General features: G+C 42.6%; 2 protein-coding genes across 3 annotated transcripts; one reads left to right on the plus strand and one right to left on the minus strand.

The window, feature by feature from the left end:
• Positions 1 to 7326: 7326 nt before the first annotated feature.
• On the plus strand, positions 7327 to 19293 carry LOC147456471 (Cyclophilin-like peptidyl-prolyl cis-trans isomerase family protein). Of its 2 annotated transcripts, none has more exons than XM_086514920.1 (5): positions 7327 to 7479; positions 7573 to 7647; positions 18233 to 18394; positions 18664 to 18822; positions 18905 to 19293. In XM_086514920.1, the coding sequence occupies exons 1-5, from the start codon at positions 7477 to 7479 to the stop codon at positions 18986 to 18988; spliced, it is 483 nt and encodes a 160-aa protein (XP_086371046.1). In that variant the 5' UTR covers positions 7327 to 7476; the 3' UTR covers positions 18989 to 19293. The 2 variants fall into 2 exon arrangements, with proteins under 2 accessions (XP_086371046.1, XP_086371047.1); XM_086514921.1 differs by lacking the exon at positions 7327 to 7479 and adding an exon at positions 8190 to 8261 and having other exon boundaries at positions 7604 to 7647.
• A 2606-nt stretch (positions 19294 to 21899) lies between these two features.
• On the minus strand, positions 21900 to 34655 carry LOC147456472 (uncharacterized). The gene is made up of 4 exons (XM_086514922.1): positions 34505 to 34655; positions 34339 to 34416; positions 33860 to 33955; positions 21900 to 22164 (listed from the first exon to the last, which is right to left on the minus strand). Exons 1-4 carry the CDS (start codon positions 34505 to 34507, stop codon positions 22090 to 22092), a joined length of 252 nt encoding a protein of 83 aa, XP_086371048.1. The 5' UTR covers positions 34508 to 34655; the 3' UTR covers positions 21900 to 22089.
• Positions 34656 to 72089: the final 37434 nt, after the last annotated feature.

Below are 72089 nucleotides of genomic sequence, written 5' to 3' on the forward strand. Positions count from 1 at the left end.
CTAAAGTCATCTCAGATATCTTTGGCTCCTTAGCAATAGGCTTTAGGGTCATTGGTTGATGCCCTAATGCTTGCGAATTAATAGATTTAGGCTCAACAGACACTCTTTCTCCTTGAATCATTAAATTATCCTCCAATTGGATCGCATTGGTGGTGATTGCTTCCCAAGTGGTGATACCTCTAATGACTAGGCCATTGTAGATATCCTCATGTCGTAACCCCCTAATGAATCTATCAAGCAATTGGTTATTGTTGAAGCGCTCATTTGGATTACAACGAGAATTCAAATGCTTCAAGCGACTAATAAAGTCTCTCACCGATTCTCCTTCCTCTTGTTGGGCTTTCTAGAGCTGAGAGGATACACCCCAAAGTACTCCCTCTCATATGTATTCTTTCAAGAACAATCTCCTAAGAGTAGGGTAATTCGTTTTTTCTTCTACCCTTAGGGTTCTATCAATCCCCAGCCTTTCCACTTAAGGTTAGGCTTAAAGCATTACTCTTATGTAGGTCATTGTGTTCTCCTAGAGAATTGCATATTTGTTCAAACACTTCCATATGCTTTCTCACATCCCCATATCCACTAAATTTTTGTGTGAGCTTGGCTATTTGTACTGCCTTACTTCTAGGCTCTCTATCAGACGTGTTACGCATATTCTCAGCAATAGATCGACCAATAGCTTGAGCAAATGTTGCCAAGTCACCTAAGTGAGCAGGCACCATGGGTGGAGGTGCTCCAGAGACTACATGTGGAGTAGGTATTGGCATTGGGCTTGGCGCATAGGAAGCCCTTGGATTCCACATTGGGTACGATGTTGTACCATGGGGTAGCCCAAAGTTCATATGTGTGGCCCTAGGCATAGTAGACGTCAGATGTGACATGCTAATGCTAGCCGGTATAGTCCCATGGAAATAAGAGCTTGGGTGTTGTGGTTGCGGAGCATAGGTAGTTGAAACAATGGGAGAGGTAGGAACTACATGAGTACGAGGACCCATAGGTGCATACGATTGGTACACACTTGTTGGTACTGTTGCAGGCATTGAGCTACTATGTAGTGGTGATTTACTAACAAATGAGGTCCATGGCGTGTTTCTTGGCATGCCCATCATTGGGGTAGGCGTGGTAGTCGTGGTGTCATCAAGGGAAAGATGAGCTAGACTTGGAAAATGAGCTGGCGAAACAACATATGGGGGATCCATCGGACTTAGCGAGGGAGTCTCCATTTGCGATAAGGTCGGTTGTTTAGCCTTTCCTGTATCCAAGAATCTCATGAGACCCGTTGAAGGCATGTTGATCCCCGTGTTCTGTCTCTCTAACTCAATGACCCTATGGATGACCTCACAAACTCTTTGTTGTTGATCCTCCACACTAGTAGCACCCATTGTGGATTGTAGGACATCTAACCAACCCATGTGATAGGTGTGATGTGTGTATAGGTTGGCTAGAGTTTTCCTTTGTAGTTCGTATTGCCAGTTCTCATTTAAGAATGCTCCATCTAGGATTGAGGTGCTAGGGGTGTCCTTTGAGCTAGATGCAATGTTGCTTTCTAGGGGTTGGCCCTTAGCGGTTGCTAAGTCAGGAGCACTCGATTGCTCTCTTAGCAAGGATATTGACATAGGGGCTTTCGCTTTTAACTCTCTTCATTGCTCCGCCTTGCGTAAGCTCTCGACTTCCTTTTCCCTAGCTACAATGATATATCGCTCAACCTTTTGCACTTTGGCAAGGCTTCTACCATCGGGTAATATGACCTCGGAGGGGAATAGCTCTGAAGAGTCAGGAGATGCAGTGAATGAAGTATTCACGTGCACATTCGGGCATAGGATCTACGTTGGTCATGAACTTGTTTAAACAAAAAAGTGTTTACTTGGTGAGCCCAAGGCTCTTATTGCAGTATCTCAACGCAGAAGCCACCATGTGGCATTAGATTTAAATTTTAAAAAATGAAACATCGCTGCCATGAAAAGCTCTAAAAAAAACTCCGCCCTGAAAAACTACCAAGTGAATAAAATAAAAAAGCACTCTGCACGATCTTTTGTTCGCAGATCATCAAGCTGGAGGGTATTGTGAATGCTTGCCGACGTGATGAGCACTCTCGGATAGATCAAATATTTCATGCGATCAATCCATGGTAGAGATATGTTCTAGTGCTATTGAAACAGAAGAGATCAGGTTTCAAACGATGATCAATTGGCTTGATCTCGAGTCGAATCACGAAACTCATTGCCTTCACATGCCCGTTCAACACATTTTTCTGATGATGCTATCAGGTTGTTGACAATGTAGACGGTAGAGGGTGAAGAAATGGAACGAGTAAACGTCAAAGTGGACATGAGGGTAGAGAAGCTTAAGATCGATCACACTGAAGCTTATGATGGTTATCCTCAAGTAATTAAGCCAGTGGCTTCAATGCAACTAGCTGATTGCGCTTTTAGTAGAGTGTGTGAAGGGATTAGTGGCAGACAGCTCAATGTCAAGGAAAAGGCATTGGGGTATATTGTCACTAGTGCAAGTGATGGTCGACTAAAGCCAACGCAGCTCTGTTGATAGCCTATCTAAAAATTTGATGAGGCAAGCATTTCAGAACGATCTACACACAAAGAGAAACATCTCTCATGACCAATTCAACATAGAATATGATGTCCACGGTAGTTGGTTAATGTGTAGCTCCAAGGAGATGTAGTAGAATTGCAACGATAGAGCATGGCGTCAAGACGAGGGTGACCAACAGGTGTTGCGTGACCACCAAAGATCCAGCAGCATGAGCAAGAGGCACGTGAGTAGTTGCAAAAATTGACAAGGGTAGTTGGTTGAGTTGTAGAAGGGGAGCATTGGCTTCTGGAGGTAGCAGAGTAGTGATTGGAGGATCCCCAATGAGCAATCCATGAGCTATTAATAAGGGAGAAGCGTTAAGAAAAATAAATGGCAAGAATTGGCAGGGAAAATTAGTGTGCAACTGCACATATTTGGGGAGGAAAAGAGGTTGATCAGTTGCACGACCATATCGGGATAGCGACCAAAGAAGGGGGTTTGAAAGAGTGCCATCTACAGAGGATTCACAATGCGTAGGTAATAGGGGAGGGCAGCGTAAAACAGTATCCGACACACGAACAGTATGGCAAAGGCGTAGATAAGGAAGGATATCAATGACTGAGGCGGCTAGTCATCCAAGAGACAGGGGTCCGTCAAGAGCAAAAATCCCATTTTGACAATGAGGGGACTGTTGTTGCAGAGCATGAGAACAGGGTTGAATGGTAACCAAAATATGGTTGTTGAGTTGAATTGAAGAAGGGCATCAATAGCAGGTCGAAGCAACACGTTAAAGAGTGCAGAGGGCTCATGAGAGGCAGTAGAGAGAAGGCAATGTTATTTTCTTAAGAAGATTATTACTTGGTGAGCCAAAGGCTCTTTTTTGCCTCTATCTGGTCGCAGAAGCCACCACGTGGTATATAAGAGCTTCAAATATAAAATGGTCGTGAAAAGCGATGCTGGTTGACAAGCGAACAAAAGCAATGTCACAAGTTCCCAGAGGCGCCCATTCGGAGGTTCACAAAGGCAGAAATTAGTAGGATTGCAAATGCGCATCAGTTTGTAGATGAAGCTTTGCAAAGCTAGCAATTCAATATTCTTTAGGTAAGCCTTTGGCCATTCTGTGAGAGAGAGATGGAAACCGTTCTTGTCGATCATCAACATAGAGCGGGGGCACATGTGATGAAAGGGCACGAGGCCTGCTCAGAAAAGGCCATTGCCATGCTAACTTGCCTCTCATTATATAGTTCAGAAATAGGCTATGGAAACTCTGCACATGGGGAGGAAAGCATATCGCGAGCCCTCGTTTGTTGCCTTGCCTCTCATGTGTGCCTCACTCTCTCGGCATTTTTGGATGTATGTGTGTGTGTGTGTTAGTGTTTAGTATCGGCTATTCATGGTTGACTGCTCAACTATTCATGGTTGACTCGCCAACATCGATGAGGGAGTTTGTGAGAGCATTCGTCCATGACATAGATTCTAATTCCCTAAGAGCCGTTCTCCACGAGGCGGCCTCCTAGAGTCCGTTCACTTCTAAGCCTCAATGCCTTGGATAAATCCTCCACACAAACTCATCGTAAGCCTCCTATCACACACATTGCATCCTCCACATCCGCTCTTACACACACCCTTTTGTGCTAACTAGACTTTCTTGGTGGGCGTTGCTATAGAACATCTATAGAATATAACAAGACATATACAGATTGACATCAAGCACTGAAGTAAACAAGTACAAAGTTCGTCGGATCTGTATTTGCAATAGTGATAAGCAGACTAAATACGGTGTCTTCCTCTATGGAGCTGCCGAACTCAACATGCTCGTTATCGTGCGATCTTGCATAGGGAAAGTAGCACGCGAATGTATTGTTTGGCCAATGCAAGTTCACAACATGGAGTTCTCTTTCCAAGGTCAGATTCAAGCATCGGCCAGTCCCATGAACAGGTTGGAAAGGCTCCTAGACTTCTTGAGGACAGACCCTACGTATGATAGAATGCTACTGCATGGCTGACAAGTTGCATAATTGAGGAGAAGCCCCGCTTGGTCTACAAGGAGACGATGCACTGCAAGTAGGAAATTGGCTACAACATAAGACAAGAGAAAGAGTTGATGGCTGAGTAGAGAGTGATAGTGCAATTTTAACAAGGGAAAATCTATCGAAAAGCACCCATAACTCTTTATGTAGCGAACCTTCGACATAGAATATAAAATTAGATTTGCTTCTCTTTAAGTTTAATCAATATGCCACATCTCCTGTATTTGTCTTAATGCGTGTTTTGTGTATGGCAGGGAGGACATATATTCACAACACTGGATGTTTCAATTGCACAAGCGCGACTCCAGCTCGACTACACTACAAGGTTTGTTATCTGTATCCAGCACCGCATGACTATGCATTTGTTTGGCGCAACACATAAATGCTACGGGGTAGGGCATGGCTTCCATTTCTTATAATTTTTTGAGAGACCACAATGCCAGCTCTCCACCATACTTTTGTATGGCACCTCTACATGACATGCACTCTATACTTTGTAGTTTCAGTCTGTGACGTTTCATTGCAAGACGATATGTTTAACTATTTACATTGCTTTTTTGTAGCTTTACTCAAACATTGTCCTGCGGCTTGCACAATTGGATGACAGTTGTACACGATTACCAGGTCAGTAGTGTAGTTCAATTTTTTTAGTTTGTATGCTTTGTGTATTTTTTAGTAAAGCTTCCTTTAGTTTAATTTAGCCATATGTTTTCCTCTCCAATGTTGCATGCTTAATTTCGATCATCGTATCTATATATCAAATAGACATGCATTTCTTTTCTCACATTTTGGCAGTTCAACCTATATATTGAAATAAAGGAAAATTGACTACGCTTGATTGAGAATAAGATGGGTGTCTCAAAGATGGTTCCACGATTTAGAGACTAAATGGTCGATATTATTAAGCTGAATGGTAATCTGCAAACAACTACCAAAGTAGGTGAAGTTGCAACCCTTTAGCTCGATGCAATTATTCTCTTTTGTAGCCATTTTTCATATATGGAGCACTATGGGACACTACTTGCTTCTTCCGAATGCTCATCAAGTCCCAAACCGAGTTATTATTGGTGCCTATCAATTGGTTCTACTCATTTTCTTGTGTCACCACAACAAATCCCAAGCGAGTAGCAATCACAACCAACTAACCAGCTGCGCTCCAAAATTAATCATATTATGTACGGCAAAGGCCCACCAAGCAAGACTAGGGTAGAGGGGCCAGTAAGGGTAGATTTAACTTGCGCACAACAAATTTCCTCACTCCATGGCCAATTTCGGGTTGCAAGGGGCGCAAAAGATGCGCATTGCGTAGGGCTTTCAGATGACATAGGTGGCTCCAAAGCTACCCCTGCGCAAAACATTTGCGACAGGTTGGCACGACATTCAATGCAAAAACCGGTCATCCAGACATTTGAGACGACGAGGCGCCAAAACAAGGATGCATTCAATCCGGGTTTGAACCAGGGTTTCAGCGAATGGCATGACCCCACATCAGCTCGCCTAAGCCAACAACCCAAACGTCACTGTCTTCTTTTGGGGGGTGTCGTGTGTTATTATTGGCACCCATCTCACTACTGGCCCCTCTACCCTAGGTGGGGTTTAGTGTATTCCAAACAAAACAAGGATGGCACTAATTTGCCAACGGCGGCACAGCCTGAGAGAGAGAGAGAGAGAGAGAGAGAGAGAGAGAGAGAGAGAGAGAGAGAGAGAGAGAGAGAGAGAGAGAGAGGGGGGGGGGGGGGGGGGGGGGGGGGAGGGGATTTGTGGAGTGTAGAGAGATACAAGGACACACAAGATGGAAAGAAACCAGAAAACTGGAAAGTGAACAGAACAAACAATCACTTCTCAAAAGAGACGAATAAATTACTCAATCTCTTTGCCTTCAAATCTTTTTTGGACGCGATATGTAGCCTGGAGTCTGAGCTACCTTGGTAGCCTATATTCTTGTCTTGGGGATTGGATAAGAGATTTGGTGAAAGGGTTTTCAAGATGCTTAAAACTTTTTGGGCCAGTGGTCGACACATAAATAGCATTTTGTGCATAAGGATGAATGCACTGTATGGTTAGGCAACTTGGGAGCATGGTATGCAATGGCCTATTTTTGCATCTTGCAGCTAGTGGTTTCAAATATCAGACCACCATCCTTGAAGGACCCCAGCAGGCCTCCATCCTATCTTAATGTGACGCTAACTCTCCCTGCATAAAAAAGGAACCCAGGAGTTAAATAGACGACATGCTAAACTAAACCTCACAGATGGTTGGCCTTGGGTTTTCTGCTTCCAAAGTGAGTTGCCCAGGCCCCAGAAAACTACCTTAGACACAACAATTTAAGTTCAAATCAACAACGATGAGTTACATTTCGGACTTACCTCTTTCCTGCCCTTGTTAAGCATCCCAAGCAGAAGCGTATTCATCCTCAATGAGGACGAACATAATGAGCCCACCATTGTGTAATGGAGTAAGGTTTGAAGCTATTGCCATGCTGTCTACTTGAAGCCAGATTTGAATCCTCTCTCTCTCTCTCTCTCTCTCACACACACACACACACACACACACACAACACTACTGGTCCGCATACCTTGTGCTCCTCCTACCTTGCGAGTAAACGCTCTGCTGCTTGCTCCTGCTCTCGACCTCGCGATGCTCTCGTCCTCACGATGGTAAAGGTTTTCTTCAGCAAGCGCATAAACCAGCGCTAATTTTAACAACTACCGCTATTTTTATCAGGGGTCGAAGGGGAATCTGAAAATAGCCTCAAAAAGCCTAAAAAACGGCCTTAAAAATGTGTACCCAGGCAAGCACGCCCATATCACTTCCTGCAAGCAGGCAGTGCCAACAAAAAGGGCCGGGTCACGATGGTGCTAAACCCAAACGTCTGTTGGTCGATGGCTAGCGTCTAACTCGCAAAGAAGTTCCAAAGAAGATGGTAGGTGTACACACAGAGAGAGAGAGAGAGAGAGAGAGAGAGAGAGAGAGAGAGAGAGAGAGAGTCTCAAGCGCTATTGTTTCTTGGTGGCAGTCCGTGACGCTCCATACAAACTTGGGCGACATAAAGTGCGAGATTTTCTGTGACGAAGTGCCCAAGACCTCTGAGGTAACTCTGTTGCTTCACCCTGACACACATACTTGCAAGAGTTCATGCATGACGTCACCTGATATACATGACATACAAGCATCATGTGCAGAAAGTGTATGTATTGCACAAGCCTGTGTGATATGGGAGGCTTATAGATTTTTACATGATGTGTAAGAGGTTCAGAATCGTAAAGGAGAGTTCAATTGGGAGTGTGCCGGTTAGTTAGCTTCCAAGTGCATGGGTTATTTTTGTAAATTTTATATTTAGAACTTGCTTCATGATTTCTTTTTTTTTTTGTCTTTTATGCATGCTGACCATATGAAGGCAAGTACATACTTAGTGAAGTTTTTGGTGGCTGGGAATTTAATTTGAGAATCTGCTTCATTTAACCTCGGATAGCAAAGTATATGTAGCCTTCATAGTTGTCAATGATTGATAGCAAAGTTTTGGCAGCGATTGGTACTTAATACTATAGAGATACATTATAGTTGCCAAGAAACACATTTCTTCCATCAAGAAACTTGCGAAACGCTTAAAACGTTTTGAAACTTTTCTTCAAGGTTTCAAAGGCGAATGGTCTCTACTTGTGTCCAAGTCACATGGTCTAGTCCATTGAAGCCCTCAACTTTTAAGTGAGTTTTTGAATCTCCTAGTCTGTTAATGTTAATGTTTGTGTTCACTGTAGGCTCTAAGCATACATATATATGGTGTGACACCTAAAGATAAACTTTGATTCTGGCATTTCATAAATTAGTGAAACCGTTTCGAAACTTTTGAAACTCATTTATATGAAACATCTCTAAACTTCATGGCTACTATGAGATACATCAATGTGATACCCCAATTTATTGGGTTGCAACTTGCAACTAGCGTTTGCTGGCTTACTCCTATCTGAGGCTTAGTTGTGGGAAACTCTGAAATGGGAACAAGAACGGTAAGATAGTTTCATACGGAAGTCTCAAAACTTTTAAAACTAGTTTCATACAAAACATCCCAAAACTTCATGGCTACTAAGAGATACATCAATGGGACACCCCACTTTATTGGGTTGCAACTAACGTTGGCTGGCTTACTCCTATCAGAAACATAGTTGGAGGAAACTTGGAATCAAGAACAATGTAAGGTGCAGCGGATGTGAATGTTGAACTTTGCTCAAGATGAGTGCTCCGAACTGTGCTTTGCTTATGAAAGGGAGAGCCTTCCGTTCCTTTAGTGAAAGAGTGCAAGTGATCACAAAAAGAGTGAAAAGACATTGTGAATGAAGCTGTTGAGACTGAGAGAGAGATAGAGAGAAGAATATGACACCATATTGTTGTCGAACCCTCCTCCAAGGGCCCCTCTCTCGATGGCGATAGAAGTCTATTCTAATGATTGCACAAATCTGGTACAAAGGTGTTGATGCAAGTTCGTGATGCCATGATGCAATGCTGATCTAAGTCGGGGATGACGGCGACAACGAGGACGACGGCTGGCTGAAAATGCTAACTTCAAGGCTAAAAAACGTTGTTCCTTCTGGGCTGAAAATGCTGGATCAGACTGCTGAAAACACTGATTCCACCTGCTGAAAAACATTGGTTTTGCTGAGGCTGAAACACTGTTGTAGCAGGCTGAAAAGTGCTATGATTGGCTGATGTAAAACGTTGGCTTTCTGATTAGAAAATGCTGGTTTTGCTGAGGTCTTGCTGAGGAGAAACTCTAGAGGGCCTGCTGCAGATTTTGCCTGTGCTCTCTTGGTTTCTTCTGCTTCTACTGAGTGACTGCCAGTTTTCTTATATATTAACTTAGCAAATTTACGCTACCCAGTTTCCCAACAAAGTCACTTATTAATAATAAGTGAAAAATGGCTAAAATAGGGAAAATGGGTTCTTTGCCATGTAAAATGCTCATGATGGCTACTGACTGTAATGTTGGTGATCATGATGTGTGCAACCAGAGGATATGCAACTACTCTTAAGTGCTTGGACATGCACGGCGTGCTCACAGGTTCACAAAGGTGCCAGAACAATTCCTAAACAATTCCTAAGATGATTTGAACCCTGGACTTGAAGTAGCTTGTCCACATGCACATAGAGTTAGATGTGTACATGACAAAGAAGAACGGCAATGTTTGGACAAGTTTAAACAGGAATGGGGCTGCCACATCATCACGAGAGGATGAGGGATACATGATAGAGTTAAGAGGTTTCTCAATCTTAGCAAACTTTGCATACATGTAAGAGGCTTCAACGTTGCACAGTAAAAGACATATCAAAATCCATAATATTTTGAAAATGAGGATGGAGTCAAGGCCCAACTTACAAAACATCAAACTACAAGCGAAAAAGCAGCAACTAATACACTCAACGATTTAATAACAAGAACTAGAGAGCAATACAAAATAGTTATATTGTGGTCTAGGCTTCATTGAGAGAGATGGAGATTGAGAGGGAGAGAGGTAGGATTATATGACATGACTCCCTGCCACCCTTCTTGATTGTCACGTGCACATCTAATCCTATGTGTACGTGGACAAGCTACAACATGACCAGGGTTCAGTTGAGTCAAGTTAGTCTAGAATAGGAAGTGATCTAGCACTTTTGTGAGTCTGTTCGCAGACCGTGCATGCCCAGGCACTTAGATTAGATGCATATCCTTTGGTTGCACACAGCATGACCATCAGATTTCCATTAGAACCTATTTAAAGCATTTTTACAGTGCATAGACGTATTTTCCCTATTTTTGATATTTGTCACTTATTATTTTAAGTCTAGGTAGGGCAATTTTGCTAAGTTTCTATATATAGAAACCTAGCGCTAGCACTTTCTGGCAGAAGAGGCAGCATGAGCACCTTGCTCAACAGGCAACTTCTCAGCAAGACCAACCCCCACGACAACTCTAGCGTTTTCAGCATTGCAGAAGGTCTATCGTTTGCATTAGATCAGCCAACGTTTGGAGATTCACGGTGACAGATTACTGCAGATCAGCCCTAGCGTTAGCAGATTCCCCCGCAACAGCAGATCAGCCCTAGCATTTTTGGTTTGCAGTCCAACCTCAGCGTTTTTGCAAACCTTCGTGACAAGGCCACAAGAAGACCAGCGTTTTTAGTTTTCAGTGCGTCGTCATCGACATAGAGTCAGAATTCAACAGATAAAGATTTGCAGATTTCAGCCCTTAGCATTTTCAGATTCAGCCCGTCTCGTCGTCGTCCTCATCGTCGGCAAGTCCAAGCATTGTAGAGATTTGTGCAATCAATAGTAGACCGCTCTCACCATAGAGAGTTGGGTCTTTGGAGGAGGGTTTGACAACATTCTGGTGTTGTATTCTTCTCTCTCTATCTCTCAGTCTCAGCACCTTCATTCACAGTGTTCACCACTTTGTTTGTGTCCATTGCACTCTCTTACTAAAGGAACGGAAGGCTCTCCCTTCCGTAAGTAAAAGAAACCCTTGAGCACAGTTCGAAGCACTCATCTTAAGCAAAGTTTAACATTCACTTCCGCTGCATCCAAGGTAGCTAGGTACGTAGTGTTCGGTACAAATTCGGTAGGTAAGGTACGTAGTACAGTATGGATTGAGTTTTTAGGTACATAAAAATTCGTCCTTTTTTTCAAAAAGACTAAAATTGAGAGTACTTCATACCTTTACTTATGCATTCGCCAAGACTTCAAATAAAGACTAGAGTCCACCAGTCTAAGCGAACAGTGAAAACACAAAGCTGATCAATGTCTACAGCCAAACAGTGCCAAATGTCTCATGTCATTGTCTCATTAAACTAAGAGCATTAAAAAAAAGTACATAATGATAATCCAAGACTGAAGTATGAAGTCTTGACTCTAATAAGTTATACAGACCTCACAATGCACGATTTGTTTTCTTTGAAAAAAAGCATTCGTACAGATCCCTATCCATACTTACGGATCTGTATTGTACGGCTGTACTGTACGGACCTATCCGTACGTTGTACGTATGCAACCTTGGTTGCACCTAACATTGGTATCAGAGCTTTGGCAGTGTTCTATATCACTCAAGACCCTCAAGAACTCAAGAACCTTAAGAACCCAAGACCCCCAAGAACCTCAAGAACCCGCAAGAACCCAAGTTCCTCGTGAACTTAAGAACCCGCGACTTGAGTGGATGGTCATCACTCGAAGCGGAATGGATACTTCGCATGGAGGTGGTGAGCATGGGAGTAGCGAAGAAGAATTTTTCCCACCAGGAGGTTTTTTTGACCCTCCCCTTCCCCATCTATGCCAAGGATTGCACCATATCCTATGGAGGCTTGGTGCAATACGATGATGGACATGATGACAATGTGGCACGAAGCAAGAATGGTAGCCATGGAGCGTGAGCGCGAGCAATTACGCTTGGAGGCCAAAGAATTTGAAGGCAAGTACGTAGAAAGAAAAACAGAATTGGATCGCAAGAAGGTTGTTCATTCTTCCTCTCTCATTTCTAATGTGCAAGCGAAGATTGAAGAGATTTGGGAAAAGGAGACTCTCCTAGTCTCTTCAATGCATGACACACAGGAATTGCATGATAATGATAAGCATGATGATTTGAATGACAATGATAAGCATGATGATTTGGATGACAATGACAAGCATGATGATTTGCATGAAGATGATGTGATTGTTCATAAGAATGATGGTTTAGTAGATACTTTCTCTAGTGAAGCTAACCTCATTGCAGACTCGATCAATCACGAAGAACCGATCTTGGCTTTCGAGTCGAGGTCCACAGCACCCCCACAAGAAGATTCGATAGATCCCGAAGAACCAATCTTGGCTCTCGAGTCAAGGTCCAAAGAACCCCCTCAGGAAGAACCGATCTTGGTTCTCGAGCCTAGGTCCAAAGAACCCTCAGAGGAAGTATTATGTGTTCGAATGATTAGTTAGCACGCATGGTATGAGTGTTTCATTCGTGATTGTTTCTTGTATTTTAGTCAACGTGTTTATGTGATCCCTTTTCATAGGCATAACATATTGTACGTTGAGCACGTTTCACTCATGAATGAGCACGAATGTATGCGGATTATTCATGAAAAGATGACATGTTTGCATTAAGAATTCACATTCCATGTCTCTGCCTTGGCATGACACAATATCAGAAAGAGCACAAGAAAGATTGAGCATCAAGCATGGTCATGTCCATTGTGATTTGCCACATTTGATTGATTTAGGTCAGAAACACAAGATTCGATCTCATTGTTTGCGTGTGTGTGGTGAACGGTTTGGCACTCCGTCTCTATGTTCATCTACATTGCATGCATAGTCTTTAAAGAAGACGAGCTTTTCCAATCACTTTACATGGAATGGTATGTTCATGTTTTTGTGTTGGAAGTGGTTTCAAGAATTTTCAGCCTCAGAGATTCTTGAAGAAGGTAGACGCACGACTATAGACGAAGTGGACGCATTGAAGATGACTTTGTGTCGCTTTCGGCGTTGCCCAAAGAAGCAAGCGTTGCAGACCTTTATGAAGTTCAAGTATCGCATGACCCACGCATCAGAGTGGGCCGACGAAGGGTCCTTTCCAGGATACCGGATGCTATTGGCGATCTCCCTCGGTGCCATACAGTTCGGTACCAGTACTTCACTCCGAAAAGGAGGGGATGTCACGTGCACATCTAACCTTATGTGTACGTGGACAAGCTACAGCATGACCAGGATTTAGTTCAGTCAAGTCAGTCTAGAATAGGAAGTGATCTGGCACTTTTGTGAGTCTGTTTGCAGACCGTGGGGCATGCACTTAGATTAGATGCATATCCTCTGGTTGCACACATCATGACCATCAGATTTCCATCAGGAGCATTTTTACAGTGCATAGATCTATTTTCCCTATTTTTGACATCTTTCACTTATTATTTTTAAGTGACTTTTGTTGGAAACTAGGTAGGGCAATTTTGCTAAGTTTGTATATATAGAAACCTAGCGCTATCACTTTCTGGCAGAAGAGGCAATAGGAGCACCTTGCTCAACAATCAACTTCTCAGCAAGACCAACCCCCGTGACAACTCTAGCGTTTTCAGCATTGCAAAAGGCCTAGCGTTTTTGCATCAAATCAACCAGCGTTTTTGTACTTGCAGATTCACGGCGACAGTAGACAGCAGCGTTTTTGGTTTGCAGTCCAACCTGAGCAGTTTTGCAAACCTTCGCGACAAGGCCACAAGAAGACCAGCGTTGTCAGTTTTCAGCGCGTCGTCATCTCATCGTCGTCATCGCATCGTCGTCATCGACATCGCCACCGACATAGTCATAATTCAACATATAAAGATTTGCAGATTTCAGCCCTTAGCATTTTCAGATTCAGCCCGTCTCATCGTCGTCCTCATCGTCGGCAAGTCCAAGCATTGTAGAGATTTGTGCAATCAATAGTAGACCGCTCTCACCATAGAGAGTTGGGCAGGGTTTGAGAACAGTCTGGTGTCGTATTCTTCTCTCTCTATCTCTCAGTCTCAACACCCTTCATTCACAGTGTTCACCACTTTGTTTGTGTCCATTGCACTCTCTCACTAAAGGAACGGAAGGCTCTCCCTTCCGTAAGTAAAAGGAACTCTTGAGCACAGTTCGGAGCACTCATCTTGAGCAAAGTTCAACATTCACTTCCGCTGCACCTTACATTGATCTTATATGTTATATTAGTTTTATCTTAAAGAAATATAATTCTAAATGAATTATTTAAATTGGATCCATAAGGGAGAGGGTTTTCACATTTGAGTAGAGAGATTTCTAGTGCGTCATTTAAAAGAATATTGAGAGCACTGTGAGAACGGGAATATCTGCTAGGCCAGCAAGAACGGATACTTCTAATGTTTCACGTTGGACGGGTGATAGAGAGCATTGAGAAGAAGTATTTGACCATCTGGAAGAGACATCTCTGATGCATTATGGGATGGGTGACGAAGAGCATCGTGTGAGTAGATTTTGAACTGACTTAAGAGTTATGCGTAAGATGCAAGCACTTGAATGAAGATGGGTTTTGATTACCTCTGAAGAAATGCAGTTGCTGTCTAAAAAAGTGAGTTTCTTTATGAGTGCCTATCAAGAAAGCATACGCTTTCCCATAAAGGAGTCTATGTTGGCATTATACGTGTGTGAGATTGCATTTAGGGACGTCTGGTTTGTGTTTTTGTAAGCAAAATATTCAGCTTATAAGGTTTTATTGAGTTTTTGGTAGGTTTAGACCATTTTTAAAGGTGTCCAGTCGCCCATTTGATAAGTGGGCAGCCTTTGGTAAAAAGACCAGCAAAAACTAGGCGTCATGTTCTTGTAGAGCCAAGGAAAAACACCTCTCTTCTTGCCTGGCCAGGAGAATAAAGGCACCCCCTCTCTCTCATTCTCAAGGATAAGCAAAAGAAGGCGCTAGAGATTCCTCCATCTTGCTACAGCAAAGATGATGATGTCGGCGACCTCTAGGACTACCCCAAGTGTGCCAGATGTCGCCAAGACCAAGTAGAAGAGTTCCATTACGAAGTATCTCTGAAGATCGATTCCATTGCGACAAGTTGTTCTTTCTCTGTGTTTTCAACCCTTGAACGTCATACATGGGGCTGATCTGCAAGAAGGGACCTGAGAGCACGCCTTTCTAGCGTGTAGATCTGGAAGGGAAGGTCATCTACTTAGGGTTCTCTTTCGAGGAGTTTCTTTCCGAGTTCTGAGACTCCAGAGGTGATCCTTTTCATGTTTAAATGATTTGGTCTTTGAGTGTTTGTTTGCAAGTGTTCTCCCTTTGCACAAGGGAGTGGGAGGAGAGGAAGGCAAGAACTTCTACACGGGAAAAGCGTTGTGGAGACAGAGCCGAATCAACCCAAAGAGTTCTACACCCTACAAGATCGGGAGTAGATCCACAAATCTGAGAGTTGTAGACTCTCGAGCTTGGATTAGGGAGTAGAGATTCCTGAGGGGGGACTTCATGTGTCACAAGACGGGCACCCCGTGCCAATAGAAAAGAACAGACTGAACAGACTTTTAGCACTTCAATAACAACTGAACTGAAAGAGAGACGACACGCAACACGGAGTGGTGGAATTCCACCCCAGAGAGTATTGGCCCCAAACCTTGGCGCCCCTTTTGGTATTTCTTTATATTGCATCAACACAGTACAAACCGGTACTCCTGACTCTGCACCTAGAAGCATGCCAGAGAATGAGCCCTAACCTCATATTTAAAGGCCCTAGGCCCCAAAAGCAGTTTACAGTGAAAAGCCTTCAAACTCAAAAGCATCTGGTCCAAAAGCAAAGCCAAAAATCTGCTAGCGTAATTCACGGAAATCCGTACAGCTACCACCACATCATCAGCCAACGCAAAACGCGGAAATCCGTATACCCTGCCACGTCTTGCCAACGCAATTTTCAGAAATCTACCACGTCATCAGTTTTTGCGTGTGCTGGTCTTGCTTTATTTTAATCCTTTATGTCACTTGGGGCCCCATCGAACGGGTCCCCATAAGTTGGGAGGACTTCTTCTGTTACTTGTTCTTCTTAGGGTTTAGGCCCCTCGGCCGGCATCTGTAAGTTGTCTCCATTCTTTAGGCTTGGCACGTCAGCAGTTTGTTACATTATGTCCGGTATAGAAGAGTTGACGCTAAAGATTTCTAATGAAGAGGACTGTGAAGAAATTCTTAGAATAGAGTTACAGGGATGCCATGCCTTGAGATTGAGTAGTGTGTTCCAAACATGAGAGCCTTTGTTATTGAGGATTTTGAGTAAGGAGTAGAGGTTCTTGAGATTAGGTTTTTACCCCCCTGAGATTAGGAAGCAAAGGCTTCTGATTGCCATCGAGTATGAGATCAACGAAACGTGGAAATACTTCCGGGTCATGTGCATGTATGATGACTTCTCCCCGGTAATAAAGTAAGGGGGGAGGGGGACTAGCCCATCTATTGGTCCCATTAGTGGGCTGATCTTCTTTCTCTCTTGTTCCTCCTCTCTATTTCGGTTGGCTTCATTATAAGCGATAATATCTATCAAAGTTTATTTGATATTGTTGTACGCTAACATTTTATGACTCTTGTTACTTGTACATATCTTTCTTCGTTTGTACAGCTTCTTAAGGACATGCTAACTTGAGCATCCTCTAGGGCCATTTAGTACTCAAACATACAATCGTGTTTTTTGCCTAAAAAAGAGAGGTGGCGACTGAGTGTGCGACATTGGGGTGGAAGACAAAGGCCTGAATCAGAAGGAGGGGGTGGAGCTGCAGCATGAATCACACAACAAATCATTGCGAATTGGAGGCGGCTAGGCTGCTAGGAGGGCAGCAAGGGGCAGCACGTAGCCAGCTCTCGATCTGCTCTATGGGTCATTGCAAGGCCACTTACACATAGACTTCATCAATATGTATGTAATTCTAGCAGGAGCAAAATGATTAAGTGAAAAGAAAGGTGCGTATATTTTTGTGAAAAGTAGGGGTGTCTCGTGCACATTGCACTAGATCCACGTGGACAAGCTAGTTTAGCGTCAGTCTTAGTTAGTTGAGGATCTAGCGTGGCACATTGTGAGCCTCTAGAAGGACGTGCACGATCAGGCAGGTCATAGTTGCATACCCTCACTTGCACATTATAGTCACTTACGCATATAGGCATATGTATAGTCACTTAAGTCATTTATCAATAAGTGACTTTGACATGACATCTATAAAAAGTAGGTAGGGCAAATGGCGAAGGAACCTATATAAGCAAACCCTTGATCCCTATGGGGAGCATTAGAAGATCAGTACCCAATACCCAGCAGTACCCTAGCGTTTTCCCTCAGCATCCATAGCTCTTCCATTGCCAGCATTTTCAGCATCAGCAAATCAGCCCTAGCGTTTTTGCATCAGATCCACCAGCGTTTCTGTATCACATCAGCTAGCGTTTTTGCACCAGATCAGCCCTAGCGTTTTTGCATCAGATCCGCCAGCGTTTTTACACCAAATCAGCCCTAGCATTTTTGCATCAGCATCAGCATCAGCATCATTATCTAGGTTTTTTGAAGATCATCAACATGGAGCACTCAATATTCAGCATTTAGCCATTGTATCAGCATTTGTGCAAGTAATTAAAGCAAGATCATATGTGAGGGGGATCATTAGTGCCCATGTTATTCTAGCAGGAATAGAGAAAGAGAGGGCACCTAGCTTTTGGCTTCCATACAATTATGGCTATGGGCAAGGCTTACAAAGCCCGTACAAATTGTGCTACAGATGTAGCACTATCCTGGGTGGGACTCTTGTTCTTGCATTTGGCATGCTTTTGGATTAAATAAAAAGGGTCGTTGGGCCTCTACTTCTCTCCCATGGCCATTGAGAGTTGTTATCTATGGTTAAGAGCTGTTGGTGGCCTCCAGCTTAATGCTTGACCTACGACCCCATCCCGCCCTACCCCCCCCCCCCCCCCCCCCCCCCCCCCCCCCCCCCCCCCCCCGACCCTCGCGCTCCCAAAAAAAAAAAAGGGCGCGGGCACACACACACACAGCCTCTCTCCTGCCTTCCCTTCTTACTGCAAAAAAATCCTGTCAAATACATTGCTTGTAATTAACATATTTAGACATCATTTAGTTTGTTCTTCAAAGTGTATGCAGACTTTCTTGTGTCATTTTACTGTTTTGTACACTTGACAAGAACAACAGACCCTCACAATTTTCTTGTCGCAGAATTTTCTAGCCTTGTGTGCAAAGGGATACTATGACGGAACAGTATTTCACAGGAACATCAAGGGTTTTATGATTCAAGGAGGTGATCCAACAGGTACTGGCAGGGGAGGCACCAGTATATGGGGACGAAAATTCAACGATGAGATTCGTGAATCATTGAAGGTGATGTATCTGATGTTATCAGGCCCATGCGTGTGGTGGTGGTGGTGGGGGGGTGGGTTGCATGCATTTGCGTGGTTTACATGTCAATGTATTCGTTATGCATAAAAGTCGTCGTCACATCAACTTAAGGACATATTTGGTATCTGCTTCGGCATCGTAATTGTGGCTCACTTGTGTGGTGTCTCTCAAGGAAAGGTTGCCCATTGCATACACCCCTCCTCATAGAGAGCTCATGTCAAAAATCTGAAACTTTGATATAAATTTGGCAGCATAATGCAAGGGGTATCATAGCAATGGCGAATAGTGGCCCCAATACCAATGGCAGCCAGTTCTTTATTACATACGCAAAGCAACCGCATTTAAATGGCCTTTATACAGTGTTCGGAAGAGTCATCCATGGTTTTGAAGTGTTGGATTTGATGGAAAAGGTAAGAAGGTTTGCAATACAATTGTTATCATTTCTGGTCATGTACAAGTGCCACCCCTCAGCAAGAACTTGTTTGATTGTAGACACCGACAGCAGCAGGGGATCGACCTTTGGCAGAAATCAGACTAAACAGAGTTACAATGCATGCGAATCCTTTGGCTGGATAGCTTAGTGAGAGTCTACCAAGCTGCATCATATTATAAGGAAGCTGCAATGAAGGCCCAATTGACTTGGCTGCCTCATTGGGTGTTGCTACCAAGTCACATGCAGCTTGACACGGCAAATCTTTGTTTGCGATTACAGCTCTTGATTTTACTTTTAAGTCGCAGGCCAAAATTTTGTGCTTGTTTACACACACAGACCATGATACCAATATAAGCCCATGTGTGGGGTTGTATCGATGCCTAGCTCTACACTCACTGCAATGTATGAGACTTCATCTAATACAATGTATGTTGGAGCTGTTGTTTCACTTGTGGGAAAGTTTGCATTTTTCTCCAGGTCCTTTACTATGTGTGACGCGTCGCCCAAAACCCTAGTGGAGAGAGAGAGAGAGAGAGAGAGAGATTCTGCATGATTTCAAGAGGTTTCAAAGTTGTTCAAACTGTATTAAAAAGAAATGAAAAAACTCCCAAGGGAAATGATAGAACCAATAAATAGTAATAGAAGATAATTGTTATTCTGGTGTTTTAACATAATCAATGTTGCATCACGTCAATTTTGTTGTAAAAGGACAGCCTAAACTATGACATTGTCAATTCAAATTTGTATTGCCAATAAATTTTTTTAAAATAAGTGCATAGTGTAGTTGCTTGATATCTTAGTGATGTAGCTCCACGGTTGACAGTTCTCAAGGCTCACGGGCTGTGTTCTCGATGGGTGCATGCATCCTCATCTTAGTGATGTAGTTGCTGATATCTTAGTGATGTAGTTCCAAGGTTGACTGTTCTCAAGGCTCACGGGCTGTGTTCTTGATGGGTGCATGCATCCTCGTCCCCCATTGGGAAGGTTGTTCCCATGGTTGCCCCTCAAGGGTGTACTGTATAGCAATGTGCAGTTTTAAATACATGGTATGTATAAAGTTCATCCCTACCACTTTCCTTGCGCTGATGGTAAAAAAAAAAGGAAAAAAGAATTATAGCAAAGGAGATTGTAGTCACCGTTTTCTAGGGTCATACGACATCAAGAATTATAAAGAAGGAGATTTTAATTACCTTTTTCTAGGGACAAAATATCAAGAATTATAGCAGAGGTTGGGTGAAGAATATCCATGAAGGGGAGGTTTGTCAAGGTAGCTACATAAATTCTGCGAGCACATTGAGATGCTTGAAGATCGAAAAAACTAGATATGGATCAAGCTCATTCTTCTAATGAGCAGACATGTAGCTCATACTTCTTACTAATTAATCACTTGCAAATATATGAATTATAATCGATGCTATAACAATAATGTATGATCAAGTAAATCTTTTCGGTTCTCTTTTTGCTTGCATGGACTTGATTTTGATTGATCCATATACATGCCTCCTGAGATGACATCACCATCTTGATTGTGAAGAGATCATAATTCGGAATCAAGGGTTTCGTTTGCTTCTTTGAATGAACGTGCTCCTCTATTGGGTACACATAAATATGCACATTAATACAGTATACATAAGGTTTGTGCTAGAGTTACCCCTCTAAAAATTATTCACTTTTTTTTTAATCGAAGGAGTCTTTTAAGAGCAGGTCTCCAATTTTCAAATTCTTATAAAGAGATTACATGGAAAGTGTCTCAAGTACACCTTATGTTGCTACTCTTCTTTGTTGTGTATCAAATTCCTTTGTCAATCTTTTGCATGCCTGAGATTCAAGTTTTTACCATTGTAAGATTATAATCAGAAGGTTTTTGCTCTCTTCTTGTGGTAGGTGGATATTACGGACTTCATCCTCTTTTGGGAAGCCATCAAATGCCAAGAGACAGATTTATTCGAAAAATTTATCCAACTCAATGTCTGTTAATGCAAAAATGGATAGCCAATCTACAAAAAATTGGGTGATCAAAAGGTTATCCATTTTCCTCAAATACATACACGCTTACCCTCCATTGGGAAAACATTTAAATCCAAGATACTTCAAAGATCTATCCTAGAAGTCTTGAACTCAACAGTTGTTTCTCAAGCAGAGAATGGATAACCAATGTAACACACTTGGAGTGATCAAAAGGTTATTCCATTTTCCTTCTTTTGTGAGATGGACTACATGTGATGCTGTTGCTTATCTTTTAAACTCTTGAATTTTGATATCCTTACAAAATTGTTGGCATGATTTCATTATGATTTGTTGGTGGTTTTCATTTTGTGATGTAGTCTTCAACATGGTCAATGTTACATAAGCTCCTACCTTCCAAACAAAGTGAAGATTAGTAAGTGTCAAAGTGTGTGCCTACTCGAAGTGCAGGTAGTGGCAGTTGGGGTAAGGATGGCAAGGTCTTTATTTGAATGCACTCTATAAGAAAAAACACAGGACACAAACCAAGATCTTCCACAAATAGTGTGGGTCGTTGCAAGGTTTGCTTGTTCCATTCACTCAATTGGTTAAATTCGACAAATTGATAGTAAATTTATGATGTGTCATATCTTTTAAACTTTTGAATTTTGATATCCTTACAAATTGTTGGTATGATTTCTGTATGACTTCTTGGTGGTTTTCATTTTGTGCTGTATTCTTCAACGTGATCAATGACTCAATGCTACGTAAGCTCATACCTTTCCAACAAAGTGAAGATCAGTAAGTGTCAAAATGTGTGCCTTCTCGAAGTGCAGGTAGTGGTAGTGGGAGAAGGACAGCGAGGTCTTTATTTGAATGCACTCTGTATGAAAAAACGCAGGGACACATACCAAGATCTTCCACAGATAGTTGGCCAAGTATCAGAGTTGAAATAGTATTCACTAATGATCACCAATATCAAGAATAATGATTTATGCCAAAACTGACCCATAGGACTAGAAACATCCATTAGTCGGTCGAGAGCTAAGCTAGCTGGTGAATTCAATGGATTCCATAAGATAAAGACAATCACTTACAAGACAAAACGTCGAAGGTTCATACTCTCTTCTTATTCAAAAATTTCCATATCACACTGCGTACATATGCTCCGTCTTTTGGAGTTTTACAAGATTCCACTTCCACAATTAAGTGTGGAAGAAAATACAATGCAAGGTACAACCTGTAGAACTTGCACCTTTGCATTTATCGCAACCAATAAAGTCACCATTCAACGCACAAATTACTCATTTTTATGGCTGCTGTCCGCACTTTCAGACGTTAAAGATACGCCGCTTCTATTTGATGAATTGTTCATCTACAGCAAAACTATCAATGTCAGTCATGATCATCTCGACTTTGATATTACCAAATAGTCACAATGTACAATGATGTACGCTAGCACTTTAAAACTCTCTCTCTCTCTCTCTCTCTCTCTCTCTCTCTCTCATTGTATCACATGAACAAGTTACAAAGCCTGTAGTTATCATGTAAGCCCGTAGGGATCACAGGATAGATCGGAACTGGTAGTGAGAAAACCCCTCAAACATAACAATAACAACAAACCGTAGGGGGAAAAAGCCACCAGCGATACAGCTACAAAAGAGGCGATACATCAAAGGCTAGGGACAAAGGAGTGAAGGACAACTATAGAAGAGAGCTGAAGCAGAAAGAGGCCACCCAGACTTGCAGCAACGCAACCAAAAACTCCACCAACGAGTCTCCAATATCAAAATTCCGAATCTCCAAGGCCAAAAGGGGCACACCAGCAAAAGAGACCACACATCCCTCTGCATCAGAACTAAGAGAGAGAGAGAGAGAGAGAGAGAGAGAGAGACGTGACACATCTAACCCTATGTGTCCGTGGACAAGCTAAAGCATGATTAGGGTTCAGTTCAGTCAAGTCAGTCTAGAATAGGACGTGATCTGGCACTTTTGTGAGTCTGTTCGCAGACCGTGCATGTCCAGACACTTAGATTAAATGCATATCCTCTGTTGCACACAACATGACCATCAGATCCCATCAGTAGCATTTTTACGGTGCATAGACCTATTTTCCCTATTTTTGACATTTTTCACTTATTATTTTTAAGTGACTTTTGTTGGAAAGTAGGTAGGGCAATTTTGCTGAGTTTATATATAAGCAAACTAGAGCTAGCACTTTCTAGCAGAAGAGGCAACAGGAGCCAAGCTCAGCAGGCAACTTCTCAAGCAAGACACTTCGTGGATTTTCCTCCAAGTAAGGACCTTCTCTCCCCTAGCATTTTCACATCCAGCATCACCGCCAGGAGTTTCCCACAGCCTAGCGTTTTTGCAACAAAAAGTCACCGCAAGCAGATCCTCATGCATAGCGTTTTCAACAGTAGCTTCATTGTCGGCAAAGCTGCGAACATCAGCGTTTTCAGCCCTTGTCATCGGCAACAGAGCCCCCATGCCTAGCGTTTTTGTTCCTAGCAAGATTCAGCCCTAAAGAGTAGCAGATTCAGCCCGAAAGGACCAGCAGTTTCAGCCCTTATGAACTCAGTTTTCAACCATAAGACCTGCAGAATTTCAGCCCTTATGAACTCAGTTTTCAACCATAAGACCTGCAGAATTTCAGTGACAAAGACCTATAGAATCAGCCCCAAAACCAGCGTTTTGGATTGTAGTAGATTTCAGCCCATGGCGTTTTTGGACAGCAGATAAAAGATTGCAGATTTCAGCCCTTAGGTCGGTCTCGCCATCACCGTCGTTGACACCGACATAGCCTAGACTTGCATCAGTCACATGCATTCAGTTTGTACCAGTTTGTGCAATCATAAGAAGACCACTCTCGCCGACGAGAGTGGGGCCTTCGGAGGGTTTTACGTCTCTGGTGTCGTATCTCTCCTCTCTCTATCTCTCAGTGTCATACTCTTGCACGCACAATGTCCATTCACTTTGTTTATGATCATAGCATTCTCTCATTAAGAACGGAAGCCTCTCCCTTCTATAAGAACAAAAGGAACCTTGAGCACAGTTCAGAGCACTCATCTTGAGCAAAGCGCAAACATTCATTCCGCTGCACCTTACATTGGTATCAGAGCTCAGAGAGAGAGAGAGAGAGAGAGAGAGAGCCTAAACCATGTCTGCCAACATAAAGGACTATGGGTATCTTCAACTTGCAAAAGCATCAGGATGGACAAAGATGATGCTAGAGAGCCCTCCTACCAAAAACACCACCTCGACCCACCACACCCACCTCATAATCTTATCCCAACGATTCAAACACAAAGAAAGAAACAAAGAAACATGCAACAACAAGCAACAGACAGACATACACACACACACGCACAAAGCCCACATGCAACCGAGCAGCCTCATCTAGCACATATTTAAAGGCCCAAGGCCATCTAAAAGTGGGTTACATTAAAAGCATCACTTGTAAAACCATCTCGTCCCAGAAGCCTTGCCTGCTGCCACATCACCTGCTATCAACGCAAAAGGCGGAAGCTGTCGTACAGTGCCACGTCACCATCTCTCCACGCGATTTGGTAATCTAGGTGTCTACTTTATTTTTAAGGTTTTTAGGCCCCTCAGCCGCTTTCATAAGTTAGTTTTTATTTGGGTCCACACGGCCAGGATCTGTAAATTGGTGGGAACTTCTTCTGTTTCTACTAGGGTTTAAGCCCTTCAGTGGGGTTCTGTAGGTTGGCTGGGTCTTCAGTGGCTTGACACGCCAGCAGTTTGTGAAAGCATACGAAGCACCTCTTATCAGAAATTCATCAACTTATTAACAAGTGACATGTTACCCTCATTTATAAAGTCGTGGGGGCTCAATCTGACACTACTCGACCCAGACTTTTGCACCTATATAGGAGACCCTAGGGGTCACTTCTCCATACATCCAGTACCCGGTGTTAAATCTTTTTCTCTCTATCGCTCACAGAACCTTCACTCACAATATCTGCACGATTGTGACGTATACTTCATCCATATGTTACCTTCTTGCACTTAATCCTACTGCACGTACAAAGATGGACCGCATCTCTTGGCCCAACGGCTACACCCCTTCATCTATTGGTTGCACCCTTACACCGAATGGTCGCGTCTCTACGATTGGTCACAACTAAGGTAAAGTTAGTAGCATCTCAAGTGAATAGCCCAATGTGATCCCAATATTTATTTTGGCTAGTATTTATTTTACTTATTTGTCAAAGTTTGGGTAGGGCAATTTACTGAGGTGTCTATATAAGCACACCTAGCCCCAATTTACTGAGGTGTCTATATAAGCACACCTAGCCGACGAGGAAAAGAAACAAAAGTTCAAAGCGGGTCTCCAACCGCAGCTTCGAAAGAGTATGAAGGTGTATCCGCATGATACTCTTCAGAGGATGATGGAGTCAGCAATCATTGCTGAGGATTTGCACTCAACTGGGACGCCCAGAAAGATGGAGCATAGCACTTACCGTGCAAGGCAAAGAGGGGTCTACGATGACCATGGGGGGCCAAGGAAGAAAACGTCCTCCATCTAGAGACGATGATCATTCTAAGAAGCCAAAGGGCACTCGCAAGCGAACTAAGTACCTTTCTCCTACTCAACTTCAAACTTTCAGAGAGGAAGGAAGATGCTTCTACTGTGGCGAGAAAGGACATATGAAACCGGACTGCCCGCTAAAGCAGCAACGGCAAGAGCAAGCCTCAATGAGGCAAGAGAAAGCAAGGAAGGAACCCACACTACCAAGCTCGAACTAAATTCCAGATGTTCAAGGAAACACAGAAATGGAGAAAGGGAAGCGTCTTCAATTTATTGAAAAGTACAAAGATTGTTTCACAGAAACACTTCCTGATGAACTCCCTCCGGTACGCCCGGAAGATCACCGCATAAATCTCATACCGGGTAGCTCGCCTCCCAATCAACCCCCTTATCGGGTAAGTCTTGCTCAGCAAGAGGAAATTTTGAAGCAAGTCAACGAGCTTCTAGAGAAAGGGTTAGTACGGCCAAGTGCCTCACCCTACTGCTCTCCAATTCTACTAGTGCAGAAGAAAGATGGCACGTTTCGAATGTGCATAGACTATCGGTCTTTAAACAAGATCACAATCAAGAATCGCTTTCCGATCCCTCGGATTGATGATATACTTGATAAGTTGCAGGGTGCAAGTGTCTTTAGTCGCATAGACTTAAAGAGTGGGTATCATCAGATACGGATCGCCCCTGAGGATGTCCATAAGACTGCTTTCCGCACAACCTTTGGACTATATGAATTTTTGGTAATGCCTTTCGGCTTGACCAATGCCCTTGCGACCTTCAATCGCATGATGGACCGCATTTTCAGCCCGTATCGAGCTTTTACGGGAGTATTCTTTGACGACATACTCATCTTCTCTAAGTCAGAAGAGGAACATCGGAAGCACTTGGACTTAGTGTTTCAAGAATTGCGAAAGCATGAGTTGCATGTGAATGCAAAGAAGAGCGAGTTCTTTCTCTCCGAGATACACTATCTCGGCCATATAGTCTCTCACAATCGAGTGAGTATGGATCCTGCCAAGATCCGAGTGGTCGAAGATTGGCCTATTCCCACTACGGTACATGATGTACGTAGCTTCCTGGGATTATGTTCATATTATCGAAGGTTTGTTCGAGGATTTGCTCATGTAGCAGGACCACTTCATGATTTGACAAAGAAGAAGATTCCTTTTGATCGGCTCAAGTACTTGCTAAGCCATGGACCTATTTTGATAGTGCCTGACTTAAGGAAACCATTTGAGGTTCACTGCGATGCTTCAGGTGATTGCATCGGAGCAGTGTTAAACCAAGAAGGCCATGCAGTGGCTTATGAAAGCAGACGGCTTAAGGATGCAGAGTTGCATGCATCAATCTACGAAAAGGAACTCACGGCTATGATTCACGCCTTATCCAATTGGAAGCACTATCTTCTAGGAGCGGATTTTGTGATCAAGACTGATCACCAGAGTTTGTGGTATTTTCTTACGCAAAGGAAACTATCTGAGAAGCAGATGAGATGGGCAAACTTTTTGTCTATGTTTCACTTCCAGATCCTTCACACAGCTGGGAGTAAGAATGTGGTCGCAGACGCATTGTCTAGGCAGCCAAGGGTGAACGCTATCACTTCGGTGTATCACCAAGAATTAGAAGCACTACCGGATTTGCATCCGAATGATCCAGACTTCTCCACCATTTGGGGAAAGCTACATCGTGGAGAGAATGAGTTTCCCTATTCCATTCGGGACGGTTATCTCTACCACCATCAGGCTATATGTGTGGCGGAACCATTAAGAAAGAAGATCATGGATGAAGCACACGCTTCGCCTTATGCGGGTCATCGGGGTATTCTCCCTACGACCTTAGCAATGGAAAGATATTTCTTTTGGCCTAGCCTTAAAGCAGACATTGATAAGTATGCCAGGGAATGTTTGGTTTGCCAAAAAGTGAAGTATGATCGGCATAAGACGCCTGGGTTGCTACAACCTTTGCATGTGCCTAATGAACCTTGGGAAAGTATTGCCATGGACTTCATCATGGACCTCCCTAGTACTCAGACTGGAAATGACGCGATCTGGACCATTGGACAGGTTTAGCAAGCAAGCACACTTTATACCAGTCAAGAAAACGATCAAAGCAGATCATATGGCTAGGGTCTTTCTAGCACAGATCTTCAAGCATCATGGAATGCCTAAGTCTATTGTGAGCGATTGAGATCCTCGCATGACAGGAAATTTTTGGGCGTGCCTTGATGGATAATCTTGGTACAAAGCTGAATTTTTCATCTGCCTACCATCCTCAAACGAACGGGCAAAGTGAGATAGCCAATTCCACAGTATTGGATATGTTAAAAGCTTATGTGTCAAACCGGCAATCTGACTGGGAGAAATATTTGCCTCTTGTCGAGTATGCATATAAAATACCATACACTCATCAACGGGGAAAGCACCTTTTGAGATTCTCTATGGTAAGCCTTTGCTTCCACCCATCCTTTTAACTAAGGATAAGATCTTTGCAGCAGATGAATTTGTCCGGGACTTGGACACAGCCTACGGGCAAGTTAGGAGAGCTATTCTCCGCTCTCAGGAAAAGCATAAGAAAGCTGCAGACAAGCACAGAAGGAATCTAGACTTAACAGTCGGAAAGTTAGTCTTACTCAAGTTTGAGAAGGCAAGACTTAAGAAACAAGCGTCTCATAAGGGGAAAGTGGTAAAACTTTCTACCCGTTATTATGGGCCGTTTAAGATCACTGAGCGAGTGAATGATGTCGCTTTCCGATTAGAGCTACCGCCTAATTGGAAGATCCATAATGCTTTCCATGTCAGTTTACTCCGGCCTATGTGGGACCGCCTCCAAGCCAGCCTAGTGCTGAGGAACCTCCTAAGATTGAGGAAACAGAAGAAACACTCCAACCGGAGCAGATAGTAAATCATCAGGAGCGGTCTCTCAAATCCGGAAAGATAACACGGAAGTATTTGGTTAAGTTTAAGAACTACTCGAATCTAGATGCTCAGTGGATGACGCAGGAGGAATTAGCAGCTTATCCTGAGATACTGGAGGTATATGTCCAAGCACTACAGTTGAGGTCAACTGTTTAGAAGCCAGAGGGATGTTGCTAATTGGACTATTTTTCTTATTTTTAATGATTAATCTCTTTATTTTAGGATATCTTATTATGTGCACTAAGAACTGTTAAAAGATTGTAGCTACAGGAACTGCCATCAAGAACGGACAACTCTGATGTGTCATTTGATGGGTGACGATAAACATCGCGAAGGAGTTTCCGTAAGTTCAGTGGAAAGGGCCGGGTTACGAGTGCCCCTGATGCGTCACATGATGGGTGACGGGTGCATCAGTAAGGGGGCATCCCGTAGGCTAAGGAGGAAATCCGAATTGAGTAAGAAAGTACGTGTAAGAACGCAAGCACAAGAATAAAGATGGGTTCAATGAAGCTTTTTACGAAAAGCAGGAACAGTCGCGGGAGGACAGATGTTTTCCCACGAGGAGTCTGTGTCTGCATTACATCTGTGTCGTGTCCTGCACCCGGGGACGCCTGGAATGTGTTCGTATAGCATTGTTTTCACTAACTGAGTGAGTTTTTTAAGTTTGAACAGGTTCACACTTTATTTTATAAAGTGACCGGCCCCTTTATTAATAAAATAAAGCAAGCAAGGCTCTTATAAAAAAAAGCCAACGCTAATAGCTATGCAGGGGGCTGAATTGCGATCTCTCTCTCCTCTCTCTAGAAAATGCGATTTTCTCTCTCCTCTCTCTAGGAGCGTCCAGCTTGACATGTAGTACCCATCATGCTTTCATCTCCCGTCACAATATTTTCGAAGAGAGCTTATCTCATACAAGATAACCATTGCAAGAGTTTTATTGCACTCCTCTCCATAAGCAAAGCCCCTAACTTCTTGTTTTATGGGGCCTATGGGGGACTCGAGAGCCCTCTAACCCATATTTCGCTGGAGAAATATATTTTACACAATAATATTGAGAGAAATAAAGGTGTGCAGTTTGGATTAGTGGCAGAGACATGAAAGGTCTCTCTCTCTCTCTCTCACACACACACACACACGCGCACACACACACGTGCACACTTGTGCATCCTTGCTTGCTCCCTTTAGTGGTGCCAGACCCTATAAAACGGTAGCCAACGTTCAGTTTCTAAAGAGCCGGAAGCAGCAGGAAGTGCAAGCGCTGGGATTCTGGAGCAGAGATTGGCGACGGAATTTGCAAGTGCTCACGTGACGACTGAGTACGGAGGTTAATTCTCCGAGCAAGGAGCAACAGGTATAAGGTGTTGATACGCATTGAGAATTGTTGCTTTGTGTGGTTTGTTTTGCAGGAATCTCCCGTCTTACGGGAAGGCCCTTAACGGGAAGTACGGCTTGACGCCTAAGTCCCTTACGGGAAAGTACGGCTTCGCGCCTAAGTCCCTTACGGGAAGGAAGGGCCTTGTGCCCAAGCCCTTTACGGGAAAGCACGACCTTCGGGTCTAAGATTACAGAACGGAGGGGTTTCCTCGGGTTCTCGTGCTTGTATAAGAATTCTCCCTGAATAAAAGAATACTCTTAACGGGGGGGGGGGGGATCAGCCCATCTTCTGGTCCCCAATACTGTGTCGATCTTCTCCCTTCTCTCATGTTTTCAAAGAATTATAATTTTCAGATTTTCTAAGTGCTCGTGTACGCTCCCGTTTTGTGACAAGTTTCACCCTGATAAAAGTGGGACAACTTGTAGAAGTTTACAGGTTTTTCTCAAGTATAATAGGAATAAAGAAATACCGAAAGGGGCGCCAGTCTTAGGGGCCACCAGGGTGTCGTTGTCTGCTTGGTAGCGCTCTAGCTGCCAAGACGTGGTTTCTCTTGAAGTGTTGAATTCCAGTCACACAGGCTTATTCGTGAAGTTCCTTTATGTCCTAAAGTCTAAAGTAAAGTTTCTGAAAGCCAAAGTCTACCACCCTACGGGCCGGTTTCTAAATTGGATGGTATCTGTTTTGAACCTGTCTTGGTGCTGTTTTGAATTGTTCGACTCTGGTTTTAATACTGGTTTCAATGATTGGTGATTTACTCCCGGGTGGAGTAGTAAGAAATGATATTTGAGAATGCTTGCACATACTCATGGCCCAATTATTTGCGGGGGGAGTATTGAATGCTTGTAAAATATTGTTGTTGTTACTTCCCAGCCCGGACCTGGATGGTTATGCGGGAGGAGTATTAAGAAGTCTGAGCAGTGGCTACTCTCAGCACCTCCAAACGACGCAAGCTACGGTTTGGGGAGCGTTTGGTTGTAAAAGGCCTCTATATCTCCTGGCCCGGACCTTTTTAAATTATGCGGGAGGAGTGATGAGGTAGTCGTTGAACATCTCTCGGCCCGGACCTTGTTAGGTTATGCGGGAGAAGTGTTCATCGGCGACTTTATGTTTTTATGTCTTGTAACATGCATATGTAAGCATTTGTGTTGCATTGTGATGTGCCAATCACTGAATATTCCTTTTTGGATGAGATACTTTTGGGAAGTCAACGACCCAGGATATAAAGAGTTTCGACCTGGAATGAAGCTCCTTATTCGATGAGATTCTTCTGGAAAGCCAACGACCTAGGAAATCAAGAGCTCCAATTTGGAATGAGAAAACTGATTGTCCCTCGAAATTTTTTGAGCTAACTTGAGTTGTTTTGCAGGTATGCTGTAATCGCTAACGATTAGTTTCTTTCAAGAAGGGGAGATGTCACAAACTGCTGACGTGTCAAGCCACTCAAGAACGAAGCCAACCTTCAAATCCTGGTCGAGGAGCCTAAACCCTAAAAGGAGCAATAGAAGAAGTAAAAGTTTCATTAACTTTTAAGACCCCGTCTGATGGGGGCCAGAGGACATAAAGGCATTAAAATAAAGCTGGACCCACACACACATACATACAAAAAAAAAGAATAGCATAAAAATTGATGATGTGGCAACCAATACGGATCTCCAGATTTTGCGCTGACTGATGACGCGGCAACCTATACGGATTTCCGCTTTTTGCGTTGGCGTAGCAACTCATACAAATTTCCGTGATTTACACTGGCAGCTTTTAAGCACCTCCTTTAAACCACATGCTTTTGAGTTTACTGCTTTTCATGTAACTACTTTTGAGGCCAAGGGCCTTCAAATATGTGCAAAGGGCTCATTCTCTGACACGCTTCAGTACGAAGGTGTAGAGGGTGGAATACCGACATTGTACTAAGTTCAAGTAATAAAAAAAAATATCGAAAGGGGTGCCAAGGTTTGGGACCAATACTCTCTGGGGTGGAATTCCGCCACTCCGTGTCGCATGTGCTCTCTCTCTTTTAGTTCAGTTGTTATTGAAGTGCTAAAAATCTGTTCAATCTGTTCTTTTCTATTAGCACGTGGTGCCCATCTTGTGACATAGCATCTCTAAATGAACAAAGGTTGGTGATTGTACCGCCGCCAAAGAACCAACTGGCTTTGGACATTTCCACCAATAATGACACTTTATCCACAATGATTGCAATACGATCTACTTTCCAAGCATCCTTTTCAACATCGCTCTTCTTTGAAGTCTTGTTGTTTTTCTTCTTTACCTTTTGCTGCTTGTGGTTGTTGTTGGAAGAACAAGCCAAGGCTTCGAAGTCTGACGTCTTTCCTGCATTGAACCACTCCTTTACACCATTGAAACAATCTTGTCTTAAGAGATAGTATTCAATCTGCCACTCGTAAACAACGAAGAATAGAAATTAGAATACCCAAGAGGCAACAAGGACGAAAGCTATAAGGCCATATCCTCTAAATTGATCAACTTTCCCATATTAAGTATCTCGTGTTGGAGTTCCTGCATCTTCTTGCTATGATCCTTGATGGATGACTTTTTGGTATCCAAGGTCTAGAATTGCACATCCAAAGCAATCCGCTTGATGGGAGAAACTTGATCATATAATGATGAAAGCCGATCCCAAATCTGCTTCACGTCTTTTATCAATCAGATGTGATTGATAATGGATGGTATCCTGTTGAGGATGATGAATAATTGAATTTGAGCATAGACACGCTCTCAAAGCTTTTCTCCCGTGAGATCACTTGGCCTTTGAAAGTTACGATTGACAAAACCTCTAAGCTCATAAGAGTCGAAAGCCGTTGTAGTGATCGCGTTCCAAATGACATGGTTCTCGCCATTCAATTGCCAATCCAAGGGAAAGGTAGGCAGCGTAGGTATATTGATTGGTTGATCACCTACGCTAGAGTAGAACTAGGACCAATCTCCCCACTCCTGGTGGACTTGTGCTCCATCATGGATTTCCTCACTTTGTACTTCTTCATCATGGACCAAATAAATCAAAATCATCAACCCTCGACATTGCCCGAGAGAACTTGGGCATGTGACGAAGCTAGGACGGGATGGATGAAGGAAATCCTTCACATCAACCCACTACAACCAAAATCAGCCCCAAAAGCGTAAAAACAGAAAACTGTCTCTCTTTGTCGTGAAAATTCAGCACCAAATACTTGCACAGATCTTCGACTCAAGAGCACGTTGTGGCTCTGATACCATGTCAAAGGTGCACCAGAAAAGGCTGAATCAAGTGATGATCTCATCTGCAAGCGCGAGTGAACCTCCTCTCAGAACTGGGCAACCAATGGATCTCGGATCTGTCGCGATAGATTGTCCTCCAATCGCGTACCACCCACTGAACAGGCACAAGTAGTTGATCAGCAACACAACTTGCAAATGAGGGAGGGGGAGCAGTGGAGAGATGATACACTAAAAAGAGACAGCTGGATCCCCGGCAAAAACACCAAGGAGAGAGAAAATGCTAAAGAGAGGTGATCAAACACACACACACTAGAGAGAGGGTGTGACCCAACCTTTGCTACTCACTAATATGCAAACTATACAAGGGGGGCATCTGCATATATAGGCAAAGAAATATGCCCTACCCACATGAAAAACCCCACCAGCATAAAATATATACCAAAGCCCTAATAAAATGTGTAAAGTCACTTGCCCACATTTTAGAAGGGCATATGTAGAACACAGGAGGCTCTGACCCTGGGTAACCCTAGGAATAGGAGTCCTGCCTCATGCTAGCCTACCAGGAGGGCAGAACCGTGGAATACACCTACGAGAAAGTAAATCTACCTCAAGTACAGCCAAGCATAGCCACGAAACAGCCTCACTCCCTAATCTATTCCTAGGAGATACTAGAGCCACCACCAGGCAAAAATTTGAAACCCTAAGAGCATCTAAAACTCACTAGTAGTCAAGGGGGGAAAACTCAGCAAGTCAAGAGACTAATGTTACTTGAGAATTCCAACAACAGTCAGAACAATGAAGTAAGAGCCGCAGCCACAAACATCGTCTCAATATTACTCATTCCTGTCTGTTGACGTTGCTTCATCATGTGACCGTGAGACACCTTATGCTCAAGAAAATTCTACAACCATTGATTAGGCAAGATATGCTTACAAAAAGTTCAAGATATTAATAATTTCAAGGTATAGATAGGGTCTACCTTGCTTGTAGACAACTTATTTAAAATGAAACCAGCACTAACCTGCTCTGGTCTCGATGTAGGGGACTTAATAGGGCAAGACGGAGGAATGCGAACAGGAGGCTTGTACTCTTTTCCCATGAGTCCATAAACTTTTTTCTGTAAACATCACAGAACTTAGGGGCTTTGTAAAACCAATGTAAAAATTAGCACATAAGTAGAGCTTATAAAAGCTTAAATTAATGGCTTTCAAAAACCGACTTAAGTAACAGCAAATACCAAGCACTCTCAATTATAGGATGCAAGTCAAAACCATGAATAGTGTTTGGCAGCATAAAGGTGCCATGCCTGTGTCAACAAGAAACAGGGTCCTCGCCCTCCCCTCATAAGTAAGGTGGGACTACCAACATACTCTCATACTCTCTCTCTCTCTCTCTCTACAATTTGACTCCATGTCACGTGACAATTTTCTTGTTGTGTTTAACTCTTGTAGAAAGACAGCAGGTAGACGGAATGGGAAATGGGTGGAATTTCCAACTTACCAGAAGGAGATCCACGATCCTGGGAAGGAGGTTGAGGATGGGAATTATAAAAAGGGGGAGTAAGCAAGCAACGCAAACCTGTAAATCGTGTGAAGAGGCTAATGAGAAGATGCTGCACGGGAATCGTTCAAGAGATAACAATGAAAAAGACCGAAAGCAATAGTACCATGGTGCAGGCGTCTAGATGCAGCGCGCAGACACTATCCACAGTTTCTTCGGGAAAACAGGTGCTTTTGGGTAGATCAATTTTTGGGTCGGGCACGCGGGCACATTTCCATCGGCTAGTTTGGAGGGTCACTTTGATGGAAACCAGCCAAATTTGGAAGATTTTAGTGTACAAACCGACAAAACCCCTAAAATTTTCACGAAAAACCAAGAGATTTTCAATGCTCTCCTTTTTCTCATTGTTTGCTAAACAATTTTTTGGTGAACATTGGTCCCAATTAAAAGAGAGGCCCCATTTTAGGGATCGTCCACCTGCACCAATTCTAGCACATGCAAGATGGTGTAGTGCGAAGGAAAATCAAGTCGCGTGACAGATGTTTTTCGTTCCGGTCTGAATTCAAGCCATGTTGACGCTCATGTTTTACAACTCCCTCCTAACACTTTTGCCTTTGGAGTGCATTTTTGTTACATGCGATTTGGAAGAGGTCTTGCGCATTTTTTCGTTACGACGCTATTTACGACACGGAGATTTGCTGCAATTAGCCTTGCTCGAACGCTTCATTTTGCATCCATCGTTGTTGAAAATGATCCAAGATTCGAAGAGCATTCTGCATCCTAATCTCGACATCTCTAAATGGGGACTTTACCCTATATCTATCTATATTATTTTGATATATAAGAGAGAGCCTTTTTCAGGGTTGCCATGTGGCACTAAAAGCAGGCTCGAGTGCATGCCGTTGATATTTCGGGGGGGAATCAAGAGGTGAACGCTTATGAGGGGGAGTTGAAGAGGCATCGAAGAGTAGTGGAAGAGAGAGAGAGAGAGCTGTGCAACCATGTGGTTGCACAAGTGCAGCCTAGACGGCGTTCCCCACCACTTCTCTCTCTCTCTCTCTCTCTCTCTCTCTCTCTCTCTCTCTCTCTCTCTCTCTCTCTCTCTCTCTCTCTCTCTCTCCTCTTCAAGCCATGGCGTGGGCAAGGGCCCTTGTGAGGAGACTCTCATCTCGGTGCAAGACCGACAAGAGCGGTGAAAAAGACCTGGAATCTCGGTAGAGCCGTTGGCAGGGCCTTGTGAGGAGACTCTCATCTCGGTGCAAGACCGACAAGAGCGGTGGAAATGACCTCTTGAGGAAGGAGGTGAAGGGGAAGCTCAGTAGAGCCATGGGAAAAATCCCTTGGTTAGAGGAGGCCAAAATTTTATCTGCGTTCTAAGCGTCAATGGAATTACCTAGGTTGGTGGAAGCCACTTCGTCACTGGAGCAGGGCGGATTGAAGTCCCCATCGACCCCCCATCCCTTCCTTTGTTGCTCGGCGCTATCGTTGCAGACTACCATATAAAGTTCAATTTTTTTTTTAGATTTTACATGAGGGGCACCCTATTTTGGTCACCTTCTCCACATAAAAGTTGTAGCCCACAGCAAGGATACATATGTTGGTAGGTTTGACAAGGTTAGCAATTTTTAACACTATAGAACTTCACAAAAAAACCCTAGCATTTCGCACCAGCTTCGAGTCAGTAGGGAAGAAGACTTGCAAAAATTTACTAGAATATCGATCATGCATATCTCTCTCGAGAACCGTCTACGAGTCAAGAACCGGGGAAATAGCTCACATCAAGTGCTTGATTACCGGCAAGCAACTGCCAACGATTGAGCGGATCCGGCATACAAAGGACAAGGAAATGTCCTCTCGATAAAGAATCTCAACAAGGACATGGTCCTCTGAAAGGAAATTTCTTGAATTTACTTGCACAAGGATGGAGGCTTCTCATTTGCATTGTAACAAGAGGAGAACATCGATGATGCTTGATCTAAGGCTTGAGAGTCATGTTCTTCATGGGTTTTTAAGCTTAATGTATATGCTCATATTGCAAGATGTTTCCCAAAAGATTTCAAAATTTTACCAGACCTTGCTCCAAAGTGGTCAAGAATCATTAGGAACAATTGGTAAGTTATCCAATTGCAGTCAAGCAAGTACAAGCAAGGCATGTGGCTTGTAAGGTAAAGTTATTCGGCATGGCAGACTACTTCTTGCAATTAAGGAAGCCAACAGGCATCTTTCTCTCCAGTTGGGAGTCTTAAATTTGCTACGGCATGGCTCCTAGGCAAGTTATCTAAAGTCGATGAAGTAAAAAATGGTCACGATCAACCCATTGTCTGCAAGTCGGATCCGACGGGTTTTTCATACTAATTGGCAATGGATATGTGCAAAGCAGCATTAGGAAACTCGAGTATGCTTTTGTTTGTGCAATTACTGTAGGTATTTTGATGCTTTCAGCATGGTATCCTACTTGCCAAGGTCGATAGTCGATGGGAATTGACAAGCAAACCACACCAAGGGGTGCTACAAATTCTGGCACAAAAGGCGCCAATTCAAGGAAGCCGGTAAGCAAGTTACAGTTTACAATTTTGATCTAATCTTGTAGAAGTTTTTCCCATGCCAACGTGACAAGCAAAGGTTTCTTTGATCGAGTAAAGTTTGACACTTAGATGACATTTGATAGTTATGTTTCCTTATTGTTACAATTGGGCAATCTTAGGATTCTCGATAAGAAGTACAACTTGGCAAGGCCAATTCTCGATGCAAGCTCGACAAGGTCAATTTTCTTGTGCTCTGACATCTTTGTGTCAACAAGAGCACCTATTAGCTATGAGCAATTAGGCTTCGTTCTGTCTCATTTTTACGATGGACTTCTGCGAAGCAAGGCTTCACTTTCGGGCATCTTGCATAGAAGTTTCCCAAGTTTGGAATATGCTATCAGCATACGAACGTGGTGGAAACTTGGCAACATGTCTACCTAATTGTTATTGGAGGTCAGTATGAACCAAGCCATGAGGGCATGTAGGGTAGATATGAAGGCTCTAAATTTCTTTGCATACATGGCTACGAGCTAGCTTTCAGCAAAGGCAACTATTCTCAAAGGGGTGACAAGGTTAGACAATTTAAAGTTCTATTTGTTTATGTGTTTTTAACATTTCATTTCAAAAAGATTTTTTTGATGTGCAAAGCAAAGTGTTTTGATAGACTTACAGCTTCTATTCCATGCCAAAGTACTATCCAATGACTTAGGATCGATGATAATGGTACACAAGTTTGGCAAATTGGCAATCAGAGGATATAAGCTCACAAGTTTACGTTGGTAATGACAAACTGTGATATATCCATGTGAGTACAAACTGTGCAAGGCACGTATGGCATCGGCTCACACTGTGTTGAGACTGTCACTGAAGCCAAAGCTTATCATTCTATGCATGCATGGCATGCCAATATGGTGGGCTCATCACACTAAATCATTGTTTACACTTCTTCTATAACATAAGTTACTCTATTAAGGAAAAATGGAGGTTGGTACATTGGCTTGATATCATTGTATGTGTCGGGCATTTTACATTGCCTTGTTATTGCTACAACTGGAGGCACGGAAGGCCCTGCCAAATAGCAAAAACAACATATTGCAAGCCATAATCAACAAAATTGTATACCTGACGAATAACTTATGCACCATAATCATTGTTATACACGAAGAGAGAGAGAGAGAGAGAGAGAGAGAGAGAGAGAGAGAGAGAGAGAGTGCAGATGCACCTCCTAGAGCAGAGTGCTACACCGGCACCACGAGAGAGGAGGAGGTGGGAGAAGAAAGACACGAGCACTTGGTGCAATCTTCCCCCGTTCAAGAGTGAGCATTTTTCTCTTGCACGTATTTACTTATAGATTTCTAAATGCTCAAAATGAATACACATTGTCCGCCCGGACATAAAGTGACTATAGCTCACAAAGAGCTCTTTTATAATACAATGATAATGAATCTGTTGTCCTTTGCACGTTTCATAAAGCAGCTATGCATTTTCCACCTGTCAGCTGCAATAAATACGATTTACTGTTTCCATTACAGTTATCATTGTATGTGTCTACAATGACGGGCATTTTACATCATTGGCTCTATACACAAAGTGCAACCTGTAAAGATGACACTTTGTGTAAATGGCAAGTAGGTATGGCTTGGCTATCATGCACCTAATTCATGGGATGACATGAATAGGTTAACATTAGGAAAAATATTAACTTTGTATGGGCTTTCTAAGAATCCCTAATTTTAAGGGATTAAGGCTAATTTTGTGTAGACTTTGAAAATAGGCTACTTTTGAGTAGGATTCTCTAGCCCTTTTTTTAGGGCCATGCAAAGTCCCTTTCTCTCTCTAGCACTTTGAAAGTGAAGGAAAAAAGGTGTTGTGACATTAACTATCCACTTCCATCCCTTTCCCATGCCACATCATCAAAAACGTGCATAAATCCAAGCTAAAAAATGTTTTTTTTTTCAAAAATCCTATTTTCATATATTTTCTACTTAAAAGTTCCTCCCATTCCATATACATATCAAAGAAAGCATTTTATGACCTTTTTTTTAACGTGCACTCATTAGAAGGCCAATTTTTGAATTTTTATTTTTCCTCCAAACTAACTCTCTTCCTCTCTCTCCCTCTCCTCTCCTCTCCCCTAACTCTCTCCCTCTACCCTACCTCTCTATTCTCCCTTCCATTGCCTTCCTCCTTTCAATCCTTAAGTTTAGCAACTATAGTGCTCAACAATATCACAAACCATGTACCCTGCACACCACAAGTGTGTATATTTTCTTGCCCAGAGAGTTTGCATCAAAAGTCACCCACGTGGGTGACCAAAGATCATCACAACAAGGCCATGCTACAAGTTTTGACACGATGTCACCCGTTGAGTGGATGACATGTGTACCCATGCGACCGCCACTTCCATCCTACTTTAAGAAGTCTCTCAACATTTCTTCCATATGTTGGGAAAGGGAAGGCATGTCTGTTGGGATATGCTACATGATATGGTTTTACCTGCTAGATTTTAAACTCCATTTTGGGAGGGAAATTTAAATTCAAATAAACTAGCCGTTTTGCTTGTTTGAATTCAAAAGTTGTTCTTTGATTACTTTCTTGATACTAAAGGTTTGACTTCCTTAAACTGCCAAATAAAGAGCCCCTCTAGACCCTTTTCTCTTCCTAATGTATATAATGTAGTCTCTTACAAGTTGGTGGACTCTAATGGAGTTGAGATTTGGCACATAAGCAAATAAAATGAAATAGATGCTTTAATGAACTAATATTCTCAAAAGTAACCTTGAGGTGAGCTCTACCCAATTCTGTACTCTTTAAAAACAAGAAAAAAACAACTTGTGCTATGATAAGGTAAGATTCAATATTTTGATAAATAAGCCCTAAATTTATCAATCTTGATTGTCTCCAAAGACCTTAGGGGCAACTTGAAGTATCCCAATCTTGTGTATGTTGAATTTTTAAGCTCTTCTAGCATAGACTTCTCCACCTTGAAAACTAAAGCACCTTTAAAGAACTCTTGTGGTAGCCACTCACCATCTACACCTTTACTATTGTGGCATTGAAATTTGATGAGCTCATTCTTTGGTTGTCTTGGAGAGTAGAGATTGCCTTGTAGGAGAAGGAAAGTAGAAGGAGACAATGAGGTATGTATACAAAGAAGAGGTGTAACATTTAATGACCTAGTAACTTGTGTGTAGCGGAAAATAACATGAACATAGTGAGCATTTCATTAGAATATGTTCCTAATGAGCATAACAAGAGTAATAGTGCTTGGGTAAAGAGAGCAACAAAAAGCATAACACCTAGTTAGATAGGCATGAACAATACTTCAAAAGAGAGATAAATTAATCTATTGACAACATTTGAGGACCGGATATACATGGAGCCGGTCCCCCGTCCAAAAGGCTTTGTATTATAGGTTTCCTCATCAAGAGAGACATTTTACAATACAATTATTTGTATTACTTCAATAACTAGCTAGTACAATGAAGATGGAAGCTTCAAGCACTAATCAAAACACTTATAAAACACAACATCAATTCCCTCACGGTCTCAGACCCAAGACCTTACACACCTTCGAAGATGGTGAGAGCTAGCGAGGTATGAGAGTAGATTGAGAGGAAGAAGGAATAGTCTTATGAGAAAGATGTACATCTCCTCACATAATCACTCATGGCATAACATAGCTTAGTAATTAGCATGGTAGAGGAGATGAGCATGCATTGAAGCTTGGCTGTTGGTTGGATTTGCATCACAAAGCCAAGAATTGTTGGCGTAGGCCTCCCTTCTCACAAGCTTGGAGTAGGTTATAAGCTTCCCATTAAAGCTTGAGAAGGAGAGAGAGAGAGAGTCTTCTTGCTTCACACCTGAGCTAGTGTGAGTGTGTGTGGAATAATGCCTTCAGAAATTCATCCCCCTCTCTCTCACGCAAATTACTCATGCTGACATCCCATTGGACCTCTCCAAGCTTAGCCAATGAGTATTTAAAAGCATAAGTGATAGCCTTCTGACATGTGTCCCCCTTTCCCCTTTTGTGAGAGCTTTAGATAATTAATTAATGCAATTAAACTCTCATTGGACCCCTTTGTCTTCTGGCCAATAGGAATTAGGCAAGCCATTGGGCTGCTGAATGCTCATTGGACCCCTTGGGAGACTGTCCAATAGTCTTCTAGAGAGCTTAATTCTTATTGGTTCTTTTATTAAGTGTTTTTAAATTAATTAAACTAGATTTACTCTAGCTTAATTCTCATCGGTCCACCTCCATGGCCATCCGACGTCTGGGCTAGGGAGCTGACATGTGTCGCCAATCCCCTTTGTGTAAAGGAAGCTTGTGAGTGTGTGTGTGTGTGTGTGTGTGTGTGTGTGTGTGTGTGTGTGTGTTTCTCCCTCATCCCCTACTTATAGGGCTCGCCCCCTCCTATGTAGGAATCATGAAGACTTTTTTGTACACACACAAAGCATCCAATTTTTATAATCTTGACCATTGGACACAACCTTTGATTTTTGGAACCTTAGCATTTTGGAAGTCTTAATGGGCTGAACCTTAGGGTCTTTAAAGCCCATTGTTGCACATTGCTCTTTTGCAGATGGTCCCCCCTTTGGATCCCTTTTGTGGCCGGTCTGCCAGCTTAACCAATCTTGTAGCTTTTTCTCCCTTGGCATTTCCCCATATTAAATGATTAGTTTAACATGAGAAAATCATCTAGGAGAATTAGATATTAGTTATTATGACATTACCTCTCTCTTGAAATCATAGTCGTCCTCGACTCTGGGGTAGTGAAGATAAAGCCTATTCATTAGTCCTTTTTCTAACGGGTAGAGGATCCCTATCTTACCCTACGACATCGTTCCAGAATGAATGACTAATCCATTTGGCGCTTGAGAGCCTAAGCTGCCGCAAGGATGTTCGCACATTAGTCCTATCAATCCTCCATGGTAGAGTGACAAGCTCTACTTGGTGTTTGGGAGACGTCGTCTCCGCAAACTTGATTCTAAGCATGCATACTACTTCACAATTGTGCACAATAAAGATAAAGAGAGTCTTGTAAGACAAAACTTTGTTCATTTTAAACATTTGTACATTTTCTTACTCTAGGGAAGCATTGTAAGCATTGACAAGGTTTAAGTTACATTTGATCGATATCGTCGCCTCTTATGTCTCTTACTCCTCTTGTCTAATTTTCGATTATGAACTTCCTCCAGTGAAGAGTCACTAGATGAATTGCTACTCGTGTCTTCTCCTCTCCAGGACAGATTGTCATCTAGGGTACCAATGGGCCTTGAATGGTTTGTCCCCACATTTGCACCAAGATTTAACTCAGATTCTTTGTCCTCAAGTCAATTTCAATTGATGATTCTGACTCCGAATCGTGCAGGCTATAGTCTTTTGAGACGCTACTAGTTCCAATGTCAGTAAAGCCTTCCTTTGGTAGATCATCAGAAGCTATGTGCATTGCTCCTATCATATTCAAAGGTACAAGTTGTAGCATTTCATCCCCCTTAGGTGTTACTAGGTCATCGTCCTACTTCCCCAAGTGTCTATGGTTGCTGCTAGGTGGACCGAGTCCACATTGTCAGACTCATTCATCCCAGGTAGAACATCCATATAAGGGAAATCTTCCCCTACATCAGTGTCCTTTTTACACGTGTAACAATATTGCAATGGGGCCGAGTGAATTGTGGTGTCAGATCTATGATCAATTATAAATCTATTTCCTAGAGGATGTGCTCGACCAGTTACAAGATCAACTCGAGTGATTGAGTCTTGGAACTGCAAGTAGACATGGTTTTTAGACCAGTCATGCACCTTTTTTGCTTCCCTCATGAAAGGATGTCCTAAGATCATCTCAAATGACATAGTGTGCTTAGAAAAATCGATAACAATGAAGGTATACCTTATTTTGTGTCCAAAGACCTTGATCTTGAGATCTTCTAGCATCCCAATAGGTTTACCAATGGTCTCATTGGCCATCTTTACTACTATGTTTGTAGTCCCAAGGTGAGGTCTTCCCATAGATTCCCAGTAATTTTAGTTACAATGCTAACCCCACCGCCACCATCAAGGATTCCCTTCACAGTTAATCCCTTGGTAGTGATTGGTATGGTCGCATTGGATCCATCGCCTTCAAAGTATTGTCCCAACTTGTTAGCAAGTATTTCCACAATAGAGTTCTCATCTATGTTAGGTTGTGGATCTAAGTGTTCCTCCTCTATTGGCACCTCCCTAGCTCCATCCATCTGTGCAAATTGTGGTGGCCGAACTGTCAGTTCTCCATTGAGGAAAGCTCAAAGAGCTGAGAATAGCTCGGGGTCTCCGTATAGTTTAGACATGATGGTGGTTCTAACTTTTGAAGCCAATTTGGCAATATTTAATGGCATTTTTTGGGCTTGAGTCCCTTGAAATGGGGAAGATGGGAACTCTATTTCTTTAATAGGATCGGGTAATCCCTCTGTAAACATTCTCTCCAACAAGAAGGGAGTATGCCCACTTCCCAATGACTTAAAGTCACTTTCTGCTTGGAACACTAGGTATGGCTAGTGGTCTATGGTCTTTGTGAGGTTTATATCGCGTAAGGAACACTGTGTTTGTAATCTGGATCTGCCTAGGTGCTAGCTCTAGATCCCTTTGGGTTTCTTCTACCAAACCCATTAATTGCTTGACTCGCTCGATCTCCTCTATAGGGTTTGGGTAAGTTCCTATCTTCTTCTTGGGTTCCTTGGGTCATGGCCATTGTGGCTCATGATGATCTTCCTTGTTTTTTTATTTTCTAATGGTTGTTTTAGTCTCCATAGTCTCACATGAATAATAATCCTCTTCAACGTCATTCAAATATATGAGGTCGAACCAGTCCCTATGTTGATCTTTGAAGTGGGGTTTGACTTCGTTGCTTTTTGTGATCTCTTCCTTCGTGTTTCCTTCTTCTTCTGAGATTGGGTAATTGATGATGTGTCTCTTTCTTCAAGAATATAATTTTGGCTTTGGATCATCGATTGTGTGAGTACATTTACTAGTACCACAGGTGTACTTTGTGATGGCTCCTCGATAATCTCAATTAAGTTTGATGGCGTGATCTTTGGCACATTTGGATTATTAGGACATTGGGCATTTTAATGATCTATGCCACATCACTTACACATGAGTATCGACATTGTAGTTGTACTGGCTTGTTGATTGGTTTGCATTAGTGTGGCATTCTTTTGTAGTTTAATAGGACACTTGGCTACATGATGTGGACCCCCACACTCGTAGCATTGAAGAGGTGGTTGCTTGTTAGTGAAATTGATATTTTGACCTCTTGCCGCAAGAGCAGCTACTTGATAGGTAGGTTTGACTTGTCCCCAATAGTCCTCCATGTAGTATTGTGGACTTTCTTCAAGTGCATCAATCCCATAGGCAATATTAGGGTCTATATCTTCCTCACAGCCTTCCAATATAAGCAATAGATGACTCACAACCCAATTGATTCACAAAAGTTATTCTCGGATGTGGAGGTTATGGTCCTAACACAGGAGGTTGTGGTCCTAACACAGGAGGTGGTAATGGTGTTGTTTGAACAACATTTTGGACCCTAGGGACCATGTGTTGTGACAGTTGTTCAAGAGGTGGGGTCCGCATAAATGTAGGCACTCAAGGTGTGTCCGCTTATGCTAAGGTCCTAACACAAGACGTGGTAATGGTGTTGTTTGAACAACATTTTGGACCCTAGGGACCATGTGTTGTGACGGTTGTTCAAGAGGTGGGGTCGGCATCAATGCAGGCACTCAAGGTGTGTCCGTCCATGCTAATGTTGGTCTATTGGCCATCGCATGTTTAAATACTATGCTATCCTTGGCTTGATGACCATACCTCCCACATCCATTGCAATTCCCATTGAATTTTACTCTAAACGTAGGGCATTCACTGGTACTATGTGGACCATAGCAAACTGAGCACCATTGTTGCTCCTTCTTGGATACATATGATTGTTTTGTGGAGTACGATTGTCTCTAAGACTTTCTTGAATGGTCTTGGTGAGATTTGCTAAAATCATCTTAGATATCTTTGGCTCTTTAGCAATAGGCTTTATGGTCATTGGCTCATGCCCCGATGCTTGCGACCTAGTAGATTTAGACTCAACACACACTCTTTCTCCTTGAATCATTAAATTGTCCTCCAATTGGATTGCATTGGTGTTGACTGCTTCCCAAGTGGTGATACCTCTAATGAATAGGCCATTGTATATATCCTCATGTCGTAGTACCCTAATGACTCTATCGAGCAATTGGTAATTATTGAAGCACTCGTTTGGATTACAACAAGAATTTAAATGCTTCAAGAGCTTAATAAAGTCTCTCACGGACTCCCCTTCCTCTCGTTGGGCTTTTTGGAGTTGAGATGCTACACCCCAATGTACTCCCTCTCGTATGTACTCTTTCAAGAACAATCTCCTAAGAGTAGGGTAAATCGTTTTTTCTTCCACCCTTAGGGTTCTATACCAATCCCAAGCCTTTCCACTCAAGGTCAAGCTTAAAGCATTACTCTTATGCAGGTCATTGTGTTCTCCCAGGGAATCACATATTTGTTCAAATACTTTGATATGCTTCCTCACATCCTCGTCTCCACTATCTTTTTGTGTGAGCTTGGCTATATGTACTGCCTTATTTCTATGCTCTCTATCATGAGTGTTACGCATATTTTCAGCAATAGATCGGCCGATAGCTTGAGCAAATGTTGCCAAGTCATGCAAGTGAGTAGGTATAGTGGGGACACGCACTCTTGGGACTGCGTGTGGCATGGGGGTTGGCGTATAGGAAGCCCTTGGGTTCCAAGTTTGTTATGGTGTTGTGCCATGTGGTGTCCCAAAGTTCATATGTGTGGCCCTTGGCATAGTAGACGTGGGATGTGACATGCTAATGCTAGCTAATATGGTCCCATTGAAATAAGGGCTTGGGTGTTGTGGTCGTGGAGCATAAGTTGTTGAGACAATGGGAGGGATAGGAGTTACATGAGCATGAGAGCCTATAGGTCCATATGATTGATACACAGTTGTAGGTACGGTTGTAGGCATTAGTCACCATGTAGTGGTGCTTTACTAATGAATGAGGTCCATGGCGTGTTTTTTTGTCATGCCCATCATTGGGGTAGGTATGGTAGCCATGGTGTCATCATCAAGAGAAAGATGAGCTAAACATGGAAAGGTAAAGCTATCACTTGTGGGCTCAGATTGCACTAAGACCCCTGGCAAAACAACATATGGAGGATCCATCAGGCTTACCGAGGGAGTCTCCATTTGTGATAAAGTTGGTTGCTTAGCCTTCCTTGTATCCAAGAATCTCATGAGACCCGTTGAAGGCATGTGGATCCCTTTGTTCTGCCTCTCCAGCGCACTAACCCTATGGATGACATCACAAACTCTTTGTTGTTGCTCCTCTACTCTAGTAGCACCCCATGTGGATTGTAGGACATCTAACCAAACCCACGTGATAGGTGTGACCTGTGTATAGGTCGGTTGAAGTCTCTGCTTGTAGTTCATACTCCCAGTTTTCATTTAGAAACGCTCCATCTAGGATTGAGGTGCTATGGGTGTCCTTTGAACTAGATGCAAGTGGTTCTCTATGGGTTGACCTTAGTGGTTGCTAATTCAGGAGCACACGATTGCTCGACTAGCATGGATGTTGGCATAGGGGCCTTCGCCTTTAGCTCTCTCCGTTGCTATGCCTTGCGTAAGCTCTTGATTTCCTTTTCCCTAGCTGCAAGGATATATCGCTCAACCTCTTGCACTTCGGCAAGGCTTCTACCATCAGTAATATAACCTCGAAGGGGAATAGCTCTGAAGAGTCAGGGAGTGCAGTGAATAGAGTATTCACATGCACACTCTTCAGGAGCATGGGGTGTACGTTGGTCACGAATGGTGAATTTACTTTCCGACCCCCTTCATTTACATTGCTAGCTCCATGTTCGGAACAAGTGGCTCTACTCAAATTCTCTTTCAAGTGGCTAAACACGCTTGGCCCGGACCGTGGGCCCATGGCATGCATGTCTTGGCTTGAACTATCAAGATTGGATGTGGGGTAACCTTCCATGGCGTCGTAGTTAGAGGAAGAGTCACTAGATGCAATATGAGGGTCCTGAGAGGTACTACCTTGGGTTCCCGCTGAGGGCCTAGAGCCTAATGTGGAGGAATAATGGGTGCTTGCATAAACAAAGACACTCTCTATGTGATCGTCCTCTAGTACACGACCAGATCGTAGGTGCATGTGACCTCAACACCCTAGAAGTGTTGGTGAGTGCCCATGAAGGCCGCTCACCTAGTTTTTTGGGTGTTTGAAATCCAAATTTATCCTCATTTTTTTAATTTTTTTTGGGCCTTTTTTTCTAACCAAGCCACGGAATATGGTGTGTGATAGCTCAAAATGAGCGTCTTGGTTAGAGGGACGTGCCATGCTTTACAGCCCCCGATTCGATTACTTAAATCTCTCGGAATCCTAAAAATAGTATTTTTCTAGTCGAGAAGAAGGCTAAAATTAGTAAGCTCAAGGGGTAAGTGTGAAGAAAAGGGTGAAGGACTTGAAGGACTTGTCCCACATGCCCTCCCCTCACTTGACGGGCTAGTCTTTATATATATAGTAGTGTCTATACTATATTATAAGACTGAGGCCTGGGCTTGGGCTTGGGCTTGGGCTTGGGCTTGGGCTTGGGGGAGGATCTCAATCCCTTCCTTTTAAAATAAAATTTTTTCGTTTTCTTTTTGGTCTCATTTTCTAGCGTGTTATTATTTTATTATTTTTAAATATAATTAAAAAAAATCTTTCAGTGGATAATGTTTTGTTGCATGGGTGGCGAGCTGATGCACAAAGAGCCTACCTCACGCACGCACACAGCTGCACCTTGCAGCTCTGTCTAAGCTACCTACAACTAACATAACTAATCAATACTAATTAGCACTGCACACACACTGCCTAACACAGCAAATTGTGCACTGACAGATTAGTGAACCTTCTCACTGTTTACTACTCACTGTCTACTGCACATTACAGAACTACACTAACTAATAGACATGCTAAAATCTGCACCTTACAGACCTTAGCAGATTTAACAAAACCTGCACATTGTAGCACTTAACGGAGCTAACAAAAACTGCTAAAACCTACACATTGCAGCCACTAACAGATCTAACACAACTCAGAAAACACCAAAAATGATAGAAGTGAATGGCTTCATGAGGTAGCAATGAGTGCTCCTCAAGCTTAGTGCAAGACAGTCCTCGGCAACGACGCCAAAAATGTGCGCTTTTACCGCACGTGTCGGAGGCTGGAAACTTGCCAAACACTGTGTGCGAGCCACAAATGGCTGCAAGCACACAACTATACTGTCCTAGCAAGCTCAAAGGGGCAATGGTGTGTCACTCGCCGCTCAATGCTTTTTGTCCTGAAGGATCCCGTGCCGCGAAGAAGAAGAAGCCGTCACCATCGCCGCTCAACCGTCGATGCCGCCGCAATGCTCGATCACACACACACACTCTCTCTCAAAGAATACACACACACACACACACACACACACACACACACACACACGTGAGCACACAATGGAGAAGAAGGTAGAGATAGATAGAGCAAGAGGACTTCTTTAGCATGCACCTGAAAGAATGAGGATTTTAGGTCAAAATGGATCTTTTCTATGAATATGACCCATTCACACATGGGTGCCCATAGTGGCCAGTCATTGCAAAAATCATGTAAAAATGGGATAAGTGGTGTGCCTCTCATCAATGATCACCTACGCATCTATAGGACCGACAAGCCCGGTCCATTACTCAGATAAGTGATAAGGCGTCCATCAAAGGTGCTAGGGTGTCCGTAAGTGGTTAACATTAGCCCTCCTTTTGGTGTTGTCTCACCTATGCGAGCCACTCAGCCTAACAACAATAAGCCCTATGTTGTTTCTTTGCTCTACTTTGTTGCTCTTTGCTTTATGAGGTAGCGACTGTCTTGTTGGTTGCTACAACCAACGACTTGAGCCACATTGAGACGACGGAGGTAGACTTTCTCATGCTGCCGACAGGCTCGTGTGACCCCACTGTAAGCAAAACCATATATTAAAAAACTCTTTGAAACAGTTCGTGTCGGCGTGGACTGTTTCATAGAGTTTTTTCTTTTCTTTAGAGAGAGAGAGAGAGAGAGAGAGAGAGAGAGAGAGATAGAGAGAGAGAGAGAGAGAGTTCTATTATCATCCTCGGAGGTCAAATATGACCTATGGGACCAAATGAACATGTCACGTGGAGTGAGTGGAGGTCATAAGTGACTCTCGATGCCCAAAAATGGCTGAAATGACTCGCAATAGAGAGTCCACATCGTGGTTGGGAGAGGAACGTGGGAGAGGAACGTATGTAGGGAGAGCTCATGGCTGAATATATAGAGAAAAGAGGACCTAATGTAGTCAAAAGATGAGCACTCAAGTAGTGTAAGGTACTCACTCTCTCGCACTTGACGAGGGCATAAGGTGCAAAGTCGATGAGACTCCTCACCAGTGCCCCAACGTCCTCTCTCACACGTAGAGAATGGGAGCTAAGACGAATGGAGGCAATGGTGCAGATCGCACTCAAAGGGATGGGCTCAAGGATGTAGGGATGGGTTCGGTTACCTCGTTTGGAGAAGAAGAGAGATTTGTAGTTTGGGGCAACATGTGTGGTGTAATGGTTGAAGCAAGAAACTCCGGATTTCTCCCAAGCTGTGATACATTGGTGTTGTAAGAAGGCCTCACTAACTTGGGAGTCGATCGACGCATCCTTGACCAAGTGACATGCATCCCATCTTCCAAACCATTTCTTGATGTCAAGCATCCACCCCGAACTTAGAATTTTGCTCTTGCATGTCTTTTGGACCTTTTGACTTGCTTCATATGCGATTCTAGGAAGTCGATGCAAAGGGCTACGTTGTGTCTTAAGCATGTACTCCACAACCCTTTGCATGCCCAAGACCTCAATGGGAAGCGATCCGGACTCAAGAAGTAAGAGCATGTAGGGTGTTTGTGTCTTGACTTGGAGAAAGTTGGCGAGAAACGCTTTTGGACATTCTCAAACTCTTTCCAAGTAGACTTCCCGATGCTTCCACCCCACACCTCCACTCCGTAAAGAAGCATCGGTGTCACCAATGTGTCAAAGAGGTTGTTAACCCTCACGCACATTCCTATCACCTACGAGGGACGCTATATTATTTATTTGGTAGAGTCAGGTACCGGGCTTGTCGATCCAATAGGAAAAGGGTAAGAGTGATCTCTAATGAGAGGCACACTCTAACTGGAACATTCAAGGGATTAGTTGGCTAAGCATGGACGCCCAAGTGTGAATGGGGCGAGCTCATCTAAAAGTCAACTAAAATTCACTTATTCTCTCATTTGTGCAATTGAAGAGTGCTCTTGCTCCATCTCCATCTTCTTCTTCTTCATCTCCTTGTGTGCGTGTGTATGCATGAGAGAGAGAGAGAGAGCGAGCGATCGAGCATTGTGGCGGCACGACGACGGCGAGGCGGTTGAGCGCGGCGTAGCGGCGTCTCCCTCTTATTCACGGTGAGGAATCCTCCACGATAGCAAGTGTAGAGCTGTGAGTGACACACCATCGCCATCTTTGAGCTTATTAGTTTAGGCTTGTTGTGTGCTTGGAGCCATTTGTGGCTCGCACACAGTGTATCGGCAAGTTCCTTGCATTGACACGTGCGACAGACGTGCACATTTTTGGAACCGTTGCCGGGGAATGCCATACACTAAGCTTGAATGGCACTCTATGCTTCTTTTGTGGTGCAATTTCAATTATAGGAAACGTAGGGAAGGAAGGTGTGTGTGTTGAGAAGAAGGATTTTGTGTTGCTACTGTGTATTTCTTTGTTAATGAAGTTTTGAAAGGTACTGTGCTTGCTCTCTGTGATAAGGTGTTAGTATTAAGGTTGTTAGTTCTGTGTAATGTAAAGTACAGTAAGTAGGAAGTAGATCTGTGAGAGCTAATGAAGTGTGTTAGTGTGTAACAGTAGGTGTATTAGTTGTAAGTAGGTAGGTAGAGTGTGTGTGTGCTCGCGCGCAGGCCGCGGCGACCTTATCCCAAAAAAAAATAAAAAATAAAAATAAAATTTTAAAGGTAGGACCGAGATCGGGAATATCTCCCAAACCCAAGCCCAAGCTCACGCTCAGGCTCAGGCCTCGGTCACCCTTTAAAATTACGTATTTTAGCTTCACACGTAGCTAAAAATCAACTTTTTTGAGGACCAAGGGAGCTTCAGGTGTCTGAACGTTGTGCTGTAAAGCACACTGCGACCCTATGAGTGATACGCTCGTTTTGAGCTATCACATACTTTAATTTAAAAAAAAATCGATCATTTAAAAACATAAAAAACATTTAAAACGAATTAAAACGGACGCCTAAAAAAGTAAGCGGTTAACCTTCGAGGTTATTCGCCGACGCTTGTAGGGTGCCAAAGGAACATGCATCTGCACTCTGCTCATGTGCTAGAGACGGAGCAACTGGAGAAAATTTCGACTTACGTGAGTTCTCAATATCCACCTACTTTATGTTCCGGGCCCTCGGTCAGGGACCCAAGGTAGTACAAACCAAGACCCGAACATAGGGGCTAGTGACTCTTCCTCTGACTACGATATCATGGAGGGTTTCCCAATGCCTAATCCCGATAGCTCAAGCCAAGACATGCATGCCATGGGTCCGCAGTCCGGGCCGAGTGTGCTTAGCCGCTTGAAGGAAACCTTTAGTAGAGCCACTCGCTCCGAACATGGAGCTAATGATGTAAATGAGGGGGGTGGGGAAGTAAATTCTCTATTCATGACCAACGTAGACCCTATGCCCTTAGAGAATGTACACGTGAATACTTCATTCATTGCACCTCTTGACTCTTCAGAATTATTTCCCTCCGAGGTCATATTACCCGATGGTAGAAGCCTTGCAAAAGTGCAAGAGGTTGAGTGGTATATTCTTGCAGCAAGGGAAAAGGAAATCGAGAGCTTACGCAAGGCGGAGCAATGAAGAGAGTTAAAATCAAAATCTCATATGTCAATATCTTTGCTAGGAGAGCAATCGAGTGCTCCTGACTTAGCAACCACTAAGGGCCAACCCCTAGAAAGCAACATTGCATCTAGCTCAAAGGACACCCCTAGCACCTCAATTCTAGATGGAGCGTTCTTAAATGGGAACTAGGAGTACGAACTACAAACGAAAACTCTGACCGACCTATACACAGGTCACACCTATCATGTGGGTTGGTTAGATGTCCTACAATCCACAATTGATGCTACTAGTGTGGAGGATCAACAACAAAGAGTTTGTGAGGTCATCCATAGGGTGATTGAGTTAGAGAGACAGAATAAGGGGATCAACATGCCTTCAACGGGTCTCATGAGATTCTTGGAGACACGAAAGGCTAAACAACCGACCTTATCGCAAATGGAGACTCCCTCGGTAAGTCCGATGAATCCTCCATATGTTGTTTCACTAGGGGTCTCACTGCAATCTGAGCCCACAAGTGATAGCTTTACTTTTCCAAGTCTAGCTCATCTTTCCCTTGATGACACCACGGCTACTATGCCTACCCCAATGATGGGCATGCCAAGAAACACGCCATGGACCTCATTTGTTAGTAAAGCACCGCTACAAGGTAGCTCAATGCCTGCAACAACAGTACCTACAAGTGTGTACCAATCGTATACACCCATGGGTCCTCGTACTCATGTAGTTCCTACCCCTCCCATTGTTTCAACAACCTATGCTCCACAACCACAACACCCAAGTTCTTATTTCCATGGGACTATACCGGCTAGCATTAGCATGTCACATATGACGTATGCTATGCCTAGGGCTACACATATGAACTTTGGACCACCACATGGCACAACATCGTACCCAATGTGGAATCCAATGGCTTCCTATGCGCCAAGCCCAATGTCAGTACCTACTCCACATGTAGTCTCTGGAGCGCCTTCACCCATGGTGCCTGCTCACTTAGGTGACTTGACAACATTTGCTCAAGCTATTGGTCGATCTATTGCTGAGAATATGCGTAACACGCCTGATAGAGAGCCTAGAAGTAAGGCAATACAAATAGCCAAGCTCACACAAAAATTTAGTGGAGACGGGGATGTGAGAAAGCATATGGAAGTGTTTGAACAAATATGCGATTCTCTAGGAGAACACAATGACCTGCATAAGAGTAATGCTTTAATCCTAACCTTAAGTGGGAAGGTTGGGGATTGGTATAGAACCCTAAGGGTGGAAAAAAAATTGATTTACCCTACTCTTAGGAGACTGTTCTTGAAAGAATACATACGAGAGGGAGTGCTTTGGGGTGTAGCCTCTCAGCTCCAGAAAGCCTAACGAGAGGAAGGAGAGTCGATGAGAGACTTTATTAGTCGCTTGAAGCATTTGAATTCTCGTTGTAATCCAAATGAGCTCTTCAACAATAATCAATTGCTTGATATATTCATTAGGGGATTACGACATGAGATATCTACAATGGCTTAGTCATTAGAGGTATCACCACTTGGGAAGCAGTCACCACCAATGTGATCCAATTGGAGGATAATTTAATGATTCAAGGAGAAAGAGTGTCTGTTGAGCCTAAATCTATTAGCTCGCAAGCATCAGGGCATCAACCAATGACCCTAAAGCTTATTACTAAGGAGCCAAAGATATCTGAGATGACTTTAGCAGATCTCACCAAGGCTATTCAAGAGAGTCTTAGAGACAATCATGCTCCACAAAACAATCATATGTATCCAAGAAGGGAGCAACAATGGTGCTCAATATGCTATGGACCGCATAGTACCAGTGAATGCCCTACTTTTAGAGTAAAATTTAATGGGAATTGCAATGCCTGTAGAAGGTATGGTCATCAAGCTAAGGATTGCATAGTATTTAAGCATGCGATGGCCAATAGACCAACCTTAGCATGGACAGTCACACCTCAAGTGCCTGCATTGATGCCGGCCCCACCTCTTGAACAAACAACACAACACATGGTCCCTAGGGCCCAAAATGTTGTTCAAACAACACCCTTACCACCTCCACTGCTAGGACCGCAACCACCACATCCGAGAATCACTTCTGTGAATCAAGTGGGTTGTGAGTCATCTATTGCTTGTTTGGAAGGCCGTGAGGAAGATATGGACCCTGATATTTCCTGTGGGATGGATGTGCTTGAAGAAAGTCCACAATACTACATGTAGGACTATTGGGGACAAGTCAAACATGTATATCAAGTAGCTGCTGTTGCAGCAAGAGGCCAAAATATCAATTACACTGCTAAGAGACCACCTCTTCAATGCTATGAGTGTGGAGGTCCACATCGTGTAGCAAGTGTCCTATTAGGCTACAAAATAACGCCACACTAATGCAAACCAATCAAGCGAGCACGTCTACAATGCTGATACTCATGTGTAATCGATGTGGCATAAATCATTTGATTGCCCAATGTCCAAATAATCCAAATGTCCCGAAGATCACGCCATTAAACTTGATTGAAGTTACCGAGGAGCCATCACAAAGTACACCTGTGGTACAAGTAAACGTACTCACAAGATCAATGCTCCAAAAAAAATTTATATTCTTGAGGAAAGAGACACGGCATCAATTGCCCAATCTCAGAAAAAGAAGAAAACACGAAGGAAGAGATCGCAAAAAGGAGCGAAGTCAGACCCCAGTTCAAAGACCAACATAGGGACTGGTGACGATCCCGTATATATGAATGACGCTGAAGAGGATTCAGATTCAGGTGAAACCATGGAGACCAAAATGACCACTAAGATAGAAACCAAAAAGGAAGATCTTCATGAGCCACAATGGCCAGGATCCAAGAAAAAGATAGGAACTTATCCAAACTCTACAGAGGAGATTGAGCAAGTCAAGCACTTAAGGAGTTTAGTAGAAGATACCCAAAGGGATCTAGAACCAACACCTAGGTAGATCCAGATTACAGACACCGTGTTCCCTACGCAACAACAACCTCACCAAGTCCATAGACCCTTAGCCATACCTAGTGTCATCCAATCAGAAAGTGACTTAAAGTCATGGGAAAGTGGGCGTACTCACTTCTTGATGGAAAGAATGTTTAGAGAGGACTACTTAATCCTATCGAAGAAATGGAGATCCCATCTTCCCCATGTCAAGGGACTGAAGCCCAAAAGGTGTCGTTAAACATTGCCAAATTGATGGATTTCATGTCTTCAAAAGTTAGAACCACCATCATGTCCAAACTATATAAAGACCCTGAGCTAGTCTCAGCTCTTCGAGCCTTCCTCAATGGAGAACTAAAGTTTGGGCTACCACAATTTGCACAGATGGATGGAGCTGGGGAGATGCCAATAGAGGAGGAACGCTTAGATCCACAACCCAACCTAGATGAGAACCTCGTTATAGAAATACCTATTAACAAGTTGGGACAATACTTTGAGGGTGATGAATCCAATGCGACCATAATCACTACTAAGGGATTAACCGTGAAGGGAATCCTTGATGGTGGCGCTGGGGTTAGCATTGTGACTAAAATTAGATGGGAAACTATGGGAAGACCTCACCTTATGACCACAACCATAGTAGTGAAGATGGCCAATGGGTCTATTGTTAAACCCATTGGGATGCTAGAAGATTTCAAGATCAAGGTCTTTGGACTTAAAATCAGAGTTACCTTCATTGTTATGGATTTATCCAAGCACACAATGGCATCTGAGATGATCTTAGGACGTCCTTTCATGAGGGAAGCAAAAATGGTGCATGACTGGTCTAAAAACCATGTCTACTTACAGTTCCAAGATTCTGTTATTAGAGTGGATCTTGTAAACTGGTCGAGCACATCCCTAGGAAAAGGTTTATAATTGATCATAGATCTGACACCACAGTTCACTTGGCCCCATTGCAGTATTGTTACACGTGTAAAGTGGACACTGATGTTGGGGAAGATTCTCCTTATATGGATGTACTACCTGGGATGACTGAGTCGGACAATGTGGATTGGGTCCACCTAGTAGCAACCATAGACACTTGGGGAAATAGGGGGACGACCTAGGTAACACCTGAGGGGGATGAAATGCCCATACCCTTAAATATGCTATAAGCAATGCATATACCTTCTGACAAGACTCATCCTAATATAATGAAGAAAACATACAAATGGGTCCCTAAATCTTCTTTAGCGACCATAGCTAGTGCTAAAAAACAGAAGCCTTGTAAGAAATGTCCCACTCGCCCCAAAAAATGTAAGTAAACGTGGCGGTGGATTCCTGAATGACTATTGGAAGCCCAAGGCTACTATCAAGGAAATGATCAAATCTGGGTGCCAAAACGTAGATTGTGTTCTTACTTGTCACCTGACCCATGTGAGCCCAGTCCCGTAGCTCCAAAACAAATCAACGATCGCGGAAAGAAAAAAAATCACAGAATGCTACACACGCGCTCCAGAGCTAGTTTGGGTACCGGAGAAAGACAATTTGTTCCACCTAGCTCAGGAAGGGGGGAGTCCCATGAAGCTTCAGCTCCTCATGTAATGCATCCATAGTGGTAAAAGCTTCTCTACAGCCTCCACCTACAATAGTGCACCTCCATAAAGCTACAAAGGAATCCACATCTCCCAGTGTTCAAGAATCGCCTAATGAACCACTTCAAGTTTGATCCTGGGACAATACCTTACCACCCTTGCAACTCGACGAGGCACCTAAGGTAATAGAAAAATATTGGCAAAAATCCTCACCTATTACCAACTGGAACAATTGGTTTCAAAGGGTGATGAGCACATTTCAAACAATATGACCTACCCCCGGGGGATTCACTCTATATACAAAATGGGACGCCACCTGCGAGCGAACAACTTTGATAAAACCCCTATATACGACTCATATTAGGGAATATGACCCCCTTTTCTATGCTTATACGACAATCAATGAAGAAAACTATCATACCCCTATCTTACATATAAAAATTAGGTTTCACATTATGTAACTGAGTAAAACTAGTCAAAGAGTGTGTAGCATAGTGACTAGCAACATACTAAGGAACCACTTATGTTGATAACTGGATGTACCCTCAATATGTCTTAGTTTGAATTTTAAACTATGTGCCCGATCAGCCTGCACTCTAGCTACTCGTCCAATTCTGACCCCATCCAATGTTGGTGTAAATCAACCCTTGACCTGCTCCAAATCAGCCCTTATCTATGAACAGCTTGATGCAAAATTTGATATGTGACCTGATAAAAAACTTTCCCAAAATTCATCCGAGCTCTAGTGCACATCGATGACCAATCATGACAAGTAATCAACCCAAGTCAGGTCCCCTCCCAAAAAGTATGAAACCCCCCTCCCTTTTTTTAAAGCTTGGGAGATAAATTATTGGGGGCCTGTTCCTAAATTATATGCTTATGTAACTAATGAAAAAACCCCCTCCCCTGCACTTACGTGGTGCGATAAGTTTTCCATGGTGAATCCCCCGAGGACCTACCCAAGGAAGGGGGGAAGTCTTCATTCACGTCAGCCTATTGAATTATTTCCCGCTCAACCTTCCTCCCTGACCTCTCAATCTCCCAATCTTAGGGAATGTATATATAAAGCCTTATACTCACAAAAAAAAATAAAATAAAGAGCAAAAGCAATTAGCAAACGAGTATGCACAATAAAAGTCAAAACAATTACCCAGACCTACAGATTCACATCCGGTACACTGAAACAGAAACCTATGTCATTAAACACCTTTGATACTCATCACTTGAGTGATGGAGGGTAGGTAAGATTAGTATGATAGGAGTGTTTTTGTTTTAGAGTTTAGTGATTAGCAAAGTTATTTCTTTCCACTGATGTGTCTCCTAGAGGTATTCTTTGTGTTTCATAGTGTGTACAGGAACGTTTTGCTGTGGTTAGGATTTGGACCTTCATGGAATCTTTCTCTCGTTCACACTTCAAATCAAGCGCGACTATCAACACAAACAGGTGTTTCTTCTCCATTAACATTGCTCCTTATCTTTTTGCATCCATGTTTGTTTGCTTTAAGTGTGATTGGTAGCATAATATTTAGTGCATTTGCTTAGTATCAAACATTACATTCAATGTAATTTTTTGTCATAATTACTTGTTTAGGTTTAAAAATCAAGAAGTCCGACTAAGCTAGTTTGACCAAGCTAGGCGTTAGAGATCTTCTTTAATACCATGGGGAATGCCTTCCTAATAATCAATGGCTACTTAGGTTCTTAATCCGATTTAGGCAACATTGTGTGAAATGTACTAGGGCTTTATAGTGGGTTTAGTCCCTATTAACCTTTAGCTTAAGTATTATAAAGGGAGTTTACTAGTGTGATGAGCCTAGGGAGGTGTAACACTGTTATATGACCCCCCAAAGTTACAAAATCAAAATGCTAAAAACGAACAAAAATAAAATAAAATCGAAGTACCACAATGTAAATTCTTAATCTGGAAGAGAAATCTCAGCTTGATTGGGTACTTCACTCACATGTATCGCCTGTGGTACTAGAGCCCTAGAGGTTCCCAGTGTGGGCGCTTTTCCTTAAAAAAGCAAAAATCCCAAGGCATACAAAATAAGCACATACATCAAAATTGAATCACTGTGAAAAGACTTTGGGGGGTCAAAGAAAAGGTAATCAGTAAGGCGATGATTTCATGAGGAATTCCTTTTATCGTAGCTTAACTACAAGGTCTTCTAGGTATAGCCTCTAGTCAGTCCTCGAACATGAAATACTTGGCTATCACGATTAAACAACTTAACTGACCAGAGAAAATTAAGAAGCTTACCCATGGTATTAATAGTCGATCTTTAGTGCCTTTCGACCGTTGAATTAGCGACCCCGAACTTGTTTAGTTTTTTACCTTTCCAACTGTTTATGCGTTTGATTATATTGCAATTTAATGTTTATTGCTGACAAATGGTTTAGAATTATGCTACCAATCAATTTGTCTGCCTAAAACTGCATATGAGAATGCAATTACTGTGCCAATGTTGTTTGATTTTGCAGTGACTGAAGAAGGCTAAGGACATTCATCTCAAATACTCTTCCACCTCAACGAACGAGCTTCAACTCAATAGCTTTCGAGGACGGAATCTACATCAGGAAGGGGGGCATGTTAACCCTCACGCACATTCCTATCACCTACAACGGACACTATATTACTTATTTGGTAGAGTCAGGTTCCGGGCTTGTCGGTCCAATAGGAAAAGGGTAAGAGTGATTGTCGATGAGAGGTGCACTCTAACTGGAACATTCAAGGGATTAGTTGGCTAAGCATGGGCGCCCAAGTGTGAATGGGGCGAGCTCATATAAAAGTCAACTAAACCTAAAATTCACTTATTCTCTCATTTGTGCAATTGAAGAGTGCTCTTGCTCCATCTCCATCTTCTTCTTCCATATCTCCTTGTGTGTGTGTGTGTGTGTGTGTGTGTATGAGAGAGAGAGAGAGAGAGAGAGAGAGAGAGAGAGAGAGAGAGAGAGAGAGAGAGAGAGAGCGATCGAGCATTGCGGCGGCACGACGGCAGAGAGGCTGTTGAGCGCGGCGTAGCGGCGTCTCTCTCTTCTTCGCGGAGAGGAATCCTCCACGACAGTAAGCGTAGAGCGGCGAGTGACACACCATCACCATCGTTGAGCTTACTAGTTTAGGCTTGTTGTGTGTTTGGAGCCATTTGTGGCTCGCACACAGTGTATCGGCAAGTTCCTTGCATTGACACGTGCGACATACACGCACATAGGTACTTTTTGAGAGCCCAACACTTGATCTCTCCAGCATTGCATAGGTTCTCAAATGCATAATAAGCCCTCTTTCCGGCTTCCAAGCGACGCATTGTACAATCCTTCCATTTATGATTGGATGGAACCTCAAGGCCAAGGTACTTGAAGTGATCTACCACTTCAAGTTACTCATTGTTGTATACAATGCATGGAGTTTTGTCATTGAGAGTCTTTACAAGCATAACCTTGGTTTTGGTTCCATTCACGATCAGCCCGTTATGTAGGCAAAAGCATTCCAAGACACTCACAAGCTTTTGTGCATCTTCTAAGGTATGTGCCAAGAGCACTACATCATCGGCATAAAGCAAAAGCATGATCACCACATTTCCGATCTTAACCTCTTGTATGCCTTCTTGCTACATAAAATCAAGAACCATGCATTCCAATTCATCAATGAGTAGCCCAAAGAGGGTTGGGGAAAGTGGGCATCCTTGTTTGACACCAATGATGCTTGCAAATAATTCTGAAATTCCATCTTCCATACGTAATCGACATATCACTTTTTCGTAGATGCGAAAGAGTGCATGCATAAATTCTCTCAGCCTTTGAAGGCTTTGCATACGTCTCCAAAGATTTCCTCGCGGTACCATGTCAAAAGCTTTCTTGAAATCCACAACTTTTTTCCTTTCAATCGAGAGCTTCCATAAGAACTCAAAGAGTGACAAGGTGATCAATAGTGCTATGATGCTTTCGAAAACCTTCTTGGCCAAGCGCACGTCGTCAAAAAGTAGGCGGTCTTGCCAGGAAGGCACCGGGCCTCTTGCTGTGAGAGTTTGTGAGGAAGCTCAAAGATTATGAGAAAGGGCTAAGATGTAAATAACATAGCTTCTAGAGCTAAAGAAGTAATGTAGCCAAAGAAGCCGCTCACTTTTCCTTACAAACACACACGTGATGGAGAGAACTCATGAAAGATAGTCAAAACAAAAAAAATATTGAAAACATTGAGATTACGATCATATCCTATCATGGGTAGGATAAAAGGGTTAATGGATGAGTTAATGATATTTAATCTTTGTTGTCCAAATAAGCTGCGGATTTCTCTTTGGAACTGTATCTTTGTGCTTACTATAATGTATATGTTTTGTCTAGCGATTGAGATTAGTTGTGAGTACAAATCCTCTTGATTCATAATAAAATAACCACATTCACATCAAAAGAGAAGTCATAGTCAATAATAGGTAGTATGATGGGATCTGGTGAGAGAAGTATTTCGTTGAGCCTTTCAGGACCAAATAGAAACACTATGCGTTGCTGAAAGTGAATCTTTCGACTAATCCAAATGTTGACCCTAATAGATTGCACTGAATGGAATTGAAAGAAATTACCTCTATGTGGATTATGGTTATTCATCAATGATATACCTAGTATGTTCAAAGATAAAGGTGTGAAAGAAGTGAAAGGAGAAGAAGAAGAGAGTTTGTCTCCCAAGCCCTATCGTTGCCCTTAGGCAATAAGGATACTGCGGGGAGAGAAGTACCTGTAGCAAGGAGATTCTAGAGTTTGTGGAAGAGAATGAGAACCTTAAGAGAGAGAGATGCTTGTGGAAGATGAAGATATGGTTACTAACCTTGTGCTCATAATTGTTTCCCGCAAGAAGGTTGTACTCATTACATTGACAAGGTTGCTGCTTGAATACCTTCCAATGAAACAATTAGGACACAACAAGAGAGATCAAAAGGGAAGTAAGATAGAAATAGAGATAGATCTAAGTGTGGTGGTGGTATTAAAGATAGATAATGAGAGATAGAGATAGAGTTAGAGACAAGTATTGGACTAGATATGCAAATGAAAGTAAAACTAGCAGCATGTATCTTACATGAGAGCAATCGCCACCACCTTAATGGAGAGAGAAGATGAGGCAAAACTTCAGCCTTTCTTCAAGAGAAAGTGTGGCACTAAGATGAGTGTGTCACTATGGAATTGAGCTATTCTCACTCACTCATAACTTGCCCCCAATGAAGAGAAGGTTGCCCTTTTTATAGGTAAGGGAGCCATGTTTTACATAATCACTTGATTAGGCTAAAGAGTTAGCCCAAATCAAACGTTCTTTGGATATTTCATAAAATGGGCTATATTAGGACTCAAAATATCATGAAATTCAGCATTTTTGGTCGTTGAGGCTCCATGTGGGTGCATGATGTATATGGGCCCCACCTAGGCATCTTCTGTGTGGCTCCAGCAGGGGGTCCCAACTTGTGTGTCTTGTCCTTCAAAGCATCTTTGAGGTGTTACATTCACATGCTTATGTCTATTATCCTCCACATATCTTATTTTATGGAAAAAGACCAAGATTACCTCTTTTCACTTGTTTACCATCTCTTCTTGCAGTGTAGTTGTGAGAGGGTTTTTCACTGGTTTCCTTGTAACTTTTGACCTGTAACTCGGATTGACATGCTTCAAAAGGAAAAATTGGCCTACTAAAAGAGATTGAATTGGTTTTGGCCTTTTCTCCACGCTCTTAGGTGGGAATTTTCAAATTGGGATGTTCCAAGAAGCTTTGGATCTTCCTTTTCATAAAGTCTTCTAGTAGGCCCTTCCCTCTTGTATGTATCCAAGAAGGTATGCATTATTGAAGGGTTATATTATTAGATAAATGTGAAAAGAAGAAAATAATTTATATATGATAGGGTATAGCTAAGATATTAGAAGAAATATAAAAATGGTTTTCCCCCAGACAAAAAGAGGCACAATCATTGATACTTGCTTGCAGTACTTTCTAATAGTAATGTACATTTATATTATTTCAAAGGTAAATACTAAGGTATGGTAGAAAGCTTTTATTTATGCATATGAGTATTATATGAAGTATACTTATGCGTCAAAAAGTCACAAGATAAATCGTTTAATGCCCGTTCCCACTATATACGTGCCACAACACGACATTCACCCCCTCTAAACCTGCACATCCCCCGGTATGTGCCATATTGTCTCTTTGTCAGATCAGCCCTCTTGTACATCTTCCTTGCTTTCTTCTTCACTGGATGATTCCAGAGCTTCATGTTCACTTTGATCTTCACCTGTGTTTTGCTCTTCTTCCTCATCAACATGTTCTAGATCATTGTCTCCTCTTCTCTTAAACATTTTGATCCTTTTTCTTGCAATGGGAATCTTTACTTCTGTACCATCTAGTTCAGACAAGCTGTAAGTAGCATTTTTCATGCACATGCTTTACAACGTACGGTCCAAACCATGTTTTTGAGAACTTACTCATGACTGTGTGCTGGTTATCAAGGCTACTATCATACACTAAAACCCAGTCACCTTTGTCAATTGCTTTGCTCCTGAGTCGATGTTGCTTATCAAAGTAGTCCTTGTTTTTCAACCTTGCATTTTTGAGTCGTTCTTTTGCAGCTTCAATGTCTCTAGGTCTTCTCTCTAGTTGTCTTATACGTAGTGCAAGGAGATCTTCCCTGCTAAGCCCCTCTTGCCAAGGTAGTACATTCCATGTGGGAATTGTATCTTCAATTGGCATCACTGGCTTTTGACCATACATTAGCTCTGCATGCATGTAGCCAGTTACTGAGCTATGTGTTGTACGATCAACCCATAAAGCATATGGTAACAGTTTTGGCCACTCACCAACTCTTCCTTCACAAGCCTTGGCCAAAGCTTTGATGATAGGAGGATGCCCTCTTTCACTCTTTCCATTGCCTTCAGGGTTGTAAGCTGTGGTAAGAGAAAGCTTGATTCCTAATCTGGTAAATAACTCCCTTGCTTCCTCAGCATCCAGCTCACCTCTATCTGCAGTGATCTTTCCCACACAACCATAATGGAAAATCACCTCATCAAGAAGGAATTTGCACACAGCTTCTGTGGTTTTAGCTCTTAATTCTCTTCCTTCAACCTGATTAGTTAGGTCCTCTCGTGCAAGAACCAAGTATCTCATCTGCCAGAGTCCTAAAGGCATTGTGACTAGATCCACAACCCACTTATAGTGCATGGCTAGTGGATATGTAGGGTGCAATCCATCACGATGTCGGACATTTGAATACATTTGACAAGTTACCCATGACTCTACAAATTGAGATACATATTTATACATACCCTTCCACCAGTATTTTTCTTTAAACTTGGAGAAGGTTGCCCACACACCCCTGTGTCCAGCCCATAGACTCTCATGAAACTCTTGCATGAGCTTTACTTGAGTCTCTTTTTTACATATAACCCGTTGTGGTGTAGCACCCTTTTGTTTAGGATGCTTCCACAAGTAACCATCCCTCAAAAAGTACCCATATGCTTTCCTGTGTATCCTCCTGAATTCTTGTTCAGACCAATCATCCTGTTTTGCTAGAGTACTCAAATAGCTTCCAATAAGAAGCCAATCACCTTCATAAAGATCTTTCAAGAACAATTCAAGTGTATTAGTCATGCAGACATAGTTACCTTTGACATGAGAGATGGAATAGAACTCTCCCTCATCAATCATTTGTGACTCATCTTCATACCTTGCCCTTGATAGCATATCTGCCACTGTATTGTCTTTACCTGCAATGTGCTTGAACTCGGGATTTAAGGACTTAATGTAGGCAATCCACCGCAACATAGCAATGTCTGGCGTTGAGCAGCTTGTAATCATCCCAAGAAGTGGTAGACAATCTGTTTCTACAACCACACAGGCACCAATTAGGTGCTCTTTCCCATTTTTCAAGGCTGTAACTATACCCCATAACTCTCTTTATCTGTGGATAGTTTCTTTGGCGAGCACTTAGTACCTTTTCTCCAAATCTTACCACATACCTGTGTCCTTCTTTGTCATCTTGCCCTATTGCCCATCCAGTCCCTGTAGGACTAGTGTCCACTGTCACAATTACTGGCCTTTGACACTCATAGTCTACCTTTCTCAAAGTCGTTGCTGACTGGAGCAACTCCTTTAGCTTTTTCATGGATTTTACATGTGCTTCTGTCCATTTAAACTTTTGATTCTTTCTAAGCAACTGATAAAGAGGATCAGCTATATGTGCATAATGTGGAATCCAAATAACATAGAAGACACATGCTCCCAGAAACCTTCTAACCTCAGTGATGCTAGTGCATGTTTTTTTCATTCTTTGGATGGCATCTACCTTTGTTGGACAAGGTTTCCTACCATATGGCCCGCACATGTGCCCCACAATGAGCACTTCATTGACACCAAACATAGACTTTTTCCCTAACAATGTAAGATTCACTTCTTCCAGCCTAGACAAAATTTTATCACAATCATTTATGTGATTTACCACAAACCTGCTACATCCCTTGAGATCCAAAGCTTCATCTTTGTCACTTTCTTCACATCCTTTGATAGGCAAATCATCAATGAAAGGCATTGTCATTTGAGAAATAGAGTCACGTAAGACCTTATTCATCCCATTCATCATATGTGCAACCGAGTTGGTTGCTCCCTGTGGGGGCAAGGTACACATCCTTACCAAACCCAAAGGTGTCCTCATGGTTGTCAAGTCTCTGCTTTCGATTGCAAGCTGAAATTGATCATACCCTGAGTAGAGATCCCCCATTGAGTAGATTGCCCTCCCTGCAAACGCCTCTGCAAACTCATCCACATTTGGACCTGTACCTACATTTCTAATTGTCACCTTGTTCACTGGTTGCATATCTTGGATGAAGCGTAGAGAACCATTCTTCTTTGGAACTGTGAACCACCTGTTTGAGTATGGAGCACAAGAAGGCTCCAAGATTCCCATTTTGATTTTCTCATTCAGTAGCTCTACTAACTTTGGCAAATGAGCCTTTGAAACCGGAATAGGCCGCAGATTCCAAGGCACATGAGGTATTGTGAAAATTACCATTGGAGCTACATTAGAAGGATCAACACATCCTATCTCATGTGGCTCAAATGCAAAAGCCTTACCATGCTTTGAAAGCATTTCTTTGAAGCACTTTGTCTCCTCCTGTGTTAGAAACTCCTCGCAACCAATCTGCAACTCTTGAAAAGACTCTTTTGTGAAGGTATGCCCAATCTTTTTAGGATTCCTCAAACTTGGTTGTAAAGAAGCCTGCTCAATCTTTTCCCTGTTGTTGGGTGGTAAGGGTGAAGCTACTGGTTTCACCTTCTTTGCTACACTCTTGTATTTAGTTTCAACATGGACTTCTGGGCCAACTGTTTGGCTTTTTTTAAAGGCTTCTATTACTTGATACATTTCCATAGAGCAAACTTCCACAACTTCATTTTCAAGATGCAAATTAGACCCCATTATAGCATCAAGCTCACCCATAGTATCTATAAAAGAAACTTGTTTACACAAACCCAAAACATTTTCAGTAGGCTCTAGCAACCCACTCTTTTTCATGCCTATTTGTATATTATGCACATATTGCCTCTCACATCTCTTCAAATCTTCAAGTTTTGTAGCACATACTGATCCATTCCTTGTTACCAAGGAGCTCGTTGAAAAAGTTTCACATTTTTTTGGATCAGGCGAGACCCTTTTTCTTTCTGTACCACTGCAATCCCGCTTTACAATGGTACTTGGCCAAAACCCATCATTTCCCTATGGTCATGAAACTCTTTGCTCACCTTTGGTAGAGGATGTTCTCTGAGGTTGTCACGATTTCTTTCATGGTTTACACAAACTGTGAGAAATTGGACAGCTCGTTTACCATCTTTGCTCCGCATCCTAGCATATGTTGAACCATCATCCATTACCTTTGTTTCCATTCGAACTCCCACAATGTAGGGTTGTCCAAGGATGAGATGATATGAAGATGTATCATGCACAAAGAAGTTTTGGTCAATCTTTACATCACCTATTGTTACCTTCACACCTGGACATGCTGCATATAATTCACCGGATGAATTGTTTGCCACTTTTACCATCCAACCATGATCTGTGTCCATCGGCCATTTGCACTTGTTGCAGAGACTCTTTGACATTATGTTTATTTCTGAACCATGGTCAATCAAGGCAACAAATAGCTCTTCAAGATCACCTACCTTGACCAAAGTTTCTGTAGTAGCCCTTGCCCAATGACTTCGTGAATAGTAACTTCTAGGAATATCTTCAACTTCTTCATCATCATTTGAGAAATGCACTTGCTTTACTCTCCCACTAGATTGGTAGCATCCTACCATAGCTCCATCATCCCCCTTATTTTGCAGCTGCATCCCTTGTGTCTTTGAGGTTTCCCCTTCAACCTGTGGACGAGAAACTTCAGCAAGAGTTTGCCTCTTCCTCTTGATGATGTCAATGATCTCCTCATGGAATTCACGCTTTGCAATGCGAAGAACTTCTCCCAGAGTACACTCAATCTTGCTATTCAAGATCCTTTCCTCCAAGACTTTCTTTAAATCTGTAGCAATCTCAATATCAGATTGTAGTTTATAAGTTGGGCCTTTTGTCTTACCTTTTGTTGGCTCTTTCTTCTTTCCTGTTGTAGACTCCTCCATGAGTACTTCAGGTGGAGACGCTCCTTGTGTTGAGGGTGTTTGAGAAGGCATTGAGTCGCTTCTTCCCCCACTTCTGGAAGCTTTTTTTGATGGTCCTTCATCAACATTCTCATGTATGCACTTCTCTTCTACAATCGCCTCATTTTGTTGGCATTTTGTAATGTAGGCATACACTGACAATGAGTCCATTGGATCATTCCATCCTGTTTCTAATCACCTGCCTTATGTAGAATCTCTTTTGTAAGCTTTCCCTTTTTAGCTAATTGCATGACATTTGGCCAAATTTGACCATGATGGTCACTCGCCTCTTCATCATTAAGGTGCTCAATTTTTACTCCATAAGTAGCTGCCTCAACTGAAGAGCTGGCACGGTTAGTTGCCATATCTTCAACTAAGGTTTGCATTCCCCTCTTCCCAAAGTTAGTTCTCAAGGGTAGACCTGTCTCTCTTAAGTGGATTTTACCATCCTTAAAAAAGACAACATCTTTTGACAAAGCATCACTAAAATCATCACAATCCCTTCTTACATGGTCTGTACTATCACACCAAATACATCTATTAACAAACCCTTCTTTGGGCTGTTGTCTTTGCCTAGGAAGTGGCCCTGATGGTTGGCCTTTTTCTTCAAGCTTTGCAAGCTTCACCTTCAAGTCACGCATTCCCTTCACAAGCTCATCTAGCATGGACTCATCAAACTTAGGAGCGATAAAAGTAGGCTTTACCATTTTGTCAGAAGTTGAGGTGGAAGGACTTGTAGTGTTTACTACCATCTTGTCCCTTCTTCTTTGTCGTTTGGCAAGCAGTGAGACAGCACCTTCAACCTCATTACAGCCGGTCTTTAGTCCTTGCTCAACATCTTTATCTTCAAGAAGAAGCTCCAAATTTTTTTGAAACTCTTTACCTGCAGCTTGTAAGAAAAGATCTGTCTTCTCTGCATCTAGTGTGGCCCTTTCTGTCCTTGTGAGTTGTGCATAGAGCCGCTCAAATTCCCTAAGTAGCTATGTTATTGATAGTCCTTGCTTTGGCTTGACTACCTATTCTAAGAATGTCCTTTTGGTCACTCTCTCCGAGTCCTCCATGAAATATTCCTCCTTTAAAGCGACTTTGAGTTCTTCCCAATTTCTCCCATGCCCATCTTTAATTGCCCTAACATGCTCCCTAATTTCTGGAGCAACAACTAGCTCAAAGCTTTGAATCATCTCACCTTCTGACACGCGATGCAGCTCCATCTCCTTCACATACTCGCGTAAGAACTTGGTTACATCTTTGCCATTGAATTGATCCATTTGTTGATGACCGCTTGTATGGCCTTCGTTGCTGAAATCTCCCTTCTTTCAGTGGCATGTTGTTGTTGCATGAACATTGCAAATGCTTGAAACATTTGCATTGTTGATGGGTCAAAATGCATACCCTGTTGCTCAACATGATCACCCATGGTTACCCACAAATTCTCACCCTGGCAGGTTCGCGTCGGGTTCACCAAAAATATGTCAAAAAGTAGGCGGTCTTGCAAGGAAGGCACCGGGCCTCTTGCTGTGAGAGTTTGTGAGGAAGCTCAAGGGTTATGAGAAAGAGCTAAGATGTAGATAACATAGCTTCTAGAGATAAAGAAGTAATGTAGCCAAAGAAGCCGCTCACTTTTCCTTACAAACACACACGTGATGGAGAGAACTCATGAAAGATAGTCAGAACAAAACAAAAATGAAAACATTGAGATTACGATCATATCGTATCATGGGTAGGATAAAAGGGTTAATGGATGAGTTAATGATATTTAATCTTTGTTGTCCAAATAAGCTGCGGATTGCTCTTTGGAACTGTATCTTTGTGCTCACTATAATGTATATGTTTTGTCTAGCGATTGAGATTAGTTGTGAGTACAAATCCTCTTGATTCATAATAAAATAACCACATTCACATCAAAAGAGAAGTCATAGTCAATAATAGGTAGTATGATGGGATCTGGTGAGAGAAGTATTTCGTTGAGCCTTTCAGGACCAAATAGTAACACTATGCGTTGCTGAAAGTGAATCTTTCGACTAATCCAAATGTTGACCCTAATAGATTGCACTGAATGGAATTGAAAGAAATTACCTCTATGTGGATTATGGTTATTCATCAATGATATACCTAGTATGTTCAAAGATAAAGGTATGAAAGAAGTGAAAGGAGGAGAAGAAGAGAGTTTGTCTCCCAAGCCTTATTGTTGCCCTTAGGCAATAAGGATACTGCGAGGAGAGAAGTACCTGTAGCAAGGAGATTCTAGAGTTTGTGGAAGAGAATGAGAACTTTAAGAGAGAGAGATGCTTGTGGAAGATGAAGATATGGTTACTAACCTTGTGCTCATAATTGTTTCCCGCAAGAAGGTTGTACTCATTACATTGACAAGGTTGCTGCTTGAATACCTTCCAATGAAACAATTAGGACACAACAAGAGAGATCAAAGGGGAAGTAAGATAGAATTAGAGATAGATCTAAGTGTGGTGGTGGTATTAAAGATAGATAATGAGAGATAGAGATAGAGTTAGAGACAAGTATTGGACTAGATATGCAAATGAAAGTAAAACTAGCAACATGTATCTTACATGAGAGCAATCGCCACCACCTTAATGGCGAGAGAAGATGAGGCAAGACTTCAGACTTTCTTCAAGAGAAAGTGTGGCACTAAGATGAGTGTGTCACTATGGAATTGAGCTATTCTCACTCACTCATAACTTGCCCCCAACGAAGAGAAGGTTGCCCTTTTTATAGGTGAGGGAGCCATGTTTTACATAATCACTTGATTAGGCTCAAGAGTTAGCCCAAATCAAACGTTCTTTGGATATTTCTTAAAATGGGCTATATTAAGACTCAAAATATCATGAAATTCAGAATTTTTGGTCATTGAGGCTCCATGTGGGTGCATGATGTATATGGGCCCCACCTAGGCATCTTCTGTGTGGCTCCAGCAGGGGGTCCCAACTTGTGTGTCTTGTCCTTCAAGGCATCTTTGAGGTGTCACATTCACATGCTTATGTATTTTATCCTCCAAATATATTATTTTATGTAAAAAGACCAAGATTACCCCTCTTACTTGATTCACTTGTTTACCATCTCTTCTTGCAGTGTAGTTGTGAGAGGGTTTTTCACTGGTTTCCTTGTAACTTTTGACCTGTAACTTGGATTGACATGCTTCAAAAGGAAAAATTGGCCTACTAAAAGAGCTTGAATTGGTTTTGGCCTTTTCTCCACGCCCTTAGGTCGGAATTTTGAAATTGGGATGGTCCAAGAAGCTTTGGATCTTCCTTTTCATAAAGTCTTCTAGTAGGCCCTTCCCTCTTGTATGTATCCAAGAAGGTATGCATTATTGAAGGGTTATATTATTAGATAAATGTGAAAAGAAGAAAATAATTTATATATGGTAGGGTATAGCTGAGATATTAGAAGAAATATACAAATGCTTTTCCCCTAGACAAAAAGAGGCACAATCATTGATACTTGCTTGCAGTACTTTCTAATAGTAATGTACATTTATATTATTTCAAAGGTAAATACTAAGGTATGGTAGAAAGCTTTTATTTATGGATATGAGTATTATATGAAGTATACTTATGCGTCAAAAAGTCACAAGATAAATCGTTTAATGCCCGTTCCCACTATATACGTGCCACAACACGACAACGTTTGCCATTCTTTTCAGCCCATTCACTTATCTTCATCTCCATACATCCAAATAACTTTTCCATCAAAGAACCAACCATTATAGTGCGATAGTTGTTCACATTGTTTACATGTCCTCCTTTGTGCAAATGTTTGATCCAATTTTCACTCCAATCACGCCCCACATTATATAGCGCAGCAGTTTGGCCCTTCTCCTCGCATGTGGGCTAATTCTCTGCCACGTGGCAACTCTGTGGCCCATGGCCTTCAAAGCCTTATAAAGCTTTTGAAAACACTCCATAAAACCCAATTTTTTTACATTGCTTATCTGCTTGCCAATTTGCACCCGGTAATTGGACTTTGGGGCCGTAAGGTTTAATTTGTGGAGCTGGTTCCTGACTTCGAACCCCCCCCCGTTCTCACCGCACTCTGAATCTCCCAGGCCCACCAAACAAGGCCGACAAAACACCAAAAAACACTTATAATCATTGCTCAAGGGATAGCTCCCAACTTTGGCCTGCAGTATCTTGCGGACCGAGTATCCGATTGACGTGCAGTCAACTCGTGCTAACTCCACATGGTACACACTTCCACCGAGAATCTTGGCGAGGCTAAAATGATGCTAGATGGCACATTTCCCAATGCGGTCCAGTGGGCTCAGACCCGACCCCCGAAAAATCTTCACCTGACCATATCTTGCTATCCAGAGCTTCGATTTGCATTCCGAGAAGACAGGCAGGCTCCACAATTCGAGCACTACACGCATATACACTGACATCAGCCCGGGCCACCTGTCCCCAGTTGCCCTATCTGCCGGGGATCTGCTACACACTTCAACTTTAAACCGCAATATCTTGAGCACCAGGGCTCCGTTTGACGAGCCGTCTGGACCGGCTTCTAGAGCACACTGAACACCACATTCTAGCACATAAAACCCACATCTTGGGCACAGCAGGCTATCAACCTGCTTGGCTCCTTGCAACACACCTTTGGCCTGAAAAAACCACTTTGAGCATACACCTCCGCTATCCTTTGGTTGCCTAGGTCTTTGGTACCTGCCCTAGCTTTCTGCACTGCACTCACATGCTGCCTCTGCCTGGCACAGACCACTACTTAGCTCCGACTAACTTTAGCTGCACCATCATTGCCCAATCCCCTCATCGAACATTTATGTTCGACCAAAAGCATATGTACAAACTTTAAAACTGGCACACCAAATTGATGATTAAAAGCATTGACAAAAGCACAACTATATGTACAGGCTATGTACAAAAGCTTCATCTCCTTTCCCTCGCACCCCGCATGCTTTTAGGTGGGTTGTCCACCCCCCTTGACCATAATCTGCTGTACTTCAGGCACTAAATCCCTCTCGAATATAATTTGAGCCGCACACCATTCACCCTGTTCCTGAGAAGCTTTCCATTTGGCCTTACCAGTTGATACGTCCCATTTGGAAAG

The sequence above is a fragment of the Adiantum capillus-veneris genome, chromosome 6 (genome assembly GCF_014529385.1).
Source record: "Adiantum capillus-veneris isolate H3 chromosome 6, ASM1452938v2, whole genome shotgun sequence".
NCBI classification, from domain to species: Eukaryota; Viridiplantae; Streptophyta; class Polypodiopsida; order Polypodiales; family Pteridaceae; genus Adiantum; species Adiantum capillus-veneris.

What these genes read in the sequence shown, in the direction of transcription:
- LOC147456471 (XM_086514920.1), top strand. An exon ending in AAGTGCCCAAGACCTCTGAG is followed by an intron (nt 7,648 to 18,232) that starts GTAACTCTGTTG and finishes TTCTTGTCGCAG; the next exon opens with AATTTTCTAGCCTTGTGTGC. An exon ending in TGTTGGATTTGATGGAAAAG is followed by an intron (nt 18,823 to 18,904) that starts GTAAGAAGGTTT and finishes GTTTGATTGTAG; the next exon opens with ACACCGACAGCAGCAGGGGA.
- LOC147456472 (XM_086514922.1), bottom strand. An exon ending in GGATCGTGGATCTCCTTCTG is followed by an intron (nt 33,956 to 34,338) that starts GTAAGTTGGAAA and finishes TGATGTTTACAG; the next exon opens with AAAAAAGTTTATGGACTCAT. An exon ending in CTACATCGAGACCAGAGCAG is followed by an intron (nt 22,165 to 33,859) that starts GTTAGTGCTGGT and finishes GTTTTGCTGTAG; the next exon opens with ATGAACAATTCATCAAATAG.